Here is a 72,089-nt window from a genome sequence, read left to right as displayed (position 1 = left end):
AAAAGTATAAAGGTTCATTAATTACTAAATGGGGTCGGAGGAAAATAAATAATTAGTAAGTTAATTTCTTATAATTATTACCTTAAAAAGAGCAATAATCTATTAAGGGGCCTTTTTACTAAACCTAAATAGAGAAATGGTTAGTTAATTAATTTAAGGGTTGGTTATTATATTTATTACCCTAAAAAATAAAAGTATGTATTTAATTACCAAGAACCATAACCTATTAATAGATACACTTAATATTATTAAAACTATTTAAATGAATAAAATCTATATGAAATAAGAAAAATTAAAATAGATATCTTATTAAATTAGTTAAATAATGACCTCAAACTAACTATAAGGAATCCAACTTAAATGGAAATTAATTAAATTAGAAAGAATATGGCTTCTTCACAAGGTTAGTCAATTCAATATTAATTTTATTCAATAATATCTAAAAGGTTGGTAAGAAAAATTCATACCTTAGGAATCCTTTCAATAGTGTTTAGGAACGGAAAATAATAGCGTACATAGGGGGTCCCACAGGAGCAAGGAATAACATAGACACCTTTCATGTCCTTGGGGTCAATTGGGTATTTTACAGATCTAAGGGACCTCCAGATGGTGCTAAAGGGTCTAAAGGTAGAGGGAACATTATGCTTTTTGAGGATCCTCGCAATTTTATCTGTGGTCCCCTGGATGAAATGGAGATGAACCCTTGAGACTCGATCCTTAGTGTAAGGCCTCCAGGCGATTGTGCGATGGGCACCGGGCGAATTCGTCGTGCACGAGGGCGCGGGCGGGCGCGCGAGTGTGCGGGCGCACGACAGGCGCATGATGGGCGCGCACGAAACGACAATGCGACGGCACTGCGAAAGAAATGTGACGATACCGTGGAGGAAATGCGAAGAAAGGCACGACACTTAGAAATGTGGCTAAGTGTGGAGCGAAGTATATATGCGTTGGATTGAAGCTTGCAAGCCGACTTGCAAGAGAACCTTATGGGGGCGCATGTTAGTGGTTTTGGGGGTCGGCCAAGGGGCTGCACACCCCATGTAAACCCACATAGGAAGCATATATATAAGTGGAGCTTAGAGCTCATTTCATCATCTCATTCACTCTTCACATCTTCGCTCAAGACAAGAAGACAAGTGCGCAGTTAAGGAAGGAGCTGCGCATATCTCATGCGCACTGCCTTAAGGAGATCGTACACTTGGTTGAGGTCTTGTGATCAGTTCGAAGGTTGGGCAAGTGTGCCCGGGGTGGATTCTAAAGTACGGTTTTGTGCAAGACTTGGTGAAGAGGATTAAGTGGCTCGGGTGAGCACTACTCTTTGTGCAAGGGTGCACATGTATTGTAAAAGGCAGGGTTGCCTCTCTTTGTAATATTTGGCTAAGTGTAGACTTGGTTTGGCAAGGCATACTTGTATGTTGTAAAACCGATATTCTTAATATATTGTCTGGCAGACTCACATTACGGGGAGTTGCCCCTCCCCTTTATACTTGTTGCAATTGTTGTTGTTCTTGGTATAATTGCATGATGATAATGAATGAGTATGGGCTTCATTAAGTATAAAGGATAATTGCAAGTTTACTTGGTTGCGAAACACAAGCTAAGTAATGTTAATGTGAAAGTAGGCGTAGTCCACGAATGTTAGTATTGGTGAAAAGAAAGCGTTCGGTGGTGCCGCACCTTGCTACAAGCGGTTGGAAGACTACCGCAGGTGTAGGGGCGTGACAGGTGGTATCAGAGCTCGAACAGGTTCGGGTGTTGGATGGTGGAGACTAGATCGCAAAGGAAGAAGAAGCTGTTAGAGATGGCAGCCGGGTCTCATGTTGGGTCTAGCCATGAAGCCGGGACTTTATCACTTATGGAAAAGATGCTGCTGAGGATGGAAGCCATGGAGTCTTCCTGGGATACGAGGGAGGACTTGCTCACTAAGGAGCGAGAGGCCAGCTCGAAGCTAAGGGAAGAATTTGATGAGCTCCGAACACAGCATGAGTACATGGATCTTATGTGTACACAACTCGAGATAAGGGTCAAAGAGGTTGAAGAAGCAAGGGATCAGGGTCTTGCAGAGATCGTGAACTTGAAGGGATCTCTTGACAGGGTAAACAAATCTCTTGATGAAGCCAAGGATGAGATCGCGGTGTTGAAGAAGGTCGTGAGGCATAACTCAGGTGGAGGAGTGCCTCATGTGAAGGTCAAGGAACCAGAATCTTATGATGGCACAAGGAATGCAAAGACTCTTGGCAACTTTCTATGGGACATGGAGCAGTACTTGGAATGGTTGAGTCTATCTGATGGTGAGACACAAGTCAAGGTAGCTGCTCAGTTCTTAACAAAGGATGCTAAGATGTGGTGGCGAAGGAGGGTGGATCAGATTGTCAATGGCAGTGCTGATGACATCACTTCGTGGGATGACATGAAGAAGGCTTTGCAGACCCATTTCAGTCCTCGGGATGCAACGTGGGAAGCAAGGACGAAGATTAAGTACATAAAGCAAACCAGAAGCCTACAAGCATATCAGTGAGAGTTTGCAAGTGCAGCTCTGGAACTTCCCGACATGGCGGAGAGGGACAAGGTGTTCAACTTCATTATTGGGTTGAAGCCTTGGGCACGCAATGAGGTGAAGAGGCAGAAGATTAGGACACTTGAGGAGGCTTTTGCTGCGGTTGATAGGTTGGTGGATCATTATGATGAGACTTCTGATGAGAAAAAGAAGTCCGACAAGCCGAAAGAAAAGAAGAAGGATGATGCTTCGAAATCGGATGATGGTTCGAAGACGAAGAAACCTTTGAAGTGTTGGATATGTGCAGGACCACACATGGTGAAGAATTGTCCCTCTAAACCAAAGGTGGTCGCTATTGCACAGTCTGATGGGAAGAATGAAGATGCTTATGTGGGGATGATGCAGATACTTGGTGCTTCTGCTACTACGGAAGTGGTCTCTAGGAGGGATCCTGAAAGGAACAAGTTGGAGTATGTTCGAATGAAGGTTGGAGGTGCTGATGTGCTCACTATGGTGGATAGTGGGGCTTCTCACAACTTCATGGGCGAAGATACTGCGAGAAGAATTGGGCTGAAGTTTGTACCGGCAAAGGCACAAATGAAGACAGTGAATTCTCCTCCTATTGAGATTCTTGGTATAGCTGAGAGGGTGGACACTACACTTGGTGAATGGACCGGGAAGGTGGACTTCACTATAGTGCGGATTGATGACTATGAAGCTGTATTGGGGATGGAGTTCATGAAACAATTTGATGCTATGATCGTTCCACATTTGAAGAAGCTCTACATTTATGATGGAAGGGAAGATGTACCCATTGGTGTGCCAACCATTGGTGTGACAAGGCCTGATTGTAAATTGGGAGTGATGCAAATGGAGGATAAGGAGAAGGTGAACAAGCGGTTGTCTAGTGTTGAGACAAAGCTTGTGGAGCAGTCATTGGTCATCAAGACACTTTCAGATAGCATCTTGGATTTGACAAGAAGGCTAGAGTTGGTGGAGGATGATGATGATGATGATGATGATGAGGTATATGTGAGGCCGGATGTCCAGAGGGAAGACCGGGTTGCTTATCTACAAAGGATGGAGATTGAGGATCCTGATAGATGGATCGAATTGATTAGTGAGGGAGAGCCTTCAGGCTCTACTCCCTCTACATCTTCTTAGATGGATGAAGAAGATAGGGCTCATTGTTAGCTGCTCATGACAGTGATTCCTTAAACATGTTTGAGCAGGTATGACTGATGGTGCAGGGATGGCTTGGCATCAAGCATCATGACATGTTGCAGATGAGATGGGTAGAGTTTCCATGGACCTGAGCATGGATTATGGAGATAGATTCTTGATGAGTCAAGGATGTGACAGATGTTTGAGGAACAGCTGATGATGGCATGAAGATGTTCACTCTCATGGAATGAGCGTGATGGTTGGATTAGCTACCCAACTAGTTCAGACATGGGGTTCGGAAGTGTGCAAAGATATGTTACAATCGTGCTGGAGTATCATGGCAGAGGTTCACATAGGGACACATGATGAGGTCGACACGAGATGTTGCAGTGGAGATTGTGGCAGAGGGGTCGATGATCATGGATCGAGATGATATCTGATGGAGAGCATACCGTTGAGGTACATACCTTGGTATGGTGAGCTTGGTGGCAGTTGGTCACTAAGTCGAGGCATGATGGAGATGAGGCTCTACATATGTTGCAAGGATGTTTGTTTTGTGTGGAGGACTCAACATCATTGATGATGATGATCTTGGTGGATGGCTACCAAGATGGTATGTTGTCGAGGACGACAACGATTTCAGGTGGAGGAGGATGTAAGGCCTCCGGGCGATTGTGCGACGAGCACCGGGCGAAGTCCCCGTGCACGAGGGCGCGGGTAGGCACGTGGGCGCACGGGCGCACGATGGGTGCGCATGAAACGACAATGCGACGGGGCTACGGAAGAAATGCGACGATACCGTGGAGGAAATGCGACGAAAGGCACGACACTTAGAAATGTGGCTAAGTGTGGAGCGAAGTATATATGCGTTGGATTGAAGCTTGCAAGCCGACTTGCAAGAGAACCTTATGGGGGCGCATGTTGGTGGTTTTGGGGGTCGGCCAAGGGGCTACACACCCCATGTAAACCCACATAGGAAGCATATATATAATTGGAGCTTAGAGCTCATTTCATCATCTCATTCACTCTTCACATCTTTGCTCAAGACAAGAAGACAAGTGCGCAGTTAAGGAAGGAGCTGCGCATATCTCATGCGCACTACCTTAAGGAGATTGTACACTTGGTTGAGGTCTTGTGATCAGGTCGAAGGTTGGGCAAGTGTGCCCGGGGTGGATTCTGAAGTACGGTTTTGTGCAGGACTTGGTGAAGAGGATTAAGTGGCTCGGGTGAGCACTACTCTTTGTGCAAGGGTGCACATGTATTATAAAAGGTAGGGTTGCCTCTCTTTGTAATATTTGGCTAAGTGTAGACTTAGTTTGGCAAGGCACACTTGTATGTTGTAAAACCGATATTCTTAATATATTGTCGGGCAGACTCACATTACGGGGAGTTGCCCCTCCCCTTTATACTTGTTGCAATTGTTGTTGTTCTTGGTATAATTGCATGATGATAATGAATGAGTATGGGCTTCATTAAGTATAAAGGATAATTGCAAGTTTACTTGGTTGCGAAACACAAGCTAAGTAATGTTAATGTGAAAGTAGGCGTAGTCCACAAATGTTAGTATTGGTGAAAAGAAAGCGTTCAGTGGTGCCGCACCTTGCTACAAGCGGTTGGAAGACTACCACAGGTGTAGGGGCATGACACTTAGGGTCTCCCTTAGCCTTGGGACCTTTGTTGGCTTTTAGGAAAGCTTTCAGACCCTATTATTTACATTGAGTTAATAATAGCTATATAGGTTGTATAATTAGCTAACCATATAACTATTTCTCTTCGTGTGGAATTTTTTTTGCAAAATTCACAAAAATCTCCATACAACGGTCATCTATATGTAAGTAATTTAAACAATCATATATTAAAAATGGATATAGTAACATTTACATATGCTAAGTGTATTGAGGGAGCAAATAGAACTTAGCCTAGTAATTTTTGTACTTAACCTGTTAATATTTTGTACAAGCAAAATGCTAGAGGCAAATGAGATACCTGCCAAATATTTGTTACAAAAATTTACTCAAAACTAAGACATTGTATTATAGAAAATGTACAAAGATTATATGCGTATGTGCTTTATGATGTAGTAGCTACTAGTTTTCACTAAAATGGGGCAGGAAGGAGCATCTACCCAAAAAATTGAAACCTGAAAATTTATTACATTTAACATAGAGAACTTATTACATTTAACATAGAGAACGGTCAAAAGAGAAAAAATAAGAGAAATCAATTTAGGTTGGAAAAACTTGTTTAGATGTCCAAAAGATTGTGAAATTCATGGATAGAATCTTTTATGCGTTATTTTTCATTATCAATCTCATGGAAGAATCTTTTATGTGTTATTTTTCATTATCCTTTTGAGTAAAGTGATCTCATGTACTATGAAACCCTGCATATGTGCTTTTTTGCCTTCATCATTTTCATTAACTACACTCCTCTCAGATTTATGACCACAATTTTATTGAAAAACAAATGTGATACATGACACTCAACGTAAAGATCAAAGACAATTGCATCATCCAATACTTAATCTTCCAACCCAAAGTTCACTTGTTATTTGCTTGATTATGGAAACCAAAGTACAATTTTTTCAATTTAAGAATCTTATCCTTTCTTTGCACATTTTGGGACAATTGCACCTTTTGAGAAAATTGCTAGTGTAAATGCATACTATTCCAACCCAAAGTTCACTTATTATTTGCTTAATTATGGAAACCAAAGTACAATTTTTTCAATTTAAGAATTCTATCCTTTCTTTGCACATTTTGAGACAATTGCACCTTTCGAGACAATTGCTAGTGCAAATTTATACTATAATTTTGTTATTAGCACGAAGGAAATGAAAACTAAGATGTCATTGTCCATGTCAGGTAAAGAAAATGCTGCACCTTGTAACCAATAATATGACGGCTTAGCGTCACTTGTAACCAATAATATGACGGCTTAGCATCATTGCACAATGCCATTTATTATCTCGTTTTTCTTCATTTAGGTTTATGGTTTTAGTAAATATTTTTTAAAATATAGTATAAAATTTTATTATAAATTATTTATTAGATTAGAAAGGTAGTTATTATTTTGTATAGATATCAAATTGATTCATCACTATTATTTAAAAATAATCAAATTGATTGAAATATTTGTGGGTGATTTATCATCCTATAATGGAATAGATCATATTAATTTAGTGAATATTTCATTATTATTATTATTATAATAATAAATATTTAGTTCAACTAAATATTTTTGAATTTTAAATTATTAATAAAACAAATTTTAACAAATATAAATATTTATAATTATATAAATAAACCAGAAATGATATATATTTTACACATCATTATAAAATTTATTTAAACTTTTTATATTACCATATAATAGAGTTAAATATTAAATAAATAAATAATTTTATTAACTAATTTTTTTCCTCTAAATAAAATACTTATTCATATATTTTAAATATTTTATATTTATACAATCTCATATATACCCCTCTCTCTCTCTCTCTCTCTCTCTCTCTCTCTCTCTATATATATATATATATATATATATATATATCCAACTTATTCATTACATAAACATGATATTACATTATTATAATAAATAAATCAATAATTTAATTAACTAACAATAATACAATCTCAATTTTTTAGCTAAAAATTATTCTCTTTTAACCCATATATATTATTTTATTTTATTTTTGAGTATATTTAATTTTTTGACATTTTTTAATCGTTTTTTTCTTTTATTATATTTTCACCACCTATCTTCATCCATCTCATATCATTTGATCGTTAATTACTTTATTTTATTATTCATTTCTTTGTGACCCTTTTCTGATGACGATGATGATGGTTAACATCCACTGAGACCAAACTTTGGTCTATCGGACCTAAAGAAACGAATTATTTAGTTTGATTTAAGATTTTATTCCTATGCTCAAAAAACTTGGAGAGAAACCTCCCGAGCTCACTATAATTTTGACATGTAAAAGGCTAGGAAGGTCAGTATTGAAACAAAGATTATGAAACTGAGCTCTAATGTGGTTGTATGTGGGGCACCCTAAGAGGAAGTGATTTTCATCCTCTATGTTCATATTCTCACAGAGATGGCAGATCCTTTCCATCCATGGTGTTTTAGGAACTGCCCAACGACCCGTTTCACTATGGAGATCATGAGAGTTCGTTCTGATCTTGCCTATATTAATTTTCTTCTTTGATCTAGGTAAAGCAGAGAGATACTTTTGATCTTCTAGGGCGGGGTTGATGACCTCCTTATAATATTTTAATTTTCTTTTAGCTCCCAAATCTTTCTCACACCACATTTTTTCTTTGAACTTAGAAGTAACAATATTTTTAATGTTATTAATGTTTTGCAATGCAGCATTCTTGTCGATCTCCCAATGGTTTAACCAAGCCCTGGTGTCTTTATACCAACCTCGTTTAAGCCTTAGGTGGCTTTGGCTAGAATTTAAAGCTAGCTTAGGAAGTCTATAGTCTCCTATGTTATTGAGTTTGTGCTTGTACAACAGAAGCCTAGTCATAGCTAGGCTCTTGATAGGGGAAAGACCTACTTCTATAAGGAGAATAGGATAGGGTGTATTGCTTTTAATTTTGAGGTTATACGTTATAAAACGTTTCTAGATTTTCTCAATCTTTCTCCAGGATTCTCTAGAGATGTTGCAACCCCAAATCTCACATCCATATAAGATAAAAGGAGTGACTAAAGTTTCAAACAGGAACTTCTTTCTATCTGACATTACGAGGTTTGTCGTTTTACAATTATTTTCAAGACCAAAATAAGCTTTCCACCCCCCATTAATCCTTTTCTCAATGCTATAGTTCCAGTTGAGCTTGTGATGAATATCAATTCCTAGGAACTTGTAAGAAGACACTTCCTCCAAGTTACTATTGCCATACATTATTGGCTTGATGGGCCCTGACCCAAGTTCATCGCTAAGTAGCCAAGCAAATCCCTACACTACTATCCCTTTCAGCATCAATCCGCGGAGCACGAACTGAAGTCTCACCTGAAGCAATATGGGGGGATGCAGGAACCAAGTTTCTGCACCCTGACATGGTTGTGATGTCGGTTTTTAGACCTTCACTCTGCCTTCATAAAAATCGATAAACCCTTTAGGGCTTATCAATGTACTTCTCTTATTCATCCTTGGAACCTCTGTGAAAGTCTCCGGTCATCCTTCATGGACCCTAAATAGATAGATCAGGTGCTTACGTGCTTATGTAATTAGTCTTACTTCTGTGTCTACCCAGATTAGCTTAAGTATTGGTTAACTTTAACATGTATTATGGTTATCTTTGCGTAAACATATATTCTTATTTGTGTTCATATGACAAGTGAACTACATAAATTCGTGCACCAATATAGCATTAATTCATAACCCCAGTATTCAACATAGCATAATCGTAAAATTTATAACAGAAGTAAAATAACGCATACATAGATGGAAACTACACAGTAATTTCAGAATACTTCTCTTTATTGATGGTTTGGATTCCCAATATAGACTCTATCCACCCTATGCACACAGCTGCAGGGGTCTGCTCACTCAGCTGCAGACTTCTACCCTAGGCCTCTACGCACTCAGTTGCAGAGCCTCTTCCTACGCTAAGACTCTCGCTCTTAGCTCTTTACAGACTCATCAAGTACTTCTACTTCACTTTTTCTTCTACTCTTCTTTTTATACAATCCCATGGTTCGCGGACCAAGGGTGGATATCCAAAACCGACAAAACTTATCTAGACTAAGGGTGGAAAACTCTTTTTGCCTTTAGATATCTATGTGCTTCGTGACCACAAAATGCAGAGACTTTACATTTCTTTATACAAACTTCAAGCCTTCTGCCCAAAACATGGGTTTTTAACCCCAAAATTGACCCTAGGGGACCCGTTCCCAATAGGCCCCCAACACAAACATGGTGACTCACCCTCGAGTCACTCGGCTGACGCGGAGATCTTATCACGAAGACCTCCCAGCTAAACTTGGACAACTACTACCTCGGCAACAAACTGTGTTGTCGTTGCTTCATCTCCTCGACCAATTGCTCTGTCGCTAGCCCTGTGCTGTCGGACTTAATCTTATGTTGATTCTCCTGCAGACTAACCAACTTTCCTTCAATAGTGGTCATGATCAAGTAGGCCTCGTCCAACCAAGGCTTCAAATGAGGCTTAAGCACAACTTCCTTGCGCTGAGCTGCATTTACCTGATCTTTCAACGCCTTGGCCTGCTACAGCTTAGCTAACCTCTATGTGATGGCGACAGTGTGCGCTGTCACTTTGACTTCATCATAGCGTTGTTGCAGCTCTCATACTTTTGTTTCCAGTCGTTGTACCGTAGGATCTTCTTGCAGGCAGGTGACTACCTCGATCGACTGCTCGAAGAGCATGGTATAGTCATTTACTACGCTCTCCATCACTACTACTGCGTTTTTCACAGCGGTCTCGTGCTGCTCTCTGATCTCTGGTGGAGTCAAAGCCTGGGCCTTCAACTGCAATTCTGCAATTTTGAGGTTTAGCTCCAGCTAAACCTTTGCCAAATCTGTGTGTGCATCGTGCACTCCTGCAGCGAGTTTCTGAACCCACATATCCACTGGCTCAGCCTCGGGAATGTCCAACTCCGAGATAGTCTGACATGCTTTATCCAAAACTTTGGTTATGCATTGATTCTTATCTGTGAGGTTGGTCACAAGGTTAATGGCAGAGTCTCGTTGCATAGCCATCTGGACGTTGTTGACCTTCTCTTCGTCGATGATCTGCAAAGCACATTATTTGCAGGGCCCGAAGTTCCGCGATCACACCATCTTGCAAAAGGTAAAGCATTTCATTCGGAATCGTGGCCAAGTTGAGTCTAACTCCCTTATGTGCACTGACAATGGGTCTATCAACTTCAGTCTCTATTGTTAGGGCTCCATCCAGCAGCACTATTGCTCAGGGGTCCCTTGCGCGCAGCATCCCGAAAGCTTCTAAGGTGCCAAGGGACAAACTGGTGGGTGTCATGCTGGTTTGCATCTGTGATGCGTGGATCTGCAGCTCGTGCAAAACCCATCTAAATAGCGCCCAATGCCTATTGTTGTTGCTTCTCTAACTGCTGAAGCAGTTTAGCAGTGGCATCCCACACCGTATCCCCTGTATCATTCAGATTCCCCTCTGTTAAGGTGATCAAATCTAGAGACGTCTTGCTAGCCTTGGAATTCTTACATGGCCCTACTTTTTCTGGACCTCTGGTGCACTTGATATGGAATGGAGTCATCTCTGGATCCGCTCCTCCCTGCTCCATCTGTTCGTCCTCTTCTTCCTCTGTTTCTGGTGAAGGCGACTTCTGACCTCCATCAGAGTTGCGCTCCTCTTCTTCTATCTGCCCACTCGACTACGGCAATTGCATCATCGGTGGCCAAGTATGGCAGGTCATACCATTTCTACTCAGGGTCCTTCCACACCCATATTGACACATGGTGGAAGTCAGCCTTGAATTCCACGTATTCCTGTAACTTCTCAAAATTTGTAGGTGTCAACCGCGGCTTGCAGTTGATGGCCATATGTATGCTCATTTCCATCAATATCCAGAAGATCTTGCTATCCTTTATCCACTAAGCATCCTTCGTCGTCCACAACGAAGCAAACTTCACTGCCTCTTGTAGGTCTGACGCGATCGGACGGAACTAGCTATCCTCGGGTAGCTCCCAAGGAACTAGCACTATGGACAACAATATCCATGCATAGTGAAAGGTCTTACTGTGATCTTGTGCCTCACGGCAGTTCGCGAGAAACTCACCGTAGAGGTAGCGCGCCCAGTTAAATTGGACTCCCTCCGCGCACTGGGTTGCCAAAGCTATCACTAGTGTTGGCACTTCATCTACGTGACACTTCCGCATCACCTTCCCTGCTAAGATTTGCGTCACCACTTTGACCGCAGGGTCACAGATGCTCGAAATGGCATAGCCGCGCGGCTTCTTTACCAGCTTGAATTTTTCCTTCATCGCCTCAGCAAGTGCATGCTTGCTGGCCTTTCCACCAAATGCCATGGTCGGATTTTCTCCTGTGTATGGCAGTTGCGTGATCCTATGGATCAACATGTCCATGATGGGTATCGGCTCCTCCAGCCACAGACACCCGTCGTGCACCAAGCACATCAGCTACTTGATCACTACCAGCGTGATAGGTGTGCGGTTGTAATGTGGCACCCATAGTAGGTTTAGCAGGCATGCCTTGTCCACACCTTTCAGCCACTTCCTCGGCTCCAACGCGATTTCTCCAATATTTTTGTGGAAGACCAAGTGCATTATTTGGTTTGTCGCTAAATGAGGGAAGCGCTCTATGTCTGCTAAGTCCCAATCCTCCAACTTCAAAAGGGGGACATGCCCCAAGTGCCATCCCTCAAAGAGGATTTGGTCCAGCAGGAGGGGTGTGTGCAGGCTGACTTTACTCTCATCAATATCTTTGGGCACCTTCATCTTGCCCCTACATGGAGGAATGTATTCAGGCAGCTTAGATCCGACCCCTCAATTTCAGCAACCTCCATTTCCACTGCAATATCCTCATCATCCATGGGGATTTCTTCAACCTCTTCTTCCGGCTCTAGGTCAATCATTTTGGCCTTTTCTTGCGTGGTGGGTTTTCTCGACTGTGGGTTCCTCCTAGGTGATGCACACACTAGCGACAACATTTTCTACTTGTCCTTCTTCGGTTTTGGCCCCTCCTGTGTCAGCGTAGGCCTTGGCCAAGGTGTCCTGGGGTATTTAGGCACTTTTATCGATACTTCCGCAGGTGCAACTTCCAGGGCAACTCCCTCTACTTCCATTGCAACCTCTGGAACAACTCCCTCGGTTGTCATTGCTTCAGTGCTCATAGCTTATGTGGGCGTCGACATGATGCTATGCAACAACTCCTATGTCGCCTGTGGCAATGTCTCAAATACGAAACTTGCTAGCAAAACTTCAAAGGTTTCACGGTTTATGTGCGCCTGAGAGCTCAACAACTCAATTCTCAAAATGTCAATTGTTTTTCCTTGGATAGCCACCTGCAGTTTATAGGTACTTCCAAATTCAAATACGACTGTTCCCCCAAAAATTGGTTCATTAATGCTAGATTGGCAGCAGATTTTCAAAGATCTGGTCCATAAATTCTGACTTAAATGTCGCCCCTCTCTCCCTTTGGCCTTTTTTCATCATGAAATCATGAACAGTGACTTTAACGGTCACTTTCTAGTTATCCTATGCATTCTTTCCCTTGGTAGTGCAACTCCCTATGTGCTTCTACGGGCTTTGTGACATATCTTTGTTCCACATAGTTCCCCTATCGCGTAGCTATCCAACCCGGGCAGTGTAGTTTATAGTCCCACACTTCCTTTCAGCTGCCTAGAGCACTAAGACTGCGCCTCCCTCATATAGTCACCTAGCTGGATCACTGGTGTATGGCTTCAATCGTCTGCCATTCACCTTCCCTGGGAAGGGTTCTCCATTCAATTAACCCACCTGAACTGCTCGACCATCAGTAATCTCCTTGATGACATATGGCCCTAGCTAGTGCATCCTAAATTTCCCTAGAAATTTGTCAAATTTAATGTCATATAACAAGACCAAATCATTTACCTTGAAGGTGCACAGTTTTATGTGTTGATCATGCCATGCCTTTTCACGCTCCTTTTGAACTTGTTGATGAAATCCAGCTAGAAATAGGTCCTCCTCAAGCTCTGCTAGCTACGCGAGCCTATCTTCTAGGGCTCTGTGGTTCGCCATTCGTGTGAGTTCCGCTATGCACAAACTAGGTACAATGTATTCCATTGGCATTCCGGCTTCTATGCCATACATGAGTCTGAAAGGCATTTGCCTAGTCAGCTTCTTGCAAGTCGTTTTGTAAGCCCATAGCACCACAGGTACGTGCACATCCCAGTCATTTCTCTAAGCATTGCAGACCTTCGTTAGTGCACTCTCCAATATCCTATTGAATGCTTCCACCATCGCATTAGCCTGCGGATGATAAGGCGTACTTTTCTAATGATACACCTAAAATTCTTCTATCAAAGAGTTGATTGTTTCGTTAAGAAAGTGTGTACCGCAATCGCTCATCATGATCTTTGGAAAAAGAAATCTTGTCAACACATATTCAAAGATAAACTTTGTTGATGTCGCGCTTGTACAATCCTTCACAGGTTGCACATCCACCCACCTGTTCAAGTACTCAGTTGCGCTGATGATGTACCAGTCACCCGTCTTCTTTCCTTTATACTGAATTGGACCCACAAAGTCAATCGACCATTTCTCGAATGGTTGTAACATCACCCACGGCATTAGAGGCATTTCATCCCTCTGCGACGGCCTACCAATCCTTTGACATGCATCACATGCCCTACAATATGTTTTCAAATCCTTATGCAAGGTTGGCCACTACAACCCAGCACATAGAACCTTATGCATTGTTGCTTTCCCTGCATAATTTCCTCCTGCAGCTCCTCCATGAGCCTCAGCGAGGATGCTGCTTCATTCAAAGTCAGGCACATAACGTCGTAATATTTCATCTGTACCCATTTTGTACACGTGCCATGCAATGATAGAAAATTCTACCACGTGCACTACTAGTTCCTTCTTCTGTTGACCTGTATAACCTTCCGGAGTCGATCCTGTCATTAGGAAATGGATGATATCTTCAAAGTGACTGTTCGCGACACATACTGCGAAGAGCTGTGAATCAAGGAGCCCTTCCCCCAAAGTAGTAGGTTCCTCTCCCGTTTCAATGCGTGACAGATGATCAGGTCCTGCATTCAGTGATCCTGAATTCACAATAACTTCAAAGTCGTACTCCTAGAACAACAACAACGACCTACATGTTTTCTCCCCCAACACAGTTGACCAGGTACTTCAACGCAGAATGATCTATATACATCTTAAAGTGTTCACCCAACAAATAGTGCCTAAACTTCTGGAGCACATACACCATAGCTAATCCTTCGAACTCTGTTGTGGAATATTTTTTCTCTGCTTTAGACAGCTCCCTACTTGCGAACACTATAAGGGCGATCAAGTTCTCCCTCATTGGCCTGTGTCAACACGGCCCCCAATGCAATACATGATGTGTCCATGTGCACATGAAATTCCTTCTTCCAGTCCGGGAAGACTAAGATCAGTGCAGTGACCATTTTCTCTTTCAGCACATCTAAGCTATTATGACATTCATCATTCCAATAGAACGTAGCATCCTTTTCCAACAATTTCTCCATAGGCACGATGATCTAGGTATAGCTCTTGATGAACTTCCTATAGTATCTGATATGCCCTAGAGTTGAGCGCAGCTGTTTCACATTCCTCGGTGCCTCCAAGTTGATTATCACCGCGATCTTCGCGGAGTCTACCATCAATCCTTGTATGCATACCACATGACGCATTAGGATCGAAAAAGGGACACAAAATAGACACTTCTTCATATTGAGCGTAATTTGGTATCTCCAACATGTATCTAGTATCAAGTGCAGACTTGTCACATGGCACTTGACCAATCCAAACACTGTCTAATCGTCAAAGTATACCTCCATAAATTTATGAATGAAGTCTTTGAATGTCATAATGACTGCGCGCAAAAATATTGTTGGCGCATTTTTTAGCCCAAAAGGCATTAAGGTGTATTGAAAACATCCCCATTCAGTCACGAAGGTCATCTTTCTTCTATCCTCAGGCACGATTTTGATTTGATGGTACCCAGAGAACCCATCAGTGAAAGAGTATGCTTCTTGGCCACCTACATTATCCAGGACCTCATTAGTGAACGGGATCAGGAAAGGATCATGCACACAAGCGTCATTCAATTTCCAAAGATCCATGCATATCCTTATTTCTTCTTTCTATTTCTTTTCCTGAACCACTATCGGGCTTACCCAATCATATTCTTCCATTGGTTCAATAATTCTTGCCGTGAGCATCTTATCTAACTCAGCGCGGACCCTTTCCTTATACTTTGGATTAAGGTAGTAAGGTCTTTGTTTTACAGGTTTTGCGTCTGGTTCCAAGGTGATCTTCACGAAACCTAGGTCTCCTATTATTCCCTTCATATCATAAAACTTTGTGGGGAATAAATCCCGATATTCGCGGAGGAGCTCAGTGACCTTGTCTGATCCGGATTTAAACAGGAACGCAATAGATTACAGAGATAACCATAAACACAGAGATGTGATAACCATAAATACAGAGATGCAGCAGAAATAATACTTCATTTCATTAATGGAAAATACCGAAATATGATTACAACCAGAAATGGAAATAAACCAGCTAGGGCGATGGTAGCTTATCTCTGAGAAGAGATGTGCGGCTACATGCCTCTGAACTGTTCCGAACTGTATTACAATGAGGCTCGAAGGCCTATTTATTGTTGAGAAACAATGAAAAACCCTTCACATCCTGAAACCTAACCCTAGAAGATGAAACGCCAAATTGTGGGCCCCGTTTGGGTAAATTGGTACATCAATTTCCCGGGGTCGTAACTTTGGCATACGATCTTTGTTTGACGCGTACGATAGCTCGTTAGAAAGATCTATTCGAGTACTACCACTTTGGGAGGCAACATCGGTCCATGGACCCATGTTGCCCCAGAATCCCAAAAAAACGTCGTTTAGGTCCTCAAAATGGCTCCGGAAGTTCAGGACCCGAAAAACTGCTAAAAATAGTAAACTATGCTACAATTTAGGAAACTGAAAAGACTGAAAGAGATAGTTGTGAGGGTCCAAATGGGTTGGTGGGTGGCCACCAACATCCACCTGGATCATTGTCTACTATCGCATCGTCCCAATAGTCCCCAATCCTTGCAAATTTCGGCTCCGCCTCTGTGCCAATATTGACCTGCCTAGTTTTCAGCGGCGTAGTTATGTCTATATCCTCTATTTGTGGACCTTCAACCTCACAGTGACCCTTGGTTTCTGGAATAGTAATCTTTCTGGGATCTTTGTCTTCTTCTTCAGCGGTCACATTATAGCATTCCAGTGCATCGTTCAGTTGGGTAGTCCAATCGGGTTGAATCGGGTCCAAAGGATCCTGTGGTATCCTAAATATTGTTGATTTAACCTCCTGTAGCACCACATCAATACAATCAAACCCATCCTCAAAGTTGAACGTCATTATAAACCCCCTGGCACAAGGTGTCCCATTCTTTAGTGCCATGGCGGAGCTCTATTTCCAAGTACCAATTCATTAGTATGACATCCAGGGTATGACAAAACAGATGCACCCATTCAGGCTAGGGCTCTGCTCCATAAGCCTTAGTCCATTTGGCGAGGTGATCACGGGGATCATCCCTTCCATCATACTTATTTTTCATCTGCACTTTCGGCTGTCCAAAATGTATTCTCATCATCCTCCTATAGTCGCACCAATCACCAAAATTATCCTTATGCGTACCCCACCATCTTACGAGCATAGCATGCAATACCCAGTCCAAGGCCTGGAAGAAATGCTTCTATGGAACTTCTCTCTCAAATGCATCCAAAAAGCGATCAACATCAATTAGTCCATCATAATGAGGCAAATTCCTTACTTCTAATGACACGTAGTGCAATGACTTGGTCATCATATTACAACGCAACGTAGATACTTCATGCAGCCGGTTCTGCCGGTGCTTTAATTATTCGTCTGAATCTGATGATCAGGATCTCTCGCTGATCCGGATTTAAGCAGGAACACAATAGATTACAGAGATAACCATAAATAAAAAGACGCGATAACCATAAAAACAGAGATGCAACGGAAATAATACTTCATTTCATTAATGGAGAATACTGAAATGTGCTTACAAATAGAAATAACCCAGCTAGGGCGATGGTAGCTTATCTCTGAGAAGAGATGTGTCAGCTACATGCCTCTGAACTGTTTCGAACTGTGTTACAATGACGCTCGAGGGCCTATTTATTGTTGAGAAACAATGGAAAACCCTTCACATTCCAAAACCTAACCCTAGAAGATGAAACGCCAAATTGTGGGCCCCGTTTTGGGGTGAGTTGGATAGCCAACTTCTCGGGGTCGCGAATTGGTCGTATTATCTCCGTTTGACGTGCATGATAGCCCGTTCGAAATATCTCTTCGAGGACTATGACGGAAAAGATGATTTTTATCAGAAAAATCGTTGGCCGTGGATTTCCCAAAAAACGTCGTTTAGGGCCTCAAAACGGCTCCGAAAGTTTAGGCCCGAAAAACTGCTAAAAATAGTAAACTGTGCTATAATTAAGGAAATTGAAAAACTGAAAGAGACATTTGTGGGGGTCCAAATGGGATAGGTGGGTGGCCACCAACATCCACTTGGATCACTCGCGGTCCCATGCAATATGCCCATCTGCTGCCAGATTTACCCAATCCTGGTCTCACGTCGTTATCTTATAAATCTGGTCCAAATCGTCATCACTTTCATAATCACGGACTGGTTCTGTATAGCGCGGTCCTTCTGCAAGATCCAGTGGCACCACTACACGGAGTGACTTCTTTTCAAATATCATCTTTCGCTTCTTCAGGTTGATTACCCCATTCATGTCAGTGGCCCAATCAATTCCAAGGAGCGCAGGGTAGGGATTGCTATCATCCACAATCTCTATTACCTCAAAATCTACCAGTGCACTTGTGCCTTTGATGTCAACAGTCACCCCTTGCAGCCTCCCCATTGGGATATCTTTTTGTTGATTCACCATCCTTAACTGGATTAGAGACCACTGGAGCGCAGGTCTCCCCATTCATTCCCATGTTTTCTTTGGCAAAACATTCTCATCGAACCCTAGATCCAAGATAACTTAGTCCATTTTGTATTCCCCTATCTGCGCGGTGAGCCTCATCTTGCACCCAGTCCTTGCCTTATTCTTTCCAAGCTTTCTGACTACGCGTGGTTTGCCAGTAGCTCCATCATTTCCAGCACACCGGTTGATTATTTCCTGTAGGCCCTTCACAGCCTTACTATCGCGAAGCAGTTTCATGCAGATCTCCAAGAACATGGTAATCATGGATGGGTCCATTTCTTCAACTGGTTTCTCCTCGCTTCCTAAGGTAGAGGCCTTAGCGAAGGTTTCCTTTGCTTCCATAAATGTTGCTTTCACGCACTCCAAATCAAACCCAATCTTCTTTTCTAGTGCTCTATGGACCCATTCACCTTTTGCAGGATGCTTCCCTTTATCCTCCCTAGTCGTCGTTCTTCTCTGCAACGTAATGTTTACCTTAGGGTCTTCCTCGCGAGGCTTGACCATCATCATCTGGAGGTTCTGTGTCGGGTGCAGAGGTTACGCCCCATTTTCACGAATCTTAGCTAACAATACAGGGCAATCCTCAATCGCATGGTCAAATTGAGAATAGTAGTGGTATGACAGTCACGTCAGATCTAGACAGTCCCTCGTGTAGTGTCCTGGTCCTCCACAATTGTAACAAATAAGCTGCCCTCGGCCTCTACCAAGCCCCCCTCCACCTCGGCCTCATCCGCGCCCCTAATACTCACCTCAAGTTCCCCCAATGCCTTGGTCTGGAGGCCGCGTTTCTACCTGCACCATGTATGCAGGTGTCTTGTCCATCATTAATTCGTAGCTAGGGAAATTTCACTCGTCATGACCTACCAATTGACAAAAATTGTAGAAGGTTTGTTGTGGTGTCTGTACAAATTTCTGCAGTAAATGGCAGTTGTCAGTCACATGTTCCCATCTACTTGGCATATGGCACATGATAGCGCAGGCCCTGCACTTGGCCTCGCCCCAGCTTCCAGCCTTAGAGGCATTGGTCCCCCTACTACAACATAGTTCGCAAAGACTGGACAGTGATCCTTGTCATGCCTCTGACCTTCTCATTTTAGGCACCAAACTTCTTCGCGCGCCTCCGACCGAGCTATTCGGTCTTTCTTCAAATTTTTCATTTCAAGGCAAAGGTTCTGCAACTGCGCATGAATCTTCTTAACCCGCATATTAGCATCCTGCATTGGTGTCTCATGCAGTCTCATCACAATTTCCAGAGATTCTTCCTGGGTCCCAATCTTCTGTTGTGATAGCGCAACCCTTAGGTGGGGCAGGAGCGAGGCCATGAACCATTCACGTGCTGCCCATCAGTTAGGTTCATGTTGGCTTCACGGATCGTACACTTCAATCTTTGATCCAAATCCCAGGGTGTCTCCCTAGGCTTCATCATGATCTCCTTGAATCCCACAATTGATTGCACTTGAGACTTAGGTCTACTGAATTCTCTATTCAGCGCAGCCTGGATATCTACCAATGCAGACGTTGGGTTATCAGTACTGTACTTAATGTACCACGTTAGTGCGCGGTCCTGCAAAGCACTAACCAATGTGGCTTTCTTCATTTGGTCATCCGTGATACCCTGAGCTTCCCACACAGCCTTTGTGACGAACCAAAACTAGTCAGGATCTTCATTCCCTATGCCCTTGAATATAGGTAGCTTTACGGAGTTCACCATGTTGAACAGTGGTGGAGGTGGCGGTGGTGTGGGTGATGGGGTGAGTGGTGGAGGTGAGGATGGTGACGATGTGGATGGATGGGACGAGGATGGGGGCAGTGTAGGTATTTGTGGGAACCCTTGTCTTATTAGTTGGATAGCACTCAGCAGAGAAGACTGCACTACTCTTTCGTTGTCACTCAAAGGAGGTTTAATTAGCGGGCTATACTCAGGACCTTTTCTTCCTCCATCCCTAAAATACCTTCCACTTCGCGTAGCTCCAAACATCAAGGTAACCGCATGACTCGCTTTTCACACAAAAGCATCTTAATCCAAGTATTTAGTGACTTCAAATACTTACCTCGCAGTCCTTTAAAGAAGCGGTGCTCTGCTTCGTTGTAACTAACAAAAGTATCGACTGTGAACTCTGTCACAAATCCTCCTATGATGCAGCTGAGCCAATGGTCAACAATGCACGCAATATTATCTTCAAAGGCTTCCAATCTCCGTAATAACTCCAGTGTCCAAACAATCAGATTGTCAAGCCTCCACCTTCCTTTTCCGTCTACCAACTTCGCAATCCACTCGTATAACTCAACCGAGAAGGAACAAAAGAAGATTCTGTGTATTTCTGTGTACAGATATCTGTCGAACCACTACTCTTTCAGCAATCGCGGATTCTTGTTCTCTTGCACCACGAAGTTGTGAATCTTTCTATCCAACCAGTTTTCAATCTCTTTCTTAGTTGGATTCCAATGATACGAAATCACACATCTCGTTATGCAGATCTCGATCCCTGCAACGGAACCATTTGTTTTCTTGATGGGCCCTAACCCAGGTTCAGCATTAAGCAGCCAAGCAAATCCCTACACTACTGCCTCTTTCGGCATCAATCCGCGGAGCACAGACTGAAGTCTCACCCGAAGCAGTATGGGGGGATGCAGGAACCAAGTTTCCGCACCCTGAGATGGTTATGATGTCGGTTTTGAGACCTTCGCTCTACCTTTGTGCAGATCAATAAGCCCTTTAGAGCTTATCAATGTACTTCTCTTATTCATCCTTGGAGCCTCCACGAAAGTCTCTGGCCATCCTTCACGGACCCTAAATAGATAGATCAGGTGCTTACGCGCTTTTGTAATTAGTCTTACTTCTGTGTCTACCCAAATTAGCTTAAGTATTGGTTAACTTTAACATGTGTTACGGTTATCTTTGCATAAACATATATTCTTACTTGTGTTCATATGACAAAGTGAAATACATAGATTCACACATCAATATAGCATTAATTCATAACCCCAGTATTCAACATAGCATAATTGCAACATTTATAACAGAAGTAAAATAACACATACACAGATGGAAAGTACACAGTAATTTCATAATACTTCTCTTTATTGATGATTCAGATTCCCAATACAGACTCTATCCGCCCTGCGCACACAGTTGCAGGGGTCCGCGCACTCAGTTGCAGACTTCTACCCTAGGCCTCTACGCACTCAGCTGCAGAGCTTCTTCCTACGCTAAGACTCTCGCTCTTATCTCTTTACAGACTCATCAAGTACTTCTACTTCATTTTTTCTTCTACTCTACTTTTTATACAGTCCCATGGTTCGTGAACCAAGGTTGGATCTCAAAAACTGACACAACCTATCTAGACTAAGGGAAGAAAACCCTTTTTTCCTTTAGATATATTCGCGCTTTGTGACCACAAAATGCGGAGACTTTACATTTCTTTATACAAACTCCGTGTCTTTTGCCCCAAAACTTGGGTTTTTAACCCCAAAATTGACCCCAGGGGACCTGTTCCCAACATACATAAAACTAGCATAAGTTTCCTTCTTGGATTTGATAATCATAACTTTTTTTTTGGCAGTGTTAACAGTCATACCCATGGTAGAGCAGAAATCCTTAAGAAGTCTAAGTTGCTTATCAATATTAGATGGGCACCTTGCTAGAAGAACAATATCGTCAGCATAGAGAGAAAGGATGATGACTATCCCAGCTAAGATCATGTCAGCACAACCTGCTTCCTCTAAACAACCTTCTAGCTTGTCAATGCAAATGCCAAATAGGGTAGGGGAGAGGAGGCAACCTTGTTTAACTCCGATATTACACTTAATATCTTTTGACCACCCCTCATTGCTCTCATTATTTATATATTTGGTCAGCATTCTTTCTTGCTATTTATGGGCTTTCTGGTCGTGACCATGAGTGGAGTGTCCATCAAAAACATCCAATAAGAAAAACTCATACAAAGTTCATCTAATATGATATATTATTCTTTGTTAATAAAAAACAATGAAAATATTTTCAATATTTACTACTCATTTAAATTTTTTAATAAAAATTTTGAAGTTCACATTTAAGAAGATTCACGATATATTTTAGATTTTCAAAGATTATTATTTATTTTATTTATTTAATAAAAAAATACATTTTATTTATTTACTTTTTTCAATAAAAAGTTTGAAGGTGAAGAAAATTCATAGCATATTTTATATTCTCATAAAGTATAATATTTTAGGGATGGGTTTGATCCATGTAACATGAAACACACATTTGTTTGGAATGTTTGGTTTAATTGGTATTAAATTATATAAAAAAAAATTAATTATATATAATCTATATTAATAGTTTATTGGAATTGTAAAAATATAATTTAAAATATATTATGCATTTGTTTGGAATGTTTGGTTTAATTGGTATTAAATTATATAAAAAAAAATTAATTATATATAATCTATATTAATAGTTTATTGGAATTGTAAAAATATAATTTAAAATATATTATGTTTATATAGATATTAAATTTGAATTTATAATTTTATATGAAGAAATAGATGCTTTTAATCTTTAAACTCAATCTTAAATTTTTTAACGATGTAATGATTTAATTATATATTATTTAAATTGAAATTATTTATCTTAATTATTTAAGATTTTATTTAATTATTAATTTTAAAAATTTTAAATTCTTTCTGTCCATATTCTAATAATTAAAAAACCATTCGAATTATAAAATCAAAGTACTTTTTCACCCATTGTTTCTTAATCTCTACTAAAAACACAGTCAATTCATCTAACCCTATTCTTTCATTCTCTCGTATCCTTTTTCACCCATTGTTTCTTAATCTCTACTAAAAACACTCTTAGAAAGTCAAAATATATTAACATATATATCCCCAACCTGTGTACAAAAGTTCAAAAAATTCAAAAGATATTAAAAACTCTTAGAAAGTCAAAATATATTAACATATATATCCCAAACCTGTGTACAAAAGTTCAAAAAATTCAAAAGATATTAAAATAGGTATCCCCAACCTACCCACATTAATGATCTTGATATGGGAAATTAAATTAAATTTTGTATACGTGGAGAAAATTTTAAATAAAAATAAATATGTAGAAATACTTCTTCCTCATTAAAAATATTTTTTGGGTTTTTTGGGTCAATGCTTTAAGCCAATTAATATGGTTCATCATCTGAATATATAGATGGAGAATATGATCTATTCAAAAAATTAAATAATGTAGAATTATTACACTTTTTTTTACATTGGTATATTATTTAATTCTCTAAATAAATCAAATTTTCCATCTTTATTTTGATGATGAACCACATTAGTTGACAAAAAATCATTAGTGAAATTAATATGAGAGAACAAATTTTAAACATTATGAACCACAAAAAAGTGAACTTAGAAATAAAGTTAAAGAGTCAAAATATATTAAAATATACATACTAAATTTTTTTAAATAACATAATATTATATAAACTAAATTAAATAATGTGTAACTAATAAAATCCTAAGTCTTAAATGAAAGGAAATTTATCATTTTTTAATGAAATATAGTAAAGTTCTAATTAAAATAATAATAAATCGAATTACTTTTATTTGTGAATGATGAAATTCTAAATACAAATGAAATCAAAATTTTAACTAGAATTGTTAATTTTTTTTTTTAAAGATAATGAAATTTTAATTCAAATAATTGTAAATCTAAATGAAATTATAATTAAAGAATTATACCTTTAATCACAACTTCCTCCTTATTTTAAGAAGGGACTTCATATACTTATGAATCATCTAACATTGAAAATTAATGGAATGAGAAAGTAAAAAAAAAAATCATAAATGCTAATAATAAAAATAATTATTAAATAATAAAAAGAATAAGAAAAATATAATAAATTAAAATAAACTAATACCAAATATAATAAATCTTAATAAAAGAAAAAGGCATTAAAAAAATTATAAATATTAATATGTCTAATAATATAAATTAATTTAAGTGGTATTATATATATATATATATATATATATTTATTGACGAAGAAAAAATAACATACTTTTATTAAAGAGAAATAAAAGTAGTTACATTATTCATAGATTATATTCATTACTTGTTATATATTACTTCATGTTTCAAATTACACAGGGACACAAAAAACGATATTGATTTTCAGAATTACAAAAAATATGGCAAAGTTGATTAGCCATACTACAAAAAGGAAGAGAAATCTGAAACTTTTGCAAATATGAACAAGGCATCCTCGAATGAAGACATCAAGTTTGTCAAAGAAAAACTAGAAGGTAGTTGAAACCTACACAAAAAACGTTATGCCAAAGGAGACAAAGAGGATTACATCACTAAGAAGGAAAAGGCACTTATCTTGCTAATAGAGTTGTCGACAGAATGGAGAAGAATATTTCAATGACATAGTAGACCTGGTATTTTTGGAGAGGGAGTCTGCAGAATGATTTTGCTCTTGGTAGACATGTAAGAACTTAATTCTCTTGGAACGGCTAATCAATTCTCTAATCTAAGTTGTCTAATTAAATAAAGATGGAGGCTCAAATGAAGATCTTCCCTGCGCCCAATCTATAATAGATTTAGAGTCCCTTGCAACCTCCATCTTTTCAATATCCAACTAGGATGCACATCGTAAAAATCCCCATAGAGAAATTAGTTCAGCGATGTCGTTTGTACATGCCCTCCACACTCCACTGGAAATTATAATGCAAATAAACCCTCATAGAAACTATTTCCCCACAACCACAATAACCATCCAAGGATGCCCCATCAAAGAAACCCATTAGGATAGACAAATCTTTTTCTTTGTAAGTATATGTCCTCCTTCGTGGGATAGGGATCTAAGGCCCAATCTCCCGAAAGAAACCCACACTCTTCATATAGGTGGAGCTCACACCAAGGGAAACATGCTCGAATATAGTGGTGTTCTTGCATCACCAAATGCCCCAAAATGTGTAAAGGGGTGTGTCCTATAATCCTTGTTTTATTCAATCCAATGTGAAATAGGCATTGATAGAGGATATATAAAACTTGGCAAAAATATGGAGATACTTCAACACTTATTTCAAAATTGTAGTAGCGAAGGGGAAATTGAGAAAGGGGTGAACCACCTCTTCATTTGCAAATTTACACATAAAACAAATCCCTTGACCCTATAAGCCCCTTGGCATGAGATTCTCCTGCGAGGATCCGATTGTGAAGGGTAAGGCTGAAAAGGATATTTCAATTTAAGAGGGTAGTTCCAACTCCACATGTCTACCAGCCCAGCAACTCTATACATGGGCCGGAAATCCATGGTAATGTAATTGTAAATATCTTGGATCGGGATATTGACATCTATTACTCTTCTTTCCAAAGCAAGATAATCATCTTTTTCATTTAGAGTGATTTTGGCATGTCCAAGCATATATCTATATCATTCCCACTCTAGCTTAAGATCAACTGGGAGGCCAGCATAAAGAAGGGAAGGCAGTAGCGCATTTGGCCCCAATGTGAGCCTGAGTTTGGATACCTTAGGCCCAGAAAAATTGGAGGATTGCGACCAATAGAAAATGATTTCCATTGATGCCTTTAATTGCATCTAACCTAATGGCGATTCGATCTGCCCTACCCACTTCCCACCCTAGGTTCTTACATAATCATGGTTTAGCATGCATCATACTATGCCAAATAAACGAAGCATTCTTACATTATGGGGCTTCACAACTTACCCAATCCGCCAAGTTGAGATTTTGTAGGTATTTCTCTTTGATAATTAACTTCCATTAACCTGAATTGTTGAAGGCTCTCCATAGATGTTTTGTGAGTAATGCCAGGTTTCCCAATTTTACCAACCCTGGTCCATAAGAATTGAGTTATTAGCATTAATATTTTGAATGACAACTTTAGAAAGGAAGAAGTAATGCATCCAGTAGATTGAAATTCCTTGAAGAATAGCCTTAATCATTATGAGCCTTCCACCCAAGGAAAATCATTTGTTTTCCTACAAAACTAGTTTCTTCTCAAACTTTTGAATCAACTAATCCCAATCTTGGTTTTCATAGTTGTTCAATTTCAAAGGAATACTCAGGTATCGAAATACTATTGAAAGTGGGCTAACTTTAACGACAAAAATGTTGGAAATATCCTGTATGATTGGATCCTCTATATAATCAGATATCATTTCAGATTTCAGTGTGTTCATAATCAAACCAAATTCCAAACCAAAATTGGTGATTACCTATTGAAATTCACAACATTATGCTAATTTAGCTACACCAACACAAAGGATGTCATCCACAAATAAAAGGTGGGTAGCACGCATTTTTTTTGAGACTTTACAACTATGCATTCGTCTGTCCTCCTTAGCAACCCGAATGCCTCTACTTAGTCCATGAATGACCATTATGAATAACAAAGGCGAGAGAGCACATCCTTGTCTCAGCACCCGGGAAATCCTGAAGAAAGTTGTTGACCTGCCATTGATCAACACTACCAAGTTTGCCAAGGAGATACATGTCATGAACCATTTAATATTTCTGCATGTGAAGCCCACCTTATGGAGTTTCAATCTAAGAAATTCCCAATCAATCTGATCATAAGCTTTGATTAGATCAATTTTTCGAAGACATGTGTTCGATCTGTTTTTTTCGTTGAGTGTGTGCATTCTTGAGAAATGGTTATTGCATCTTGTATTTTTCTATTGGGAAGAAACCCAAATTGTTCTTGCCTAATGTAAGAAGATAGAATCCTTTTGCTTCTAATTGCTATCAGTTTGGAGATCATCTTATATATCGTGTTACATAAAAAGATAGGTCTAAAATCTAAGAAAGTAGAAAGATTATACATTTTGGGAATTAAAGAGATGAAGGTTGCATTGATGGCACCTGAAATGTAGCCTTTTTATCGAGATTCTTCCACCATTTCTAAGATAGAAGGTCTCATTTCTTCAAAAAAATGAGTAAAAAAATTCATCAGCCACCCATCTGATCTAGGGATTTTGTCTCTTGATAGAGATTTAATTACCTCCTGAAATTTCGACAATGTAACTAGTTGGTCTAGCATCGTAGAATCCTCCACACTAACCATTTATGGAAAGAGATTAGTAAATCCTACCTGTACCAATGGATTACATTCCTCTGATGTGCTAAATTGCATGGAAAAGAAGCATATTGCATCATCCTGAATTTCCCGTCGTGAGGTAAGAAGTTTATTTTCCCCATCATATATGTGCCAAATGGAATTAGTTATTTTTCTCTTTGATGCCACCTAGTGAAAATAGTGTGTGTTCTTGTCACCTTCAGCAACCCATTGATCTCTACTCTTTAGCCTCCACTCATCCTCTTGAGTCTTCATAATTTTTTATTTTCACACCATTAGATATAGGAGTGCCTTCTTAGTGTGTGCCCTTCATTGTTCCTTCTTTCAGCAGCGAATCCATGAATGAGCCTCTTTCTTCTGCCTTTTTAGCTTATAGGTGATCAATTCCATCTTATGTATGGGTGAATACTCTAATGAAAGAGACCACGAGGATCTGACCAGTTTAATGAAATCCTTATCGTTGAGCCATGTGTGATTTAACTTAAATGGTAGGGCAGTAGACTCATTCTCTCTAGCCCATTCAATGAATATGGTTGCATGGTATGATATTTATGAGAAGTATGTCCACGAATTGATGTTTTGTAGTATTTCACATGTATGTGAGTGTACCACAAACCTGTTCAATAAATTTATAAGTCCCTTAGCTCCACTTTGACCATTCCTCCATGTAGGGACAATAGCACAAGGGATAATGTCCTTAAGTGAGTTGTGTTTAAATAAGTCCTTAAAAAATATAGATAATAGATCTTGCTTACATTTTTTCCCCCAGTTCTCCCCATCATCCATGGTCAAGTTCAAGTCCCCTGCCAATATGACAGATTAAGTATACAAGATCTCATTGGAGTCTAGTCTTTTCCAAAATTATTTATGATTTATGTAGATAGAATATAAATTGAGAATTCTTAAGTAGATGTGTGATCCCTAGAAGCATCCCATCAAAACAATTCTTGTAGAGGATTTATACTCTTTGAAGGAGAAATAACGGCGGTCCCACATAGCATCCAACCCCCCTGAATTTCCTAAGGCACAAGTAGCGCAAACTTCCCAGGAAGGACACATTTTCATTAGGAGATCTCAAGCTTTCTCTTTGTTAGTCATTGTTTCTTGGAAGAGGACCAGATGAGGATGTTTGCACTAAATGAGATTGTAGGGGGATCTTCATTTTATGGACAATCCCAACCCCCTAACATTAAGTGACATAATCATCATTAGGGCATGGAGTAAGTGGGATTTTCCCCTCTAAGGACCTGCACATCCAAATATTCAGTTGGATATTGGTTACCACAAGAGCTACAAGGATCAAATGGAGAGTAGAGAGCCTCCTCTAGTGTTTCAAAGAAGCAGATGTTGAGATATGATGCCAACCTCCCACATGCAGAGAACTTTTTATATTTCACACTTTTCTTTTTTCGAGACACTGCCTACTTTTGATGATTAGAAAGTGCCAAAACCTCTCTTTCTTGAAAGAATGATTTTTAAATGTGAGGGCTTCCAAATCCATAGATTCCACTCTAGCCATAAGTTCCAATTTAGAGTTCTCTCAAAGAGGGGAAGTTGTCTTACCTAATTTTGATTCTTTATTAGGAGGTGAAAATTGAAGTTGCTTGGCAACTGAAGTCTTTTCTTTCATGGTTTCTATAGGTTGTGAGAGGAGAACTGAAGGATGCAAACCCAGACTCAATATATACATAGCCCAACCTCCAACATAGTCCCATCCATAGGTGGTGTGAAATAGCAGATACAAGCCTTATCAAAGCCCCTATGATTTATATTTTGTAGCCTATGAGTGTTTATTGTTACTTTGTCATTAACTTCAGCCAAAGGACCCAATTGTAACTAGTCACTTCACACATCCTTCTTGGGCCAAGATATACGTTCAACATAATATGTGTCCCTACACATTTAATGATGACCTCCACCAAAACGCTACGGGTATTCAACAATCAAATGGCCTGCATGGCACGCCAGGCATTGAAAGGGAACCCCCCAATGGTCCACCTATTGTCAAATGGAGAATGTACCTCAGTATATGTCCAAGGTAGCTGACAAACCACCTTATAGATCTACTTCAACAACGAACCATGCGACTCTTTTGTCTAAAAACCCCGCACATCCTCCATCCACATAGTAGAACTTGCCGATTTTGTTAGCTATTTCCATAATGCCTTTTTGGGACCACAGTTCTAAGGGCAACCCCGAGAGCTTAGCCCAAAGTATTTTTCTCTTTGAGACTTCCTTAAAAAGCTCAAAACCCATTGTCCATCGCTCGAGGAAGAGGAATCCACACCCCCGACCCCAAGGGATATCAATAATCTTCGCTACGTCCTCCTCCTCCAAAAAAAAAAGGAAGCCAAACCATCCATTAACCTCGATGCTCACCTTTGGTCTATAGGTAACGATTAAATACCAGATTTTAGCCACCCATTCTTTCATTTGGGTACCAAACAATTTGGCATGCTCCCACCTTCCAACGAAGACCCTCTGTTTCAGTATGATGACGTTGTCCAAGTAGGCATCCATGCCAAGGATGAGGCTTTGTACATCCTCTATTGCAGAGATATTTTTCGTTCTATTTTTTGAGTGCTTCTTCGGTGGATCCTTATCTGTCGGGTTCAAAATTTCCTTAGCAGCAAAGGTGGCACCTGCTCCATATCGTGGCCCAGCCTCAGATTTGTTTCGTCCCTTCCTGCTAGCACTTTCATTCTCCGTTGCAATCATGATATCAATAAATTTATCCACATCAAAAATATGGTCAAACAACGTGGAAGTTCCTACCATATCAAACCTGGATGGCATCACCCCAGATAGGTTCGGGGCAATGGTAGCCGAGAGGGCTTGGGCCAACAACCTCCCAATATTTTTCAAATTATCTGGTCTTGTCAAAAGAAATGTTAGTCCGATGCAACCTACGCCAACATATTGAGTGATCTCGTAGATTGGAAAAATGTTCACCCAGAGCCAGAGCTTTGGTCAATACCAATAAAGCTTGACACCATCAATAGGATAAAAAGTAGTGTTGGGATTTGTGAGTTTTGACCAATAAACATCGTGTGATCTTCTCAAGAATTTGGTAAGTGCAAAGTGCTAATTGGAACGCACAAAGATGACGCTCAGAAATATCTCGAGATCATCCGTGCATGCAGATCCATCTTACCAGACATCCTAAAGATCCCCATCTTAACTGAACCCCAGAGTTCATTAATAGAAAGAGAAACTAAATTTGAAAACGATATACCTTCTTACCAACTGCATTAACTAATGGAGGTAGTGCTTGGAGAGCCTCTCCTCCGGGAGTGAACGCCCCTGCAATGGCCAATGCCTCCTGAATCACAGAGGGACAAGGTCCAAGCAACAAGGAGAGTCATGCTGCAAATACAGTGCGACTAATGTGTACACCCAAATGTTTTCTTCCCCTTTTAAAATCTTTCCTAGAAATGAATGTATCTCACCACCCTGCCAGTTAACAAAACTCACCCCCCATCGGTTACAGACAATTCATGCTTCTGAAGTGAATATTTTGTTTCCACATCCCGCCTAAGAGCACTAGAACAACACCAAAATCAACTACTACTTCAGCACCACCCACAGCTCTTACTAAATCTTATTCCCCACTACACCCCCTCCACAACTTTTGATGTTCTTACATGCAATCACAATCCACACAACAACTACAACACTTAAGCCAGCATAAACTGCACGAAAGCCAACAGCAACAGCATTGCCAACCAAGGCTCCCCTCTGAGTTGTAGTTATCATATATACTTCTTATTTTTATTTATACATCCTTTGTAAGAGTCTTCAGTAACCTAGCAGAGGAAAACCATTCATTCATTGTACCTTCTCCACAAAAACATCTACTCATACTTTAGTGCTACTCCAATCGGCTACCACGCAACACTGTGCCGGTTCCATCCTCAATACTCTTTGAACCCAATTTACTATCAGTTTCATCATTAACAACGCCAGTGCATATGCCCCGACTGCCGTCGCACAGAGCTCCTTCGAGTTTAGAAAGGAAGCTTAGTAGTCTCTCTTCTTTACTGCTTTTCTAATGTCCACAACGATGAGTGCAATGAGCAGAAGTGCACCTACTAACAACCCCAATAATTGTGAGAGTTCATTCACCAACAAGCTTTCCATGATTCAGAGCTCCCTCTCAACCTACAGTTGATACGATTTGCCAAAAAAAAATGCTCCCTCTCAACCTACAGTTGATACGATTTGCCAAAAAAATTAATTGATACTATTTAATATTTTATTTCTCCTTATTTCTATCATAACATAAAGGGAAATAAGTGTTCTCCGGTCATTATAGTTTTGTTGATTTAGCAAATCAAGAAGGTTGGCATTGTGGTAAATGTTATGGAAAAGAGAACAGATGTGTATAAGAGCTGGAAAATCTAAGAAAAGTTGTCTATCATCTTCAACCCTCTGTATTGAAAAGTCAATATATTCTTTCATCCCAAGGCATTGTGGGAATAGACCAACCCCTTATTTCACTTCAGAGATCAAGAGAATTAGTTATTATCTTCACAATGTTCATTTTCTTCTTATCATTGGTCAAAATGGAAAGGTAATTTTGGTTAGCAAAAGTGGGATTGATCATCTCCTTATAATACCTTAGCTTCCTTTTCCTCTCTAGCTCCTTATCGTCCCATAGTTTTGTTAGAATATGTTTTCATTGATTGCAAATAAAAAAAAGATTATGGAAAAAGCAGAGATGGTTCCAAGCAGCATGATCAAAGAAAAAGATCAACTCAAGTATGGCAAAGAAAAAGGGGGTCAAGTTGTAGATATTTCAGAGCCATTTATGATATAAAAAATCATTTGAGTAGCTCTTATAACCTGCTTAAAAATAGAGCTCTAAAAGAGATTTCTAATGGTATATAGGAGTTTACAGAAATTTCTAATGGTATATAGGAGTTTACAGATGGCCTCTTGCATCATAATTTATTGTCAGCCAAAGGTGACAATCCCCTAAGGTCAAATTGTAGCTAAAGTTGGTGGTAGGGACAAATTGGTGCAAGTTTGGAGCTTTTGCCAAACACAACGGAGTCATTGGTAGTGCAACTAAACGAAGTTTCGAGTAGACGTGTAGTGGAAAACACAACACCATAGCAAGAGGTAATTAGTCGATGGTGGAGCCCATGTCCATGTAACCCCCGAGGAAATTCCCCAGACATTATGAAAACATGCACAATGGAGAGCTCTGGGATGACATGGCACTAGGAGTACACAACCAGATCAAGTTAGCAGGAAAAGATAACATTGATTGGCAGAAGTTTGCAATGGGAGGTCGCCATGGGACATCTCATCCTAGGAGGCCTTCCCAAAAATAATAAAAAAGAGGCACAAAATGGAGAGCTCTGGGATGACAGGGTGTCAGGTATGTGTGGAAATCGACGTAGCAGGTGAAAAGGCCTAGGACCCTTTAAATTTTAATGAATAAAATCCTCGAGACTCCTTTTGCTTTGACATCATTGATGACACTTGGTGTAATTTCATTGGCAGGCACAAACAATGTGAGAGCCACGGGGGCTGATGACATTAGCATTACGTGACATGTGGCATGTGTTTTCGACGCTTTAAGGTGGCCAAGTGGACCAAATTTGGGTCACACATGTCACTACTCAGGAGCCACCACTTGGCTTTGAAGATGCATGCATGACGTAATGGGAGTTTATGGTGTAGCGCACATAGAATGGTAAGAGGTGACTTAGCACTAGGACAGGGTGGATCATAGGTGGCAGTGACAGCTCACCCTGACGGTTTGGTGATTAGCCCACGAGTGCAACATAGGTCCCACCGGAACATGTCATCCCAGAAGGGCGACACCGGAAGGTTTATAAGGTGAGCATGTAGGCCTCTCCGAGTTGACTAGGCTCTAGGACAGGTGGAGTACATGGTGGCATATGGAACAGAGCCAATAACCATTAATAAAAGCACATGTGGGCAGATGGGTCCTCCTGGGATAAGATACATACCCAAATTTATTGATAGATAAATTTATAATGGAGTTATCTAGTGAATGACAATTTTGTCTGGAAAATAATTTTTCCACTGGAAGAGATATATTTTATTTTGTAAAATTTTGATTTAAAGTAATTTAAGTTGGAATTTTAAGGTAGAAATAAATTTAGCATCCTCAAAGACTAAAAAAACCAAATTTTTTATAATTTAATAGTTTAATAACTATAACCTTGGACTCTCAAAAATTTCAACAAGATTTTTCCAAAAACATACTTAAAAAAAAGCAAAATCATTTCTACTTATATTGTATCATCATATAATAGTGCACATTGACGAATATTATCATAGATAACTGAAAAATATTCGTGTTATATAGAAACTTGAAATTTTTTATGGTCAATTGGAAAAATACAACAATAAGATAAAGCTATATTACTAAAAAGATTCAATAATTTTTTAATTATTGATATCTATTAACGAAAATTAATTGAACGTTATCCATGTTTAATTAGTTTTCTATCCGACCTAATATAATTTCATGTAAAGTAACTAGAAGTAAAAATAAATATGTGAGTAAGATGTTTAAACTTTATACTTTTCAAATATATTTTAAAATTTTATTTAAATAAAATGTTGGCTAAAATAATAATAATAATAAATAAAACATGTTATGCATGTTTAATTAGTTGTCTATATGACCTAATATAATTTTATGTAAAGTAGTTAGAAGTGAAAAAAATAGATGCTTAAACGTTATACTTTTCAAAAATATTTTAACATGTTATTTAAATAAATTATTTGAAGATCTATGTTAACTAACTATTGTGAATATCAACTTCATATATATTTGTATATAGAAAAAAAACATTAAAAGAAAATATTTTAATGTTGTATAAAATATTTATGAATAAAATATTTTAATATGAAAATATATAATATTCAAGAATACAATTTACACATTGAAAAAGTACACATCGTTTATTTTCACTATAAAATAAGTTTGCACCTTAAGAAATTTGATCCCTCTCGGCTTATGTTAGATATGTACTTAAAATGGATCTATGCTAGTATATACTATATAGATTTCCTACAAATTCCATAAACATTGAAGTTTGATAATATTAAATTCAAATTCGAAAAAGGAAATCGTCCACTCATCATAGAATTTTAGTTAGATAATGGAGTTTGGTGATGAAGATACATTATAAATATAATTATGACTGAAGGCATTTCCTTTTGAGAAGAACTCCCCTCTATGCCACTATGTGCAATGGTAAGCCCTTAGATCACTTTGTTAGACGATCAGAGTAATACTATCCATTGGATTATTATCATTTCAAATGCCCAGCTTCCGCACATGTGTTATCATATAAACCACATTCAGATTTGTTCATGTTTGGGTTTTGAATGGTTACAAGAGGCTCTGTGTGGTGGTATCAACAGAATCTGGGGCAGGAATAGCAGAGCATCATACGAAACTAGAAAAGGATTCCTGCGCCTGTGATTTTTCCGCATATTATGTGAGAGGATAGAAAGCCAAGCTAAATTTTCCACTTTTCCCACCGGAAATCCCCTACACCTCTTCTTTATCGCCACCTGAAATTCAAGACTCTATAGTGAAGTTCGCCAAGGATAATTGTCGCTATCATCTGAACCAATGTTTCATCTTCTAGTTTGAAAGTTGAACACTGCATTGACGACCAAGAGCTTTGGGTGAAGAACAATCACACGTTTTGGGGTTGGGTACTTCTTTAATGTGTGAAGAGCGGCAAGTCTCCAAATTTAAATGAATTCTCTCCCTTAGATGAGTCCATGCATTACTTTGGGGTTCACTAGTAGCCCACGAAGGCAAAGTGGTTAATTTATAAATTATTTTTATGGAATGGTTGACTTCTCCTACAGGTCATTGTCAGTGGCCATCCATGGCAGAAATTTCACATCAGAATGAAATGATTTTAATCTCTCCATTTCGGATTAGAAGCTAGCATGTGAAATTGAGCATACACAATTAATTTTATCACCAAAGGTTTTTGACGGCGACGAACACCCTTCGCTTTTTATTCTCAATTCTCCTACAGGGTGTTGTCTGTGGCCATCCATGGCAGAAAGTTGTTTTGCAATCAAAATTTTGTATTTGTGATATTTTTTCATTCCCTACCTGAGTCAGTGTCTATATGCTTATGCTTATGCTTATCACTAACGAATGACATTGGTGGATGAAATCTCCTCTTCATATTGAGAAGATGAGCCACCAACATAAAATGAGGTCACATCTTCATTATTATTTTTACACAATCAATTTTAAACCAAAAAAATGGAAAAATGATGATAGAATTGCAATTTATTTTGAGTTCCATTCACTAGCAAAGTTTAATGCGTGTTTGAAACAATTGCAAGAATGATATGACAATGCTAGGACATTGAAAAACTAGTTGATGTAGTATGATCTCTTGCACATAAATTACTCCAAACTCCCGTGAATAGTTAGACCAAATTTTTCATGTTATGTTTTCCTTTATGTCCTTTCAACATATATACAAGGAATATAATCTCCAACAGATGCTCTTTCACTTTTTGCGGAGGAAGGAATCATTCTTTTTGAAAATCGTCAGGGCTTGCAGCTTATTAAAAGGGGGACTTAATTTTCCTTTAGGCCACCAGTTACAGACTTCTACATTATAAAAGCAATCATGTCAATTTATATTTCTTCTTTTCTTTATGGGAGATGTGATTGGTTGTCATTTTCGTTAGCTTGTGGAGATGTGGTCAGTATTCCAAGAAATGTTATAAATTAGAACTAAATTGTGGGAGCTTATGAGGTTATTGCCAAGAAAACTGATGGATGGGTGGACTACAACATCGAGTGCACAGGGAATTTCAAGGCCATGATTCAAGCCTTTGAATCTTGCCATGACGTATTTACTCTACCTTCCCTTCCCTTTCTTTTGAAATTGTAAATATATGCTCAGTTTTAGCAAATGCATATGTTGATCACATGGGTATGTGTTTGTTCAGGGATGGGGTGTAGCCGTTTTAGTGGGGGTCACTCATTTAGACGCAGTCTTTGCAACCATCCCCGTGAATTTTCTAAATGAGAGGACATTGAAAGGAACCTTCTTTGGAAACTATAAGATCTACTTCGATTTGCTAGGCCTTGTAGAATTTTATTTGGATAAAGTAAAACTTCTATCATTTATTTATTTATTTATGTCACTTCTGAAACAAATATATTTCTCTCTCCCGGATGCGAGTGACTATGCGGCGTGAAGGGCAGGTGTCAAGTGTGGCTCGTCACGTGGGCAGGTGTAAGCCCGGACGAGCCACGACATACCAGAACGCAGGTGACTTAAATGCGATGGGAGGCACAGTAATTTGGGTTTTATTGCTGGTTCAGACGGCATTCAATGTGCAGCCGCGATCGAGGCAAATGGCGCTCAATATTTTCGCTCCCCATGTCGCCTGTCTTCATTCCTGCAAGCGATCCGAGCAGAAGTTGGCAGAGACGGAACATTCTCTGGCTCAGTGCAAAATTACTCAGAGGAATTCTTGTCCGAAGGGTAACTCGAAAATGCAAAGAGAGAGGCCCAGGATGAGCAGTCGCCGGGGCGGTTCCAGGGGCCGCTCTGCTACTCAGCGACCAGTCAATTCGCCTTCCTCCTCGGTGGAAATCACTTCTGAGCATAACAGAGGCTCGAACAGACTTGTCGGACGCGGCAATGTGCGTGGGTGGGGAGAAATTCCGGACTGTGGTCATTTGGAGCATCCGGCTGTTCGCTACCGGATCCCCTGCACTCTGGAAAACAACTTTCATTGTCTCAGTCATGGTGGAACATTGCAGCAATCTCAGAGGGCCTCTGGACAACCTGAATGTGCCAGTGGTTGACATGCAAGTTCCCACGGTGGATATGCTGTGGCCAACCAAAGCAGACTCCCCCCAAGCCACTCAAGCTGCGGATGCTGGCCCCAGTGAGCCGGTTCAGAGGTCGCTGCGCTCGGACATGGAGGACTCACAGAAACTCAAAGGACCGGCGAAGGATGAGCCTCATACAACCGATGAGGACTAGCACTTCCGTCACTCTGTCTTCCGCTGCCAGGAAAGCAACTCTCTGTTTGTCTTTCATGCTCTTTGTCGATTTACTGCTCTCTCTGTCGGTTTGTCTATGTGTCATCCATGCCGGATTATATGTCCACCGTGTCAGTTTATGTGTCCATCGTGTCGGTTTATCTGTCCATCGTGTCGGTTCATATGTCCATTGTGGCGGTTTACATGTTTATTGTGTCGATTCAAATGCTGGCTATGTCGATTCAGATGTCCCAATTTTGTAATGATGCTGCCCTGAAAGGTCTATCATGGGGAAAAATCTCTCTGGAGATGCAGGGCCATGGCCCTGGTGTAATTTTGCTGTAACTTTTGATTTTTTGTAATATAAATAGCCTAGTCTTACAGAGAAAAAAAAAAAACAAATATATTTCTCTCTCACACCATGCCTCCTCATTTCCTATTTCTCTCTCACACCAAGCCTCCTCATTTCCTTTCCTTTCCTCATATTGAATCACTACTCGTCTTTAATTAGGCTTTCAATCTAACTTCCTTTCCTAGTGTATTGCTTGCAAAACCTTGAATTGGAGAAATTTTATACACATGATATTTATACAGAGAGGTTGCTCTGCAATGGATAAATAACAAGGCTCATCACTGTGAAATAATTGTTAAAATTGTGAAGTCAAAAAAAATATATTGGAAATTTTGGATGATTAATTGTTATGGTCATAATAAATCAAATAATATTACTAGAAAAAAAAAAAAAAATATATATATATATATATATATATATAGTGTCCTAAGCTTGATAAACTTTGTTAATGGCATGTGTTTCCTTTAACCATTCACCCATTGTTCCATTCCTCAATAAGCATTCACTCCCAGCTAAATCAACAAGGTGAAGCACTCCATGAACATGTTGTTGAGTATTCTCATTTACACCAACAATTTAAAGTGTGAAAACACAATGACCTATTTTTTTTGTTGTTGAAATGGTTTTGCAGAAATGGCTTTGACATTGTCAGTGCTCTGCCTTCTTTAACTACTTATAACGCCAATGATTTGGGTGTGCAAGGTCTTGAAGCCTCACAGTCTCGTGGTGGATGAAAAAAGGGAGGCATTTACAATTCCCATTAAGAAATATACACATGAGGTGAGTATTTTAACTGAATTTTCATTTACATTTTCTTTTAGGTTTTGCAGAAATTCAATAATGGTTTCTTCTCAATTTTGTAGAAATTCAAAAATGGTTTGCTTCGAAACATTGAGAGAAATTGATTGAATTAAAACCCTTGGTGGTTGGGTTTACTTCAGGAAGTTCTTTGTAGACATTTGATATCCATCTTATATTTAAATCTATATATGATTATTTTAATCGTACTAGAATAGACCTGTTTATCTTACCAATATAAAGTCTATCCATGTATACTAAATTGAATAGATTACACTCCTCTATTTAAATATAGTTTAAGATTAAGCAAATCTTTTGTTGAATCAATCATTCTGCTAATTGTATTGGGGATGAAGGGAATACCTATATTTACTTCTATTTTATTTCTACATTTGAAACTTTGCATAATATGTCTAGTATGATTTGATGCATTTCAATATAGACATATAATTTTTTTTGGCATTCACATGTGATTAGATTAACAATTTTTTTGGCATTCCTAGGAACGCTAATATGAATATTCACTCATCAAATTTTAAATATCTTTTCATTCAATTTACTTACAGCTACCATTATTAACTAAAGGAGATTCTTTGGTGTTTTATTATTCTAGTGATCACTCTCAGCAAAACAATTACAATGGCCACAAAATAGATGGTAAGACAAAGTGTTCTATCCTATTGACTTTGGAGAATGAGTGTAGACCATGAGATCAACGATATACTGGTAAAACTGTTGGAAAACATTAATTCCAACCACCATGTGCATTCAATGCATTGTCTAGTTTCTATCTAGTTTCTTCTGGAGAGTTCAGGAAAGGGTTTCGAGAGTTCAATTAGCTTCCCGAGGAATCCATCACCACCGAAATTCGAGAACCTTCATCACCGTGTATAAAATCATTATTTGGCAATGTGAAATCTAAGCTTGTGTGTTTGTGTTCAATTTTGTGTATGTGTTCTCTGTTATGGTATTAGAGCTCAGGTGAGTTGTAAGGAGAAGCGGAGTGGTAAATCGTTGCATGAGACCGATTGTGGTGTTGAGTGTTTGATTACAGTGCATTAAGCTACCTAGAGCTATGTTAAAATAAGAGTTGTGTGTTGAGTGTGCAGAGAGCGTGAGTATCGTTGTTGTGGGTAAGCAACATAATGAAAAGGTCTTATGGTGTGCCACTATGTTAGAGAGTCACACAATTGTGAGAGAGAGTGTTGCTGAGTTGTGAGAAAGTGTGATAACGTTAGAGTGTGGAGGAGCCTAGAGAGTCGAGGAGAGCTGAGGAAGGGCGTCAAGGAGCGCTGAGGGCTGCAAATGCTGTGAGCAAGTATTGTTGTTGGTGAAACTATCTTGTTAGCTCTGCTAGTTGCAATTTTTTCTTTCTACCGACAAAACTGAATGTTGTGGGTTATGTGAGCACTGGTCGCTAGTGACCAAGTCATGGCACTCTCATGGTGAGAGCATTGTATTATGTTGTCAAAAATAGAACGAATGCATGGCTGAGGAGGACATAAGCTTGGGAATTTACTGGGCTCTTGAATAGTCGTGAATGTGTGGTCCTTTGAAGCATGAAGCTGCTCGCCGCTATGTGGAGTAAAAGTTGCGTGACCCTTTAAAGTTTCTGGCTGCTATGTGGAAGTGTCGTTGGACTTCCAGAAGTGTTTGTTGTGTGTTGCATGTGATGAACTGAAGTTAGGTTACACATTGAAGAACAGAGGTGAGCGTGTGAATACCTGGTGTCTTGTTCCTAACTGTGTGAGAGCACTGTGTTGCCTGCTAAGGAGCTGTGTCGCGTGAAAGATTGTGCATTGAGTTGTTTGGGTTTCATTGTTGTGCATTGGACGATTGATCTAAGTTGAGGGATTCAATGAATAGGCTAAGGGAGAAAGACCTGTGCATTGTTCGATGTTTGGTGCTGGAGAGTTATGGATGAGGTCCAACATTGTTGAGGAGTCTTCTTTGAGGAGCATTCTTGTCGATCTAGGTGTGAAGCAGGCAGTGAGTGATACTCGATGCAGCATTCGAGAAAAAGATAGATGGAAGTCCCGAAGTATGTGTTCAGACTGAAGTTGTGGTAGGCAAAGGTCACAACATAAGTGAAGCAAAGCTTGTTGAAGGCAACAAGTGTCAGAGAGTTGGCTAGTATCGGTGGTCTTCAGGCGTTCAAGCAAGTGGAAAGGGTCGATCAGAGTTGGAGGTCAAAAGCACTGTGGAGGTGCTAATGGAAAAGTGAAAGTCCATTTGAAGCTGTGTGCTTATTTGTCAGGTATTGTTGAGGCTAAGTGTGTTTTTGACCACTTAGTTGTGAGTGAGTTGCACGATGTAGTAAGAGTAGAGGTGTTGTGAGAGTGTGGACACTAGTTTGAGCGGCCAATGGCAGTGGTGTGAGCGGTCAGATTTTGTTGTGGCCTGACGAGGTCGTGTTTGGTGCGTCTGTCGGGATCCGAACCCGAGCTTATTGTTGGATGGCTTAAGCGTTGTGTGAAAGTGATAAGTGTAGTGGCACAGGAGCTAAGCGCATGGGTGTTGCTATTGATTGGATGCCTCTATGAGGATATGATCATTGAAGGATTCCACTAATTTGGTTGGTCTCTGTTGATCCACAGTTGGTGTCACATTTGGTCTCAAAATTTTATGTGGTGTTATTGAGTTCTAAGTGGCATTTACTTGTGTTGCAAATCTCTATTGGCTGGCATGAATTTGAGGTCTCTGATGCGAGTCGCAGGGTAGAAAGCCATCTGTCTTATTGGAAGACAATGAATGCAATAATATTTGATAGGAATATTTTTGTTGATGTTTTTTCAGAGAGTCCATTTGGAAGTATTTTTGGGCCGGGTAATATTTTTTATTCCGGTAGTATTTTTGAGTCAAAAGAATATTTGATAAACATAATGGTTTTATTGTTGAGCAATCTATTTCACATTATCCTGCAATAACTCAGAGAAAAACTTGTTTTTCCCAAAACCCAACTGTTAGAAATTTGATTGGATTTACTTCTAAGATGGCTACCACATTGGAGGATACGACCATGGATGTTGTTCAGAGGTTGCTCATGTTCGAAGATGACTACATTTTGGTGGCTCCTCATGGAAAGTGGGGAGAGCATTAATTGGATTATCTTGTTTTCATTGTTCGGGATCTTGCCTTGCATTCCAATCTAGAAGAGGTTGTTAATTACATAAGCAAAGAGCAGTTGAAGGAGCTCATAAGGGAAGCAAGAAAGGTGAAGATGACACTGCATCAACAAATGAACAAGCATGGACCCTTTAGCAAGAAGGAAAAAATGAAAGATGTGTTATCAAATCGTGTGTTGTAGAAAATCCAGATTATGTTGTAAGCCTAGCTAAGACTTAGACCAATAGGCATGTCAATTAAGAGTATGCTTATAGTGTCTTATGTATTGTGCTATAGTGTATTTTTTTGTGTTTGTCATATGATTGGAATTAAGGTGGAGTGTTGGAAAACATTAATTCCAACCACTGTGTGCATTCAATGTGTTGTCTAGTTTCTTCTGGAGAATTCAAGAAAGGGTTTCGAGAGTTCAGTTAGCTTCCTGAGGAAGCCATCACCACCAACATTCGAGAACCTTCATCACCGTGTATAAAATCATTATTTGGCAATGTGAAATCTAAGCTTGTGTGTTTGTGTTCAATTTTGTGTCTACATTCTCTGTTAAAAACAACTCTTACTTTGAGAGCACCACAGCATGCAATCATGGATGTTTGGTATAGTAGCACTGTTGTAGGTTTTCCCTACATTGCGTCTTCAACCACACGTCAGTGCTTTTGAGGTGCAATCCATGATCGTATGGTTGGTTCTCAAATTTTCTCATATCTAAAATTAATTGTTTTAGGGTTGACAAATTTAGTCCATGAAAATGTGTAGGAAAGAGGACTATACACGTTAAAATGCCATGCTTAAAGTAAACATGGGAGGTGAAGCCATATGAGATAATAAGGTAAGATTATGTTATTATTTAGGTTTGTTTTTAACAAAAACATGTTTGTGTACTTTTTTAATATAAAATTTAAACATAATTAGATTAATAATTAATTAGATAGTTGTGGTTTATTTTGGAATACGGATTTTAGGTTAATAAATAAATATATAAAATAATTAATTGTATTTTATAATTACTTATGTTTTAGTTTGTTTATCTATGTTGGATAACAAGTTTATTATCTTGCTATTTTTTTTATCAATTTGTGTTGGAGCTTGAGCACATGTGTGAATCTTAGAAACTTCTTTTACCAGAATTTTGGATGTGAGGTACAAACTTCCAAGATTTACATGCTTTCTAGTTGTTTAACCAACTTCCAAAAAATTTGATTCCTGAAGGCCACAATCTAAGCCACTTTTGGTACCAATTCAACAAACTTATAAATTTTTACAAGTAGTGAAGAAGTTTTTGACAAAGAAACACCAAGCAAAAAGAAATTTAAAAAGTTATTTAATTGCATTGATAATTATAATATAGATAACATATTTTATATTTATAATTCTTATTATGATTTGTATATGAAATAAATAAATATGAATTATCACTAAAAAAATCAACAAAATTGTGCATATTTCTTAAATGTTATTATTTCCTGGGCTACTGCTTTAATGGGTTCCCATTATAATCTGCCTTACATTCCCATTACAACATGTGTTGCAATTACTAATAACAAACAAATAACATAAAGTGCAACGAGCATGTCACAGGTGGTTTTTATTATTCGCTTAGGCAAAGGGTGGTTTTTATTATTTGCTTCGACAGAGGGAGGATGCCGACCTTTGATTTGCTGGGTGAGATGGAAAATGATGTCTTACACATTTTTCCCTCCTCCCTCCTCATACCGGAACGTTAAATTTTTACAAAGCTGTCAAATACAGTTTAAAATTTTACAAAACCACCAGGAAAGCGTGAAAACTGTGGATTTTGACGAGTAACTTTGTTTTGAAATTCCAACTTTGATGGTAGGTAAAGCTATATGAGATAATAAAGTAAAATTATGTTATTATTTAAATTTATTTTTAACAAAAACATGTTCCCATATTTTTTAATATAAAATTTAAACATAATAAGATAGATAATTAGTTAAATAGTTGTGGTTTATTTTGAAATAAAATTTTAAGTTAATAAATAAATTATATAAAATTAATTATATTTTATAATTATTTATATTTTAGCTTGTTTATTTATGTTGGATAACAAATTTATTATATTGTTTTTTCTTTTATTAATTTGTATTAGAGCTTGAGCAATATGTGTGAATTTTAGAAACTTCTTTTACCATACTTTTGGATGTGGGGTACAAGCCTCCAAGATTTACATGCTTCCTAATTGTTATTATTCCCTAGGCTACTGTTTTACTGGTTCCTATTACAAAGGTACTTACCGTGTTGCCATTACAACATGTGGTGCAATTACCAGGCCGGGCGACGAGCATCTCACAGGTGGGTTTTTATTATTCGCTTCGACAGAGGGAGGATGCAGACCTTTGATTTGCTAGGTGAGATGGACAATGACATCTTGCATTTCTGTCCCTCCTCATACCGGAATGTCAAACTTCTCGCCTGGTTTAAAGTATGTGAGCATATACACTATCTCCCGCATGCTGGGTCTGTGTGCAGGGTGCTCCTGTACGCAGAGTAGAGCCACCAACAACATATGCATCGCCTCCTCCTTGGGAACGCTGTGGAGCCTGGGATCTATGATCTTCATAACTTCATCTCTTTTCCAACTGGTTGTCTTCTTCACCCACCCTGTGATGTTCATGCCCTCTTCATATTCCCTTTCATCCACTGATTTCTTGCCACTAAGAAGCTCAAGCAGAACGACTCCGAAGCTGTACACGTCGCTTTTTTGGTCCACGTTCAGTGTGTACCCGTACTCTGTGTAAATTCAATGCTTAAAGATTCGTTGAGTATTAAATGAGATTGAAAGTTGCATAACTGCTATGCACAGTAAAAACTTCAGACGACCCTTTACTAAAATTGGCTATTGACGAATGCAGATGAACACAGAAAATGAAACAGCAATTTACCTGGAGCTATGTAGCCAAAGGTACCTGCCACTGAAGACATGCAATCTGAGGCAGCCGAATGACACAAGATCTTGGCGAGTCCGAAATCTGCAACATGGGCTTCAAAGTTCGAGTCAAGAAGAATATTGTTGGATTTCACGTCGCGATGAAGAATAGGCGGACTGGAATCATGGTGAAGATGGCACAAACCCTTAGCAGCCTCCAGTGCGATTTTGTATCTAGTTTGCCAATAGAGATGTCCGCCATTGTTTCCATGAAGCAGCTCCCCCAGGCTTCCATTAGTCATGTATTCATACACCAGAAGATTAGTGTCGTGGTTGGAGATAATGGCCAACAATCTGACTATGTGCCGATGGCGGATTTTTCCCAGTGTCTTGATCTCTGCAGAGAAACCACGATCATTTGAAGAGGCTGTAGTACCCATTAATTTCTTCACCGCAATTTGTTGGCCATCGGGCAAGATACCTCTATACACAACTCCGGCTCCTCCTTTGCCGATGATGTTCTTTTCTTTGATGCATTCCAACACATCACCACTCCCAAAGTTGAGATCGTGGAAGGCAGTCATACTCCAGGACCTGGCGTCGTTTTCTTTCTTGATGGCTGTTGCCTTGGATTTGACTGCCAAAAAAATTAACACTAGAGAGCAGAAGAGTAAAAATACCATAGCTGAGAGACCTGAAAAAAGTCCAACCTCGAGGTGTGCTAACCCACAACGGCCCAATTGCGATCCGCATAAGTAGGGGTTCCCTGCAAACAAGCTTTTATTGAAATGTGAAAACAGGCTGCCCTCGAGAACATGGCCGGAAAAATTGTTATAAGAAAAATCCACATAGGTCAAACTACGCATGTTCTGCAATTCTTTGGGAATGCTTCCGTTCAAGCGATTTCTGGATAGGTTCAGATAGTACAGATTCATTGCGGTGATTACCAATGGGATGGGACCGTTGAATTTGTTCTGGCTAAGATCAATGTGATGGAGAAAAGTACAGTTGCTAATCTCCCCAGGAATCATACCAGAAAGCCAATTTTTGCTGAAATCAATCTTCTCGATCTTCCCCAATCGACCAATCTCCTGCGGCACATTGCCTGTTAATTTATTTCCATTTACGAGAAGCTGCCGCAAATCTGATAACTTACTAATCTCCTTAGGAATCATACCAGAAAGCCTATTTTTGCTGATATCGATATGTTCAATCTTCTCCAATTGCCCAATCTCTGGCGGAACATTACCTGTTAATTGATTTCCATCGATTAGAAGAAATCCCAAATCAAATAATTTACCAATGGACGAAGGAAGAAAGCCACTAAGACGATTATTGGAAATACTCAGCCACCATAGCCTGGAGGATACATTATTTTTTTTCTCAGGTATAATCCCACTCAGATAATTGTTCTCCAATTGGATTGAAAACAACATGGGTAAGTATAGCAAGCCAGCAGGAATTGAACCATTCAAATAATTTTGTCCCATGAGGATTGTATTCAGGGATTTGCATGCGCCCAGAGACTCAGGAATCGGGCCGGAGAATAAATTGTTTTCTATAATTAACTTCGCGAGCCTTCCACCCTTGCAGAGATTTGGAGGGATGGGACCAGTTAGTTTGTTGCAAGAAACATTTACTTCCAGTAGCTTTCCACTAATGCCGAGTTGCTGAGGGAGGGAACCTGTGAAATTGTTTTTCAAAAGACACAAATTCTCCAAATTTGGCAAGTCTCCAACGAAAGATGGAATCCCGCCATCTAGTCTGTTTACGGACAGAGACAGCGTTCTCAACTCTTTTAGCTCCGAGAATTCCACGGGTATTCCGCCAGAGAGATTATTATAGGTTAGATCCATGACTTTTAATCTCGAAAGATTCCCCAGCTGAGGAGGAATAGGACCAGTGAGGCCACTGGAGATCAAATACATCGTTTCCAGATTTTTCAGACCACCAAGCTGAGAGGGAATTGCACCGCTAAGATCACCACAATGGGACATATCGAGATGTACAAGCTGCTTGCTCAAATTCCCAATCTCGGGAGGAATCTGACCATCAAATGCATTGAATCCCAAATAAAGCTCTTTCAAATTTGCCAGTTTTCCAAGCTCTACTGGCAATCTACCACCTAGATTATTTCTATCCAATCCAAGATATTCTACATTTTTCAGTTTCCCATACTCACCAGGTATGCTGCCCGAAAAGTAATTATCTCCGAGATCAAGATACCTGAGCTTAACGAGATAGCTCAAGTCCAGTAGCAATGGCCCGGAGAAATTGTTGGCAGAGACGTCGAGGACCTCTAAGTTCCTCAATTTCGTTAGGTTGGAGGGGAGGCTTCCATTGAAAATGTTTCCGGAGACGTCTAGTGAAAGGAGGGCTGGCAGATTTGTGACCTGAGTGGGGAATGGGCCTGAAATACCCATGGAAGAGAGAATTAGATTCACCACTTGACCCATACGGTCACATTGGACGCCACTCCATGAACAATGAGTGGTGTAACTGGAGGGTCTCCAGCTGTCTAATGCATGATGAGGATCAATTATTTCTGCTTTCATTGAAATAAGCACTGCAGCATCTCCATGGAATGAAGAATTGGGGAAAGCAGATGATGGGTCTAGAAAGAAGGCAAGGAGGAAAGCAGACAAGTGCAAGGCAAGTTTTGGGAGTCTCATCTTCTAATGGATGAATGAGCTACTATATTGACAATGCCGTTATTGTCACTGCAACAGAAAACAGGTCCAACAACTAGAATCTAAAATCATGAAATTAAGAGAGGGAAAAACCAAGATGGTGTAAACCTAACCAATAGTTTCTGTAAAATAGCAGAAATGAATGGGAGAAGAGGCGTGATAAGAACAAAACGAGAAGGAGATGCTGACCTGCAGTCGAAAGAGAACCACCTGAGAACAGTAAACGTGAGTTCACCGGAGATACCCGAAATCAATGTCCAGATACGCGTATACATATATAGATGTGGTGGGCATAAAACAACAAAGCCGTCGGGGGCTAAGAAAAGCACAAGTCAATAATATGAAGCGATTTTTCAACAGAAATACGGTCCATCGCAGGTTTTGGAATTTCGTTTTCGTGCCGTTCTTCGCAGGGTTTTTGAATTGCAAAACACCTTCACAGGTTCTGGGATTTAAAAACAAAAACATGAGCAAAGTTAAATTTGACGATTCTCACATTTTTAACCGTCGTAAAGAATTTGTAACTATGTTACGGGCAAATCGTCACTCGTCAAATTTTTCCGACTATTTCTCGCTTTCAAAGTCCATCTCCGATTATTTCTCGCTTTTCAAAGTCCATCTCCGACTATTCCTCTTTCGGCGGAGCGTGACGCGACCATGACCAGTAAGTTTCTAAGACCATTATTACAGGAGGAAGACAAATAATTATAAGTAAAGACCTGAGTTATTTGTTTTTTCAGGAGAAAAAATACGCTATCTTTTATATATAAAAGAGAGTACATATACATGGATTTTAGTTTTTTCTGATTTTTTATTTTTTCATATGAATAGATATTTTATCACTATTAGTGGCAAGTTGGAACTAAAAACTAAAAAAACCTACCACTTACATTATGTTAATTAGATCTTTTCAAAAGAAATATCCTAATTAGAGTCATAAACACTTCTTCAAAAAAACACTTCTTCAAAAAAGCATATTATCTATATCATGTCAAAATCTAAAATTAGAGAAATGAGGAAATATGAAAACTCCTAGAGTCGCCCTATGGTCTTGAATGCATAAGGCATAATAGATGATTCTAGTTGTTCCAGTTATACCTTTTTTGAAAGCAAATATGTAGTGTTATTTTGCTCTCAGAAAATGTGTGCATAAGAGTTATGATGAAAAGAGCACTCTAATGAATGAATGTGCTTCATCTAGTATGACATCATTGGAAGCTGAAAACAACTGAGCCCTTTGATCCAATCAATGCAGCCTTGAATCCCCAAATACATGTATGTCTTTGATGTAAAGCCATTGAGCCAAGTATAGGAGACCCCAAAGTGCAATGATTTATGTCTAATTATTGGTACCTGTGCCACCTTCCTACCAAAAATGAAAAAAATGTCCAGGTTCCCTAATAATGAGGGCTCCACATCCATAATGAGTATTGTTGCATGCGCCATCAAAGAAACGAATCGAAAACTTTTGCCAAACATCCTTTGTAATAATCTGTCTTGGTTTGTAAACATGCTTCATGTGACCTATCTCAGAAAAATATGTTGCCATCACCAATACAGATTGTCCAATGTCCACCTTCTTATGTTCAAAGAGCTTGTTGTTCCTACACCTCCATATGCCCGAGATGATGTAAAAAGGTAAGGAACATAACTCATGTTGAGTAGTAAACCACAATTTGAAACAAGCCTCCAAGTTGAGATGTGTCCAATGCCCATCAATCTAAAATATATTAAGTACAGAATGCCAGATTTCTGCAATGATAGGACAGTTGATAAGGAGATTAGAAACATCCTTTGAATTAAGCATACAAAATGGGCAGATGTCTAGACCATAGTAGCCTCTAAGAGAGAGATTACTCCAGGTGAGCATTTTTTCATGTAGTGCCAGCGATCCAAAGCATTTTAGTTTTAATGGAAACTCCCACTTCCATATCTTATGCAACTAGTTAGGTGCCTCAATAGTTGAAAGTGAATTGGTGATCTTTTTATAAATATCACAGATCGCAATTTGGCTCTGGTGAGTATTATTGACCCTGGTCATCCTGTCTGACTCTTCAGTGAGATAAATCCCAGCAGTCTCAACCTGTCTAATGTATAGATCCTATTCTGTAGCCAAATTCCACGAAAGTTCAATGTCTTCTGCCTGAAACCAAGATTGAATATGTAGAGATGAAACCCTATTTGAGACAATATGAGAGAAAAGGAACATACCTCTACCGTGCAGATGTTGGAGTAGAGGAGCAGATAAGGTATGAGAACCGAGAAGACCTTTTATGAGATCAAAGCCAACCTTTGTCTTGTTGTCATTGCCCACCTCCTAACAAAGATCGGCAAAAAGCCAGTGTTGTTTCCTCATCAAACTTCACAAGATGTTCCTCATCATACTTCATTATACTTCGCAAGTTATTTATTAATGCATATTTTAAAAAGTTCTATTTGATGTGTTTTATGTTTTGGACAATTTTTTTATAATTTCTATTGTAATTTGTTGAAAAGTTGGTGGGGATTTTTTTATGATAGTAAGTTTGAGTTCTAAATTATCCACAATTCAAATGCTCAAAATTCTTGAGATGACTGAATATATATATATATATATATATATATATATATATATATCTAACAACAAAAATTAAGATTTGAGTGAAAAAAAATATGCTAGATTTCCACCAAAAACTTCAAAATATAATATGTGTTTAGACAACACTTTTAAAAACATCTAATTTCTCCTATGTAAACAATAGTCATTGTTTATATTATATTAAAAAAATTACTTCTTATAATTTGTATATTTTAAATTTTCTATGTTTGGGAGGATTTTTGCATAATTTCTACTATAATTTGTCTAAAATTTGGTGGAGATTTCTTGGAATCATAAATTGAAATTGTGAATTCTCCACAATTCAAATGGTCAAAAAATTTCAATGTATTGAATATATATATATATAATCAAAAACTCCTTTTAAACAATAAAATTAAAATTTCACTCAAAACTAATTGGTACACTCCTGCCAAAAACTCCAAAATATAACATGCATTTAAACAACACTTTTAAAAACCTCTCATTTCTCTTATATAAACAATAATCAATATTTATATTATATCTTTTCATTTAAATATATCTTTTAGCTAATAAAAAATTATAATATCACCACAATTATATCATCAAATTTTAATAAAAAAACCAAAATTTATTAGATTGAAATTTTATCATTGTTCATATATGTGATGATAAATGATTTTATAGATAGTAATTTGGAATTTATATTAAATTGAAGAAAATGATTTTAATAATAATATTATTAAAAATATATATTTAAAAAAATTAATAAAAATAATTGAATTATATATATATATATATAAAAGTTGTTTGAGATGAAATTAGTAAATATTTATTTTATAATTTTTTTTAAATGTATTTGATTTTAATTTTTCTAAAATATAATATAATATTAATTTAATTATTTTTATGAAGAAATAGAAAATATTAATATTTTATTAAAATAATTTTATTTTAAAATAATATAATTTTCAAAAGTTTAATGTTCTAAGTCTAGATTTACTAAATTCTAGTAGGGATAAAATTTCAATGGATTTGATCACCTTAGATGTTTGGTAGATTTGGAGTTAAGATGGATATAGGTTGAATTAATTATTAATTATAATTATAATTATATTTTTAGTGTATTTAAATCTAGTTGAAATGTTAAATAGGACATTACAATATTTCTACCATACTTGATTTGAGAATTTTATGTTTTTTTTTAATGTTTAACAACACATTACATGTTTTTTATGTTTCTATTTTATTCTTTTAACAAGTAATTACATGTTTAAGACAACATCTCTACCATCAACCCTCTTAGCTCAATTATTTTCATTATTGTTTTGGGTAAGGTTAGACACTTTATATTAATTTTCAAGAAAAAAAAATATGTTTGTCTTTCACAAACCACTTAGGAAAACCTCAACCTATAAATGAGTGTTCTTTTGAAGAGTGTTTCACGGTTAAATAAGAACTCTTCCCATAAGGTTGATTGCCTCCATAGAGTAGGTTTGGTAACACCAAGTTGAAGTAGTAATTTCCAGGATTAATTGCCTGGTTTCCCTTTCAACATGGTGGTCATGGATAAATCAATGGTCATGACATCCTTCCTCTTCAACCTTAGTGATCTGGAATCATTTCTGAATAATGAGCCACAGCTCATCGAGCCACCATCTAAGCTCAGGGTTGCTAAGAAGATAGAGGATGGGAATCCAAACTCATAGAGGGGGGAGCTTTGTTGTTTCTCCCTCATTTTCATCCCACAAATATTCCGCACTAAGCTATAGAATGAGGGGAGAGAGAGCAGATAAGACAAGAACCATAACAAATAGGATCAACCTAAAGGAAGGATGAGGGAGCGATACAAGAAATAAAAGGGAAAATCAAGTTCTCGAAGAAAAATACTTTGAGCCAAAACAAAAAAGGTACGATAATTCAATTGGAAATGGAGGAATAGGAGACGCTCTCAAGTGACCAAGAGATTGGAATGAGAGCCAACAAACTACAAAGAAAAATTTAAGACTTGGAATAGAGGAAAAACTTGATAAGTAAAATCCAATAATCAATCAAATTAAGTGAAACCAAACCTTTGAATCTCTTGAAGTCCAAGCTTGGAACCAAAGATACTAAATCCAAAATCTCCACTTTTAACCCACATACCCGAATTAAGCCATTAAACCTGAAAATAGGGACATACTTCATGAGAAAAGGCTTTGAATTAGCCACCCAAAACGCTATGACCACTAAGACCCCAGGAAAAGAGGATCCAATTAAAGCACCTTAAAAAGTAAAGAGTAAGCCCTAAGTAAACCACAAAAAAATTAAATAACTCACAAAATATCTTCCATGTCACAACTTCCACCAAATAATAAACCATCCTCCCAAGACTTCCTTCACCATTCTAAGTGAGTGATAATTTCATCATTTTGCCATCAAAATCCATCATAATTATGCTATTTTGAAAATTGAAAACAACATTCAAATCAAATTATCCTCCCATAAAATTATCCTCCCATAATTTCTTTCATACTAAACTCAATTATAAGACAAATCTGTCACATCATTTCATTTAGATACTACCTCCATCATTTAATGCCATGGCTCTCTCTCCTATCCCTGCGAAGATTCAAATCACAATTCTAAACATTATTTTATCATTAATAAACATTATTTTATCATTAATATTAATATTAATAAAATAAAAATATTTTTTTTTATTAGTCCTATTATTAAAATAAAAAATTATTACTAAATATTTAGCCCGCGCCTAAAAAATAAAGAGAAAACGGGGACAAAGAAGATAATAAATGGTTTTTATAAGAGACTCCGCGAAAACTACCAATGCGGAGATTTTACATCGAATTACAGAGTACGTGGAATAAAACGCGAAATGGTGTCACTTTAACCGGGCTGTGAAAAAATTAAGTTCATGGTATTTTCTCGTTGCGTAGGTCAAAATGTAATTTGAATGGAAATTATAATAAGGTTGTTTAAATGAATTTATAAAATTTATTATAAATATATTCAAAACAGTTTAAGAAAAAGTATTTTTAAGCTATTAATCAAAACTTTAAAATACTTTTAATTATATATAATAAGAAATAGATTGTAATACTCTCATTGATTGTAAATACATGTTAAGTTATTTTTAATTACTTTTGAATGTTTAAGCGTAGCGCCTAATTGAAATTGAAATTTTGATGATTAAAGTTTTATATTTATTTTTATCTTAGAAAAGGAAAATTAAGGGAATTTTGGAACTTATTGGAAAAAAATTTAGATGATAAAAAAATTACTAGATGGTTAGAAGTTAGTTACCTTTTTTTTATGAGATAAAAGATTATGTCAAAAAGAAAAGAGTCACGGAAGGGAGAAGGAATTGAAACTTGTACAGGACATTGTGAGTGTGAGGCAGGACATTGCATATTAGGTGTTCTTGAGCCGGACAAAGAGCTAGTGGAAGCGTCAAGACTCATATAAGTCTATGAGTTCTGGGTTGGACCTTGGGGTCTTGTTGCCTATGAAGTAACCTTATTGGGGTTACACAGAAAGAACATCTTAGGTGTTAGGCCGGAATGGTCGTTATTATATATATATATATATATAGATATAATAACGACCATTCCGGCCTAACACCTAAGATGTTCTTTCTGTGTAACCCACACACACACACACATATATAGTGTACATTAACTCAGAATTGTTAACCCTAAGAAGAGTATCCAAAGAAGTTCCATTATTTACAAAATAATTAACAATATGAACAAGTTTTAACAAAAAAACCCTTGTAATTCTAAGGGGTCGTGTCGTAAAACCCTATGGGATATCAGGGATAGAGGTAATAAAACTATTAAAAAGAAACTGGTGTCATAGTCACTATAAGTCCAGAAGAAAGTCCTTGATGAGGATAGAGGAAAAATTTGTGCACCTGAGAAATAAATCCATGTGTAAGGTTGACATGTTGAGGTGACTAATTCTCCCACCTCAAAGAAAAGATTCGGTCTTTTCGGTAACCCAACAGGAAGCAGAGCGAATATTCTACCTATGTATAACCCTGGATCGAGAGAAAGATAAAATTAAACACTCTAAAGGTGAGTACCATAAAATAAAAACTAAGGCACAAAAGTAAAATCCTCCAGTTAATACATGATGATAACCTGACGCCAAGCTGGAAAATTGCACTCTAAAAGGGAAACTAGGAAGAATTGTTAGGAAACAAATCCATGTAACCCTAACTGTTCTTTAAACCATAGTGAAATTGTAAGACAAGAGGGATTTTTACCTGGAAATAAAAGTGGAATCATGTGACCTAAAGGCCTAAGGAACCTTACCCATATTCATCATCACTGAACCTACAAATCTAAAACAAAAAAGGGAAACTCAATTCCACAAGAAAACCCTGAAGGAACAAATGAAATACAACGAGAAGATTCATTGTAACTCACCTAAGAGCAAGGCTTGAAGAAAATGTGCTCGAAATAGGGTTTGTTGCAGAGGCCTCCCGACAAGTCGTGACATGCAAATGATCCGAGCAAGGGATAAAACCAAGTAGTTTCTCCTTAATCATTTGAGAGGCGGTAGAGTCGTTAGATTGAAACCCTGCCAGATCAACATTAGGACTTTCTCCATATGTGTGATCATTGGTGTTCGAGAAAATTCAAAAGGTCGTATAAACCTGAAACCTAGATCTTTCCCTAATGACGCAACGCTTGACTTGATGGAGTCATATATCAAATTAATGATACATCAAATCATCCTTCAATATAGAAAATTGAATTCTTAATTTCAGCATATGTATATTTTATATAATTGAAAACCATAAACTAAGGTAATAATTCCAAGATGTAGCACATAGGTCGTGACCCCATGTATTTTCATAATTATTTAAGTGTTGTTATGTAATACCTCATCTAATATTAGAATGCAATGTTCTTTTATTCAACAACCATGTAATTGGGGAAATTTCCATGATGTTGGTCATTATCATGTACAGTAAATAAATATGAAAAAATTATGCAACTGATGGATGTTACAGGTGGTAATAGAGCCACGGTTTCAACATTGTGGCCTATTTGGGAAACTGGAGTAATAAAAAAGTGTGTTAATATGCACATAGGGGAGAAATGAGATGAGGAGGAGAGCTGGAAGTTTACCCCCAATGAGGCCAATCGTGGGATCAAGTCCTATACCATTCACTGAGGTGAACCCTGAAATGTGGGTACAATTGGGTGAAGAACAAAAAAACCTAACAACTATGATGTTGGAAACTTTTCAACGTTTAAAGTATGAAATGGATCATTTGAGAATTGATAATGAAAGGTTGATGTGAGACCAAGAATGAATTATGAAGAGTCTCTTAGAAAGGAAGGATCATAAGAATGCTATACCCAGTCATCATAATGGAACCAGGAATTATGAACCTAAATAGAGAAATGATAACATGTCAAAAAGAAGTCATACACAGAGAGTCGAAGGAGATTGGGATGAAAATGAGAAGGAATTTGGCAATGTCTCTAACCAAAGGAAACAAAAAAAAACAGAAAACTAAATTTCAGGGGGAGTTTCAAAAGATCAAACCCCTGAGATTTGATGGAAAGGCGGAGGAAGTTGTTGAAGCTTAGATTATCAATATGAAAAAATACTTTCAAATATATGAGTATGACAATAACCTTAAGGCTAAGTTGGCCTTTTATCAGCTTCAAGGAAATACTACCTTATGGTGGGAAGAAATAAATACAGTGCAATGAATTGAAGAGAAGGAAGTGACTTGGGACAATTTCCAAAAGCATTTTAAAAACAAATATCCGACAGAACGGTTTTATGATGAAAAGTCAAAAGAGTTTCATGAATTGAAGCTGGGACAGATTAATATGGATGAATTTGTGTCCAAGTTTACATCCTTGTTATGATACATTTTGTATATACGTGAGGAAAAATATAAATGTCCACGCTTTCTTAGTAGTTTTCCTACATTTATGAAAGAGAGGTTAGAATCTGATAACCCCAGAATAATGGATGAGACAATTTGAAATGCCCATATTTGTTAGTAGCAAATGAGGCAAAAAGGAAAAGGTAGTAAGAATTGGCCAAATAAGAAGGGGCATAAAAATTTTCAAAATACCAAAAATATAAAGACTTCTAATTTTAAAGGTGCATACAGAGGTCAGGAAAATAGATATTATGGGAAATATCAACAGAAAATTAGATTACAAAACGAGCCCAAACAAGCAGAATTATCAAGCAAGCCTGAACCCGACCAATCACAAAAACCCCCCTTACAATGTTGGGGTGATAGGGAACCCCATTATTATAAAAAATACCCCCATTTGACCATACCAGAGTGTTGATAGTGTTGGACCCACCAACATGTCGGGGAACTCCCCGATAAGAAGTCCCAACTAAACCTCAGATCGTTTGGTGTAGGAGTCCTAGCAGTGGGTCGTACGGTATCGCCTTGACCACGGTTGCGGGTAGAGGCAAGCAAGATGTCCTTGTTGGTAGCAAGGCTCTGACCAGCACAGAAAGCCAAGGAAGGTGCATGAAGGGTTCTAACAGACGGAAAGTGGAATAAGTGTGCCCCTTGGAAACCTGTGGAAGCACGTGGCTTGGAAGGGAGCCCACGACTAAAGATACATCACAAGCTAGAAGGCAGGTGAACCAAAGATCCAAAGTGATGGTTAAACCAACATCAAATCTCAACAAGATTCATACATACATATATAGAAAGATTCCATACATACATGCGCAAGCAAACAACTACATATATCATTAGAGTAACCAAGATAACTGAAATACAATAATAACATATGCATGAAACGTTTTGGCTTTATTATATTAAGAAAGTAAAAGTTCCAATCATGCATGCAACAATGACCAACCACTAGTTCCAACAATTGAACGTTACAGTCGTTTCTGCCTACTCCTCCAAAGAAATGTACTAGCTCTGCACTGTGGAGAAGCCAAGGCTCATTATAATACACTCCAAGCTTTCTCTAAGATACACCTATAGGAAGCTTGGATCCTAAAAGCCTGTACAATGAGTTATGAGGTTCTATAAATAGCAAAGGGTGGGGTGACCCTTGGCATTCCCCTTTGTGACTCTTCACCTACTGTCATGACTCTTCAACTACTACATGACTATTACATTTTACCATCAACACTTGGTCTTTCACTTTTACAAGATGTTACATTACAATTTGCACATGTACCCATGTGAGACAAAATAGGCTTGATCAAGCCATGCAAGACACTACTAAGACTCAGAAAATTGTGGCAAAACCAACTCTTTGACATCTTCATTATGATCGATGGCGGCGAACTGATGACAAGCTTGGTAGTCCGTGATGGTGTCCGCGTGCTCAATGGTGACATCTTGTTGAAAGCGAAATGTTGCCTTCGTTGCATCTGGGTACACTAATCTGGAACCTTTGTCCAACTCGTCTAATAACATGCGCATCATAGTATTGAGTGCAGTCAGACCATCAACATACTGATGCATAGTGTCTACTCTAATTTCTAAGTCTGCATTGGTGGCTACATGCATCAACTCGTCAAAATACATGTCTAGCTCCGTTCAGACTTGTTTCTTTGACTTTGCCTCAGTGAGTGTGCCTATATATGGTATCGCGAGCACGCGCACAATGACATCCATGCTTCTGAACACCCAAGCATGTGAAGCCTGCAAATTGGTGATGAGCTGTAGGAGTTCATCATAGTTCCAGATCTGACTCTGGATGCGTGCCTTCAACTCTACCGCCTTGGGCTTCATCATCTTTGGAAAGTGCAATGGGGCTCCTTTGTACCTCATTGTCCATGTCTGCATGCGGTCAACAATAGTGTGCAAACTTGACAAGATGTGTGCTCTCCTAGCACAGTGCTGCTCCCAACCGTTGAGATGGACAACTGCTTTATGCATGGTGCCAAATCTAGAATACAATATTCGCATCACTATTTTGAGGGATGATACTTCATCTAGTATCGCTCTCTTAAACTCTGTTCTGGCGGATGATCTAACCTATTCTCCTCCCTTCTTGGCCCCTTGTAACTCCTTGGTCATGCGCTCATTCTCTGCTATCAAGAATCAAACACTCGAGCTGGTGGCCTCGGCATATGCTCTGGTAGCATCGGCCAATGTTGCTGGATGTTTGCGCATTTCATATATGATCACTAGTTCTTCAAACTGCACAGGAGATGTGTGAACATTTGGACTAGGCACTATGCGTGACTACAAAACTCCATGTTGCGACTCGTTGAAATATATGTTATGCATCTCTGCTTCTGGATTGTCTTCAAGGATCTCTATGTCTCCTAGATCACTTGGGACTTTCTCTACTTCTGGATCTGGTGAAGCCGGTGGGGTGACCTCTCGGTTATGAGGCATGAGGTCAATATCATGTTTGGGCTCTGGCTGCACCACATATGTATCCATCTTCTCTAGCATCTATTTAATCTCCTGAGCTAAGTCCTGCTCCTGCAACTGCTCACCCTCTCTGCTCCGTGTCAGCTACTCAGATGAGTTTATAAATTGTATGGGCGCAGTTTCATCAATCTATGCATGTTGCGCCTCCTGTTGTGTCTGTCCCTGCTGCATTTCCTTCTCTCTTTTATGTAGCTCTTGTTCTTCCCGGAGTTGTTGCTTCAACTCTTGAAACTCCTTTTCAGTTTCCTCCATCCTCTGTTTATCTCTTTGCCTTTGCACATTCCTCTTATCACATCGTCACCTCTTAGCTTTAATCTCCAAAACTACTTTCATGACGAATGGATCTGCTTTGAACTTGCATCTTTGTTCTACCTCTCTGTTGTTGTTAAACTCACATGGATAGCAAGATAATGTGAATGATAAATCAATGAGTTCATTTTTTTATTAACATAAGATACACATTTATAGTACAATAGGTGACTCTTGGGATTCAGATCCCAAGGTCTCTTGGACTGCTTTGTCCATTCGAATTCCACACTAACCCTTTAGGATTAGGTGTCCAACATTCCCCCCCTTAATCCGAAGGGTTATGTATGAGTCCAAGAAAAGAGCTGTAATACAAAATGTGCAAAAAAATACATGGCAGCACTAGGCTGAATGTGCTCTATGAAATGTTGGTATAAAGGGTGGTGGTTTAAGGATGACCACCAACACTGGAACGCTTAGTGCAGTTCCCAGAACTCTTCCAAAACTGGCAAGAAACTGAAGTTTTCTGCTAGAGGAAGTGATCCTATTGTTTTAAAGAGGGAAACCTTCAACCATAAAAGGGAGGTCTCACCCCACATAAAAGGTAAAACTTCAACCTGAAAAGGGAAGTCTCAACCTGTGATGGTTTAAGGATAACCAACAACTCTGGAATGCTTAATGCAATTCCTGGACTCTTCCAAATCTGGCAAGAAGCTGGTGTCTTCTGCTAGAGGAAGTGTTCTCAATCTGTGATGGTTTAAAGATGACCAACAACTCTGGAACTCTTCCAAAACTGGCAAGAAGCTGGAGTCTTCTGCTAGAGGAAGTGTTCTCAATCTGTTCACGGGCATCTTTGTCTCTGGCTGCAACTCTGAAACTGGTGTGGCAGCTTGTGGCTCAGGCTCGCTTGATGTGACTTTGAAGCTTGTAGATGACCATCATTTCCCCCCCTGTCAGATACAAGGTGAGATGATGGAGAAAACTCGACTGCAAGACTGTTCAATACTCTGGAACACGTTCTGACATGTGTTTGGAATATCTTCTTGGCTGTTGATGCCCATTGCCAAGAAGCGATCCATCCAAGATGAATCTTTGTTCTTGCAGGACGTTTGTTTCTGAAGCATCTGTGTGAAGAATGACTGGTTTTATGACAGTGCTTACATGGTTGAAGATCAAAACAGTGATATTTCAAATGGCCAACTCGGTCACAGTGTTGGCATTTCACGATCTGTTGTTGTTGTTGTTGCTGTGGAAGAGGGGTAGAATCTGGAACAGCTGAAGCTGAACTGTCATAAATGAATCCAGCACTTTGAAACTGAATGGGCTTGGCATAGTCTGGAATATGAAAGGACAAGTCCTTGTCATATCCAAGACCAGTTCTGTGCTTGTTGTGGACAAGCTGTTCCCAAGGTCTGATGATGGGCTTGGGAAGTGCAGACTGAACCTCTGCATCTGCATGTAACTTTGTTGCTTTATCGGAATGAACTGTAACATTATTGGCTTGCTGTTTATGGGAGTCTATTTCAATCTTCTGAACAGAAATAGGTTCAGAATAATGACTCCACTGCTGTAATTCTTCCTGCTGTAGCTTTGTTTCCAGCTGCAAAAACTCAATATTTTCTTGTACATTTTTTAAACAGATTTGAATGTTTGCGACAATGGCTTTATCAATCATAATTGTATTGTCCGTGGTAGAATGTATTAGAGTGTTCAACAATTCTAATACAACACCCATTCTATCCATTTCACAATAATATCACTGCAAAAAATTGATTGATGTACCACTTTGTCTTCAAAAAAATTTCAAGTATGTAGCTTCTCAATATACTTCCATATACAATGCAATTTCATATCATGAACATATTCTGTGCAAAATTACACAGAAAAAAACATCTTAGCCAACAAATTGTAATAAAGAAGTAGCTGGGAAGTAGAGAACCTGGTTCTTCAAAAATCTAGATCAACATATGACAACCCAAACAATAGCAGAGGTCTATGCAGCTAGACTTGAATTTCAAACCCCTTCAAATAGTGTACAGGGACGGAATTGGTAGCCAAATGCTTCAAGAAAGATGGTCTACTAATAATTATCACCAAAAAGTACTTTCTATCACTAACCCTTCACAGTACGCATGCAACAATATATGGGCAGACCCGTTTACAATACTGCTGGATATTCCAATGATTTAACTCCATTGTTCTCTGCTCATCACTCCAATACATGGATAGTTATTAACATTGCAACTGGTAAACTTCAATTCAGGGACAGGGATCCGCTTCAACTTTAATAATAACAGAGATCTGGGAAACACACCAGCAGAGCAGTCTTCAGTACAGCAGTGAAGTTGAAGATGGATGCCGGCTATTAGACGACCAATATATACTCAGAAATGTATTCCCTATGCACAGTGATTTCCAAACAGCGATGGACCAGAGATATGAATTCCCTCGAGCAGACTGGAAACTTTTACATCTGTATATATAAAATTATGAGCGCAGAAATAAACAGTAGCTTGTTCTTGATGATAAATCTCACGCTTCTGTGAATGAACTCCCTGATGCCGCCTTCAACTAGGTGATGAATGCAGACACATCCCACAAGGCAACTCCTGGGAGTCTGGAATGAATTCTCCCACAATACCCACGCTATTCAGACAATGGTATACCGCCCATTTAACAAATAGCGTCAACCTCCTGTGAATAAATAGCAGGTACAGCCAGCAAAGGTAGCTCACGATCCTTGTGGTGACAGGAAAATCGTTTCCTCGTTTAGAACTCGACCAATAAGTTCCCTCTTCTTACAGGAATCATAATAAATGGCTTCTTCTGCTACATTAGTAAGAATGCTGCCCAACCAATTATCAGTCGTCTTTCTGGTGTGCTAATCTCAGCCTATAACTTTTGCTTGAAATTTCCGCATTCCTGTCGATGAATTCTGAAGGAAATTGTGTAGAAATAATACTTGGAACCCTTGCCCCTTTGAAAAGAACTGCGGACTCTGATCAAACTGACAATGCTATCAAATTCGGCTTGCTTAATGGGGGTTTCGAAACTCAGATCTTGCACCTGCGGTTAACTGGATCCCCGGCGCTTTGTTTATGCTCACCTCTATCTCTGTGTTATTAGCACAAAATCTAGCAAGATAGTTAGGTTTGAAGAAAGAAATGGCTGATGAAGCAAAGTCAAAAGGAAATGCTGCATTTTCTTCAGGAAACTACGAGGAAGCTATAAAACATTTCTCCGAAGTTATAGCTCTTGCTCCGAATTCAACCGGTGGTTCCCGTGCATCTGCAAATTCGATTGGTCCGGCAAAAAGACTAAATTCGCGCTATTTTTCTGCCATGGGGGTCGCCGATGAAGCAGGACTCGCCAGAAGGCTTTACCACGTCGCAACCTTTAGAGCTTTACCATAACGCTCCACGAAATGGCATCCAAAGAGGCGCGTAGAAACGTGACAGCGGTAGTTGATGAAGTCACGGCAAATGAAGTGTTGAACAGGAAATACACACCACGCTTCCACTACGCAGATCCACACGAGGCGGAAACACTCTAAGTAGCTCTCGGCCAAATACCTAGTTATATACACCAAAAGAAATCACTGCGGGGGTGCAATTTGGCTGTCTGCAATCGTTTGATAGCGAAGAAGCTGGTACACATGAACCCCGATAACTACACCCTTGAGATTTTAGGAGTGCATGGCTTTAACTGACGCGGGAAGTTGAACAGACTCGGATATAGATATGGACAGCGTTCAAAAACTGCACCAAACAATGTCTCAAAAACTGCGTCAACGTGCCTCTTAATACCGCTGCGCAACACATCACATTACCAGAACCGTCATTTAAAAATCAACAGCGCAATGCGTTATCTCCCTTGCGTTAGAATGAAAAATACTCAATAAAAAACTAAATCTATATACAACGCATTTAGCACGGAGCCGCAGCAAACTGATACCAAGCCGCAGCAAACTGGAGCCAAATTCTTTTTCTAAAACAAGAAACACCAAACCGCCTGCGATTAGGATCTCACTGTTCAGTTATGGATTCTTTTTCTAAAACAAGAACCTTGTTGCTTGGATTGGTAGAACGTTCCAAGCAGACAAACGTTCCAGGCAGGGGTCAGACAAACGTGAATGAGCAGAGATGTCAGAAGAGCAGAGGGCGTATGCAGCGCTGGTGAAATTCCAGGGAGGAGATATGTCAGGATAGAGAGCAGAGAGCAGAGAGCGTATGCAGCGCTGGTGAAATTCCAGGGAATATCATCGCCAGACTCGCGCTACAAAAGACTAGGCCAGCTCTAGTCAGCACTATTCAAGGCAACTCAGACCAATTGCTCAGGGAAAACAGGCCACTCATCATGGCTCTGATACCATGTTAAACTCACATGGATAGCAAGATAATGTGAATGATAAATCAATGAGTTCATTTTTTTATTAACATAAGATACACATTTATAGTACAATAGGTGACTCTTGGGATTCAGATCCCAAGGTCTCTTGGACTGCTTTGTCCATTCGAATTCCACACTAACCCTTTAGGATTAGGTGTCCAATAGTTGTCGACAACCTTTCTCTTGCCTTTATCATTCGTAGATCTGTTACACTTTGCTGCTGCTGATGATGGTGCTCTCTGAGATGTTGCTTCACGCTGCTTCACTAATTATTCCACAACTATGCCGACTAGTTCATTGAGCCTGGAGAAGTTGTGACAGTATCTCCATGGGTCTTCCTCAGGCCAATGACACGCCCCATGGAGTCACAGAAATTTCACTCTCGTACAGTGGTCCTTTACAAAGCAATGCGGGTCATATGGTTTGAAACTTATGGTGTCAAAAGTGAATCTTTTGAACTCTTCCGTCTCAGCATCAACATGCTTGAGATTCTGTATCTCATATAACTTGATCGGCAAAGGAAGAGCGGGCCAAGGCACGCTATTCTTCTTGTGTAGTCTACCTGACGACCCTACCGAGATGTGATACGACACTTCTTGCATGACAAGCTTGTCCATGGAAAACTCGTTAAAACATGCGGAGGCTTCTCTGTGTTTTACATATGTATGGAGGTGCCAAGGGGTGAGGCATACCAATCTTCTATGTCAATTAATGACTCAATTGCTTCCTACGACATGCAAGGTGGATCCTTTTCAAATATCAATTTGTACACCGGGGTGACAAAGTGGTCTGAAAATTGTATGATGACTTCGTGGAAGCTACATTTGGAGAACAATCTGCAATAAGTGTGCACAGAGGTTTCCAAAGGTTTCCATTCCCACTTCAAACATGGGAACTACTGATAGGCACATATTACATCTAGAATATAAAATGACATGTATATCTCTACTTGTTTACCTTTGGGTGGATGTCGGGCTTCTTTTACTTGTTCCTTCAACCTGAGAGCCAACATGTCAAACCAATTACATGGCCTTCCTTTGTTTCCTAGTTGGTCCAACATAATCACCCAACTTTGCAGGAAGGTCTCTGTGCTCTCTTGGCCGTATAAACAACATGCAAAGATGACCAAGTACTAATATACCTTTTGCAGTATCTTTGTCATGTAAAACAGAGTGATTGTTTTCCTAAACTTGGCTGGTTCTTTCACCCAACTCTTCAAGATATCTCTAGAGTTTGTGTTGCTGTGTGTGCTGAAGGGATTCTCCATTATGATCACTAGATGTGGTAAGTGATACATCTTCTGATAGTCCTTCGCCCTAAATGTAGCAAGCTCTGTCTCGCTAACACTGCTCAACATCATCATCTCAGGTTAAGTGTGTGAGACAATCCAATGTATCATGTCTGCACATGGAAATGCGGGATACCTGCATGAAATTCAGTACAAGCCAGATTTGTGGATGTTGACATAGACCGTGCGGTCTTCCAGATCTTCCTCAAATGTGCTTGAGATTGTATCATTGATGTGCTGCCATTTCATCTTGATATCTCTATCTATGACCAACTTGGTGTCTTCGTAAGTGGGCAAGCCCATAGACACTTGTTCAACTGCATCTCCAATTTCACTTCTAACAGTGTCCTTTCACCCTGATCTCTTGGCATCCATTATACCTGTACTACTGAGAGATGGAAGAACACCTGCTATACCTGGAGACATAGCAACACTCATGGAAATAAATCTGTCATTTGAAATCCAAAACAAATTTGAGGACTGACATGCAACATACCTGGGTGATTGTTAGTAAAGATTGCACAATTTTCACCGGGAGCCTAGGAGACTAGCTGCGAAAACTGCGTAAAGAACAGTCTAGGTTGTCAGGAGGTTGACTGACTGCTGGAACTGCATAATAAATAGTCAAGCCTACCTGTTGAGGGTTGAAACTGTGCAATACATAGTTTCATTTAGCAAGGGAATGCATGCCCAGAGACTACATTGTGCAATTTTCTCGGTCAGCAGGGCATTGGCTTCCAAAATTGCACAATGCAAGCCTGGAAGTCATTTCTGGCCAGTTTTGCACAATTTATGGATGGAGGGAAAATCCTTCACTTCCAAAAATGTGCATTTCTTTTTCGGGCAAGGCAAAGTCCGGGCCAAGGCAACCTAGAACTGCCAATGGGCAATTGAAAACATGAAAAGGTTTGAATGCATGTCATGACTGAATGTAAGAAAGAGTGAATGATCATGCATGCAAACAGTGAATGCAGGACTCAAAAAATGGGAATGCATGCATGTGTGTTAAATGAGTCACTACAATGACGACTATCAGTGAAGAATAGTGTCATGCATGCGCCAACAATGAGATGCAAATAAAAATTGAAACTGTGCTTCTACAAGATAATATACATTAAAACGACAAAAGGCATTCAACAAAACCAAGAAAACAACATTCATACAAAGAGAAATAAGAAAAGTGACAGAAAAGTAGCAAATGACATGAAAAGTAGACATACCCAGAAAAAACTGTGTTGAATGTGTCGAAGACTCCTAGATGTGATGTTGGATGTCAGAGCTCCAAGATCGATGTGAGGAATGAGCTTTGCAGCGTCGAATAAATAATTTTGAGGCTTATGATGTGCATGCCACAAATATGGGAAAAAGCGACACTTGGAGGGAAGTTTCTAAAACAATATTTGCATGTAACTTCCAACTGCTAAAACTAGATCCCTAAAATTTAGGGATGCTTTTTTCATGTTTCTTTTTGTTATTTCGGGAAAAGCATCCCATGCATGCAGATCAGGATTGCTTAGTTCCAGAGGGAATCGGTCAACCAAACAAACAAGCATGCATGCAAACAAGGTAAAGCAAACACTACTCCTACTCCTAAGCTAACGGTGCATGGGCTTGATAATGTCATGTGATATGTTATGAAACCACCTCACAAAAAGATAGAAAATATAGTTTAACACCTTAGAATTTAGCCTCTTTGAGGGGGAAACCTCCTGTACATTACACAAATGAATAATTCTTGGATGATACAAATGACAAAACCTCCTTTCTATATATAGGAGTCTAAGTGGTCACAATATAACCAAGCCGACCTAACAATAATAATATAAAGGCACAAAAATAACAATAGAGGTATTCTATGGGGCACAATAATAACAATATGGGGACAATAGGGGCACAAAAATATTAATAAGGGATACAACTACAATAGTAATGGGGCATCACTAGTATTATAAGGACCTAACATGCCCCTCTCCTTCAAAAAAGTGTTGCCCTCAACACTTAAGTAGTTCTGTATGCTTCTGTATAAAATTCTCATCCTCCCATGTGGAATCTTCAATGGATAAGTTCTTCCACTTGATGAGAGATTCTAAAATGGATCGATTTCGTAGCTGTCGATTTCTTGTTTCTATGACTGCTTTCGGTTCCAATATAATTTTTCCTTCCTTGTCAAGTTTTGGCAATATTGTTTGAACTGGGAGCTTGTCGTCTATAACCTTCTTTAAACATGAAACATGGAAAACTGGGTGCACTCGAGAAGCTGTAGGAAGCTCCAATTTGTATGCCATAGCACCAATCTTTTGTAACACCTTGTACGAACCATAATACTTTGGTGACAATTTATTATCCTTCTTAGCTTTCTTGAGTGACATTTGTTTATATGGTTGTAGCCGTAGGAATACCCAGTCACCTACATCAAAACTTCTTTCGCTGTGATGCTGATCTGCCTATTGTTTCATTCTATTCTGCGCCAACATGAGGTTATCCTTTAAGAGTTGGAGAACTTGTTGTTGATGCTCGATGTGATGTTCCACTGCTCGAACCTTAGAATTTTCTCTTAAATATGATGTGATGGATGGTGGCTGATATCCATAAAGTGCCATAAATGGGGTCATTTTTGTTGCAGTATGGAAGGAAGTGTTATACCACCATTCAGCCAGAGGCAACCATTTGACCCATTGTGTCTATTTATTAGATACAAAGCAACGAAGATATCCTTCCAAACATTTGTTTATTGTCTTAGTTTGCCCATCAGATTGAGGATGATAAGATGAACTATGAGCTAACTGAGTACCAAGACAAGAAAATTTTTCAGTCCAAAAATTTCCAGTAAAAATGGGATCTCTGTCACTTACAATAATCTTTGGGTTTCCATGTAGCTTTTGAATTGTTTCCATAAATGTCTTAGAAACTGTACTGAATTTAAATGGATGTGATAATGCACAAAAGTGTGCATACTTGGTAAGTCTGTCAACTACCACCATGATGACACTCTTTCCCTCATACTTGGGTAAACCTGTGATAAAATCCATTGAAACCTCCTCCCAACGTTGGCTTGGAATGGATAAAGGTTGTAATAGACCTGGTGTCTTAATTGTTTCAGCTTTATTTTGTTGGAAAACCAAAAATTCTGCCACAAACTTTTGAATATCTGATTTAAGGCCATCCCAAAAAATTCCTTCTTAACCCTGTGGTAAGTTTTTAAAAATCCTGAGTGCCCTCCTAAGGGAGAAGCGTGCAATTCCAGAAGAATTTTTTGTTTGAGTTGGGAATTCTTACAGAGGTATAAGTGATCTTTGTACCATAACGAATCATTATTCCAGCTAAATGTATCATATGTATTGGAATCTTGTTGTAACTTTCGAATAAGTTTACACACTTCCTCGTCATTCTTCCATTCCTCCCTTGCTTCATTTAACCAATCTGGTTGGATAATAGAAATGGCACACAACAATGCTTCCACATCCTCATCCTTTCTTGAGAGTGCATCTGCCACAACATTTTGCTTCCCTTTTTTGTAGATGATTTCAAAGTCATAACGCAACATCTTTGTGACCCATTTTTGTTGTTCTTCAGAGGATAATCTTTGTTCTAAAAAGTATTTAAGGCTATCATGATCTGTTTTTACCTTGAAGTGTCTTCCCATCAGGTAGGGTCACCATTTCTTAAGTGCATGTAGTATTGCCAACATTTCCTTCTCATAAATAGCTTTCTGTAAATACTTTCCCTTGATTGGACGACTTTCAAAAGCAATGGGTCTTTCATCTTGCATTAAAACAACACCAATTCCATTTCCTGAAGCATCACATTCCACAATAAAGGTTTTTGTGAAGTCTGGTGTAGCTAAGACCGGTGCTTGGCACATTGCCTCTTTAAGATGTTCGAAGGCCTTTGTTGCTTCTGGAGTCCATGAAAATGCATCTTTCTTCAACAATGTTGTTAGAGGTGCTGCTATTTTCCCATAATTCTTAAAAAACTTGCGATAATACCTTGTCAACCCGAGAAATCCTCGCAAATGCTTTATGGATGTGGGGATTTTCCATTCCTTAATGGATTTAATTTTGCTAGGGTCTACCTTAACTCCTTCATGAGATACAATATGACCCAGATATTCCACCTCTTGTACTCCAAAGGAACATTTGGATCTTTTTTCATATAATTGTTTCTCCTCCAATAGTTGGAGCACCCTATCAACATGTTCAACATGATCCTTCCAAGACTTGCTGTAGATTAGTATATCATCAAAAAATACTAACACAAATTTTCTAAGGAAGGGTTTGAAAATGGAATTCATCAAACCTTGAAATGTAGAAGGTGCATTGGTAAGGCCAAAGGGCATGACCAAAAATTCATAGTGACCCTCATGAGTTCTAAATGTTGTTTTCAGAATGTCTTGAGTCTTCATTCTGATTTGATGATATCCTAAACAAAGATCGAACTTGGTGAATTAAATTGATCAATGCAATTCATCCAATAATTCATCAATGCCATGAATGGGAAACTTATCTTTAATAGTGAGCTTGTTGAGCTCCCTATAATCCGGACACATGCACCATGATCCATGCTTCTTGTGAACCAATACTACTAGAGTAGAGAAAGAACTTTGGCTAGGTTGAATTATACCAGCCTAAAGCATTTGTGCAACCATACGTTCAATTTCACTCTTTTGGGCATAGGGATATCGGTATGCCTTGATGTTTGGAGGAACACTTCCTGGAATCAAATGAATAGCATGATCCTGATCACGAATAGGTGGGAGACCTTTGGGAGTCTCAAATACCTTGGAATGATTGTCCAAGACTTTTTGGAGGTCTGGAGAAATAGATGATTTCGATGTGGAAACATCTAGCAAACATAATTGTGCAATTACACCTTGTTGTTCCTTTTTTAAAAGCTTTGTCATACTGTTAGAGCTGATTATATTTCCCGGATTCCCTGCAATACCCATTAATTCAACTTCCTTTCCTTCCACATAAAATTTCATGAAAAGTTCTTGAAAGTTAAAAGCTATTGTACCCAAGGATTGTAGCCATTGGACTCTTAGTACAACATCAACACCTCCCATTGGAATGGAAAGCATTGGGCTATTCAATACATATTCTCCCATGGATAGCTTGATATTATGGCACTTTCCAGAGAAATTTATCATTCCTCTATTTGCAACCATCACTTGACACTCTGGTGTTGGATATAGGAAGCAATTCAATTATTTTGTTGTCTTACAATGAATAAAATTGAGGGTACTCCCTGAATCAATCAACACTATTACCTTTTTGTTCTTGATATGTCCTTCTATCTTGATGGTTTGAGGAGTGGTAATTCTAACCAATGCATTACAAGAAATGTTCGGATTCATTTCTTCCTTATCTAGGCTTTGTTCCTGGAGTATATCCTCTTATTTTGACCTTTCTTGTTCCTTTTCTTGTTCCTCTTCACAATCTATGTAGAATAATTTCTTCTCAGCAGACTTATGACCTTTAGTGTATTTGCTATCACAACTGTAACAAAGCCCTTTTTCTCTTTTTTCTTCCAATTGGTGTGGTGTCAACCTTATAGGTTATGGAAGGCTAGGGGCAACAACACTCCCATCTTTATAGTTGTGAGTGGTAGGCTTCCTGGTTGCCATAATTTTGCTTTCCATTTTTATTGCTAGCCGGAATGCCTTCTCTAATGAATCAGGTACCCAAAGGTGAACATCATGTTGGATATTAGCCTTTAAAGCCCCTATAAACACATCAATCCTACGCTCCTCTGGAATATTTTTTACCCTTATGTTCAATTTTTTGAACTCCTCAATGTGCTCCATCATTGAACTCTTTTGTTTGAGACTTATCAATTGGCTAAAAAAGGTGTTTCTTTTTGTATCCTCATAATGTGCTGTCATTTCTTCCGTAAAAATTGCCCAAGTGACAATTTGTTTACGAGAGAAAAGCCATTGATACCATACAAACTGATTTGGTTCCAAATATAAAGTTGCAATACGTACCTTTTGTGTGTTTTGCACATTATTGAGATCGAAAAATTGCTCCATCTTTAGTATCCATGTTTCGGGATCCTTGCCATCAAACTTCCTCATATCGATTTTTGGAATATGGTGGATCTTCGATCCAACATTAGAGTCTATGAAATTATGATTAACATTTCTTTTGTTCTCATCATGAGTTTCCTTTACTACCCTTTCACCATTAGTGACCATTTCTTGTAGCATCTTATTCAAATTTATCTTCAATTCTTCCTTCTTATCATCCATGCCATCCATCTTAGCTTCCATGCCATCCATCTTAGCTTCTACGCCTTTCTTTAAACTATCCATCTTAGCTTCCACACCATACATCTTAGATTCTACATCTTTCTTTAAACCATCCATCTTAGATTCTGTTACTTTTTGTGCGAGTGACATTTGTTGCACTTGGTCTCGTAATTTTGATATATCATGTTGCATTTCTTCCTCTTCTTCATGAGTCATGCTAGAGCTTTTAGGTTGCTTACTAGGTGTTTGCATTTTCTTTCCTCGGGGCATCAATTACTGAGGGGCATCCACCGGGTGACCTACACTTCTAGAAAACACAAGCTGGTTACTGATATGGAACTTTTCATTATCTCTGCACAAGGAATAAGCCCGAGGGTGGTGATCTGGCCAAGGGAAAGGTAGGGCTCTTTGAGGAACATGTTGTTGATAGTTGTAGGCGCCATGCAAAGTTCAACATCAATAGTAGGGGATGTATTGGAAAATGGGAGACACGAAGCAGAATTGGCCCGAATGTCGCTGCCTCGCCCGGGGGAAGGCCGACGAACTACAACAGAAAAGAGAAAGGATGGAAAGATAGAGACTAGTGGTAGAAATGCAGTTAATAACTCGTCCCTGATGTACCTTGATGATTGGGATCGTGTGGACAACAACTAAGGTCTTGCAAAATTGCAACACAAGCTACAATAGATAGTGCGAAGAATAGATACTAAGGTAGGAAGTGGCTACGGTGGTACAAGGAGGTCCCATATGCGGCTCCCCTGCTCGAGCTAAAATCCTATGAGGGGGTGTTCTGTGTTAATCGAGTAGAGAAGAATGAGCATTATCGTTCGTGAGAATTGGTAAAAACAACGAAGCAGGAGCCGGACGAAATGTTGTAGGAGACAACGAAGGAGTAGCAAGATGATGACTGTCACTCAAGGGGAGGTGAACTGCGAAGCCAAGGCAGCGCGTCTCACCGCACTGACGAGTGACTCGAAATGAGTCACAATGATTGTGTTGGGGGACTGTTGGGTAGCGGAAGCCCCATGTAATGGTCATGGGGCACAAAGCCCAAAATTTTGGGTAAAGATAGGGTAAAGACTCCACGAGATGCGCGGAGTGTGAGTTATAATAAGTTGAGTCAAAGGGTAGTTTGCCCAAAAATAATGTAAATAAATGTAAGTTGAGTCGGCCCACCCATGGATCGCGGTCCATGGAAATGTATAAATAGAGCGAGGCTCTTGGATAGAAGGTAGCTTTTTGGTATGTAATCTTGGATCTGTTATGTAATGGGTTTTTTAGAAGAAAAGTCTTGAAGCGTCAGTAAGTCCAAGTCAAGGGTTTTGGGTAGTAGATAGAGGCTCTGCAGCTGTGTGCACAAAGGCCTAGAAGAGTCCGCAACTGTGTGCACGGACCCCTGCAGCTAAGTGCGTAGGATGGATCTGGATGTATTAGTAAAGAAATTGAATAAAGATAAGTTTATTCTAAAATTTTGTGTTGAATCTGAACTACCGCGAATCTTGTTAATGTGTGGTTAATATAACTGTTTGATCTATGCGTGTATGCTCATGTTATGAATATATGTGAATTTGTATCTATTCTAAGTGTGCGAACTGGTTAATTCTATTAAATGTTTTCTTAAAG

General features: G+C 38.8%; 1 protein-coding gene across 1 annotated transcript; it reads right to left on the bottom strand.

Annotated features, from left to right (window-relative positions):
• Window positions 1–44,165: 44,165 nt before the first annotated feature.
• LOC149172572 (uncharacterized) lies at window positions 44,166–47,317 on the bottom strand. The gene is made up of 3 exons (XM_089426379.1): window positions 45,895–47,317; window positions 44,662–45,750; window positions 44,166–44,509 (listed from the first exon to the last, which is right to left on the bottom strand). The coding sequence occupies exons 1-3, from the start codon at window positions 47,315–47,317 to the stop codon at window positions 44,166–44,168; spliced, it is 2,856 nt and encodes a 951-aa protein (XP_089282505.1).
• Between the last annotated feature and the right edge of the window lie 24,772 nt (window positions 47,318–72,089).

Source organism: Pinus tabuliformis, chromosome 4_2 (assembly GCF_031772625.1).
Source record: "Pinus tabuliformis cultivar Carrire ecotype Pingquan chromosome 4_2, CPIR1, whole genome shotgun sequence".
Lineage (NCBI taxonomy): Eukaryota > Viridiplantae > Streptophyta > Pinopsida > Pinales > Pinaceae > Pinus > Pinus tabuliformis.
Note: the sequence above shows the minus strand (reverse complement) of the source record. Positions and strands in the feature narration are given on the sequence as shown.

Bases quoted from the DNA above. Each gene is read 5' to 3' on its own strand.
- LOC149172572 (XM_089426379.1), bottom strand. From the start codon at position 47,317: ATGAGACTCCCAAAACTTGCCTTGCACTTGTCTGCTTTCCTCCTTGCC. The intron at 45,751-45,894 runs GTAATGTTCCGC...ATAAATTAACAG, and splicing joins CGATGGAAATCAATTAACAG to GCAATGTGCCGCAGGAGATT. The intron at 44,510-44,661 runs GTAAATTGCTGT...GAATTTACACAG, and splicing joins CTTTGGCTACATAGCTCCAG to AGTACGGGTACACACTGAAC.